The sequence below is a fragment of the Lotus japonicus genome, chromosome 1, assembly GCF_012489685.1.
Source record: "Lotus japonicus ecotype B-129 chromosome 1, LjGifu_v1.2".
In the NCBI taxonomy this organism is placed as follows: Eukaryota; Viridiplantae; Streptophyta; class Magnoliopsida; order Fabales; family Fabaceae; genus Lotus; species Lotus japonicus.
Window position 1 is genome coordinate 16371987 of NC_080041.1, and position 72089 is coordinate 16444075.

The window sequence follows — 72089 nt, forward strand, 5'->3', positions numbered from 1 at the left end:
AGAGATTTCTTCAATTTGAATACATGGTCAGGGTTCTTCTCATCTTCAAAGCCAGGAGGTTGGTGCACATACACTTCTTCTGAGATGTATCCATTCAGGAAGGCACTCTTAACATCCATCTGATGAAGAATTATGTTGTGATTCACTGAAAATGAGATTAGCAGTCTGATTGCTTCCAATCTAGCTACTGGAGCAAATGTTTCAGTATAATCTATTCCTTTTTGCTGACTGTAGCCTTGAGCAACTAGCCTTGCCTTGTTTCTGACTACATCTCCTTTTTCATTCAGCTTGTTTCTGAAAACCCATTTGGTTCCAATGATGTGAGCGCCTTGAGGTTTCTTGACAAGGTTCCAAACATCATTCTTGGAAAATTGATTCAATAATTCTTCCATTGCCAGAATCCAGTCTTTGTCTTGAAGAGCTTCATCAATTGATTTTGGTTTAATTAAGGATACCAATCCCTTCAGACTAAGTAGAGTCTCTTCAGAGGGTCTGAATGCTGATCTGGTTCTGACTGGTTCATCTTTGTTTCCCAGAATCAACTCCTTAGGGTGAGAGGCAACAATTCTGCTCTTCCTCTGAGGTTGTGAATCAGAGGGACCAACTTCATATGGAGAGTCTTCCTCTGGCTCAACTTTCTCTGGAGCTTTGCCTTTATCAGAAACATTTATACTCATATCTGCAGACTTTTCAACTAGCTTTGACTGATCAGAGTCAAACTTATCATCAAATCTAACATGAATAGATTCTTCAATAGTTTTAGCATCAGTATTATAAAATCTAAAGCCTTTAGAACGTTCAGAGTAACCAAGTAATAGACATTTAGAAGATTTAGAATCAAACTGATGTAATATATCCTTAGTATTCAGAGCATAGCAAACACAACCAAAAGGATGAAAGTAAGAAATGTTGGGTTTTACTTTCTACCACAATTCATAAGGAGTCTTATTTAGAATTGGTCTGATAGACATCTTGTTCTGAATGTAACATGCTGTATTTACTGCCTCAACCCAGAAGTGCTTTGCCATGTCAGTTTCTTGAAGCATGGTTCTAGCCATCTCTTGATAAGTTCTATTCTTCCTCTCAACAACACCATTCTGTTGAGGAGTTCTAGGACAAGAGAAATCATGTGCAATTCCATAGGAATCAAACAGACTCTCAAACTTGTCATTCTCAAACTCTCCACCATGATCACTTCTGACACGCATAACCCTGCAAGCCTTCTCGTTTTGCACTTGGGAAATAAAGGTAGAGAACACAAAATGAGACTCATCCTTGCGGGATAGAAATTTTACCAATGTCCAGCGGCTATAGTCGTCAACAATGATCATCCCATATCCCTTGCCACCTATAGACTCAGTTTTCACTGGTCCAAAAAGGTCGATATGCAGAAGTTCCAATGGCCTTGAGGTGGAAACAACATTCTTTGCCTTGAAAGGGACTTTTCTAAATTTGCCTTTCTAACATGCTTCACAAAGAGCATCTGAAGATAACTTCAGAGTGGGTAAGCCCCTAACAAGGTCAAGCTTACTCAGCTGAGAAATCTTTCTCATGTTGGCATGCCCTAACCGTCTATGCCATACTCATTGCTCTTCATTAACAAAAAGAAGGCACTTTACTTTCTGAGTTTCCAACTCAGATAATCTGATCTTATAAGTGTTGTTCCTCCTCTTGCTGTTAAACAGAACAGAGCCATCGATCTGACTTACAGCCTTGCAAGACTTTTGATTGAAGATTATGTCATAACCCTTATCAGCTAATTGACTTATAAACAATAAGTTATGATTTAAGCCATCTACCAACAGAACATTATCAATGCATGGACTATTATCAACACCAATAGTACCAGAACCAACAATTTTACCCTTCTTATTACCACCAAAGCCAACTTCGCCTCCAGGCTTAAGTTTTAGCTCTTGGAACATACGCCTTTCTCCCGTCATGTGACGCGAGCATCCACTGTCCAGATACCATGATTGGTGTTTCAGTGGAGCGATCAAGGATATCTGCAACATAGATAATCTTATCCTTAGGTACCCATTTTCTGGGTCCTTTCTTGTTAGTTACCCCAGAGGTTCTAATGACCTTGGATTTCTCAACATGATAACGTAAAGGGATTTGAGCATGAAATCTAAGCATAGAAGGAGTTCCCTTTTTACGAGAGGGTTTAGCAACTTTAGCAGGCAATGATTCAGGCAAAATAGTACCAGAGGGTACAAAATATTCATACAGAGGTTTGGCCTTAGGCATAGGAGGCTCATTTCTACTGGGTCCAGAATAGCCAATGTCACACATTCCATTTCTGCTTACGCCATAGATCATTGAAGCCATCAAGCTTCTATCTACGCTTTTAGCTAGGAATCTTTGAAATGATTTTTCATATTTAGATTCATTCTTTATATCAGAGGCATCACAAGCAACAACTTCTTCTAACTTAATAATATGGTTTTTGAGCACAGAGTTAGAGTTAGCTAAAGCATGATTATTTTCTTTCAGCTCAGAAATAATTTTCTCATGTTCAGTAGAAGTTTTAGAAACAGCAGAGAAATCCTTTTTCAACCTTTTATGCTTAGTCAAGAGAGAGTTATATTTATCCATGATATCAGACAAAGTACATTTAAGTTCAGAGGTTGAGAAAGAAGCGAATACCTCATTTTCATCGTCAGAGTCTAGATCTTCCTCTGATACAGATTCAGAGTTAGTTGCTTCTTTTGACTCTGCTTCCTTGTTCTTGACAATAGCCATGAGTCCTTCAACAACTTCTCCATCAGAGTCAACATCCTCTGACTCTGATTCATCAAAGGTCACCATGAGGCCTTTCTTAGCTTTGAAATGCTGAAGGTATGAAAAACGGTAGAAAGGGGGGGGGGTTTGAATAACGTTTTCAGTATAAAGCTTCCACCTTAAAGATTTTGACAAATCTTTCGAGAACTTAAGTGTTAAAGATAAGAGATAGAAAAGCACACAAGGATTTTATCCTGGTTCACTTGATAAATCACTCAAGCTACTCCAGTCCACCCGTTAAGGTGATTTCTTCCTTCTTAGAATGAAGGCAATCCACTAATCAGGTAAGAGTTACAACTGCACTTGAAACCTACAAGTGACTAACAATTACACTGACTTAGCTCACACTAAGATTCACTCTCTTAGTCTTCTCTAGGATCCGATCAACCTTGATCTCCTAAAGGAACTAAACAAACTGTTTATCAAAGAATTGCTTACAAGAGATTTGCTTCTAAAAAGCTAATAGTAAACTCAATGAATTTCAGATGAAAGAAAGCTTAGAAGAATTTGAATTTGTCTTGTGCGTATGTGAATGCTTCTAGCCGCTTCTTTCAGTCTTCAGCCTCTTTATATACTCCAAGGATTAGGGTTGAGCGTTGCATGGAAAATGCTACCGTTGGAGGGCAGTTCTGGAAAATCCAGCTTCTGCTATGTCTGAGACTGTTAGGTAGGTCGTCAGGGAGGTACAATTGCTTTTGTACTTGGATAGCGAATGGACCTTTAAACCTAGGAGACTTCTGATCAGGGGAATGCTTCATATTGGAACTTGTGAAGCCGGTTGATCAGAGTCAGAGGGAAAGCCCAGATCCTCTGACCATTGTTTCTTCTGATTCTGAACTCAGAGGGAAGTACATGGTCTTCAGAGTATCTTGCTTCTGGACATCAGAATTTCACTAATCAGCTTCTGGATCTTCAGAGTCTTCTACACCATCAGAATATCTGAGCCTTCAGTGTTTCTTGGTTATCAGACTTTCTGGATCTTCAGAACTTCTAGTGACTGAGTCCACATCAGAGTTTGTATAACTTCAGAACTTTTGAAGCTTTTCCACTGTTCATACTGAACATGGTGAATGCGAAAGCGTTGCTTGGGTCGCTCTTTATACACAGTGCTTCTGATTTGTGTGAGATTGAATTGAGGTCAGAGCCTGTAAATAGCACACTCAGAAAAACACGTTAGAGTACCACAATTGTTCATATCAAAAGGTTAACTTGTAATCATCAAAACATAGAGTTGTACTACTAGATCAAAACTTGATCTTACAATCTCCCCCTTTTTGATGATGACAAAACTAAGATTTTTGATGAACAATTCTTAAACATTAAACTAAATTCACTCAGAGTTTAGAGATATAGAATAAGACTTATCCTGATGTGAATAGTTTATCTTGCTCATTCTGAATTCAAGTCACTGCTTGATTCTGAGCTTAGCTCCCCCTGAATCTAATACTTGATGAAAACATTAGTAAAGTCTAGATTCTGAGCTAAATGATATAAGAGTTCAGAGTGAAAAACTTATGACATAGATGAAAATAGAGTAATCAGAGCGCATAAGTAATCAGAGTCACGGACAAGGTATCAGAGTCTTGGGTATCAGAGTCAAATTAGAATCACTTCAGAAGAAGAGAAATGTATTCCTTGTATTTGCCCAGTGACACATCTATGGTCATAAAGGTGGAACTCTTAAATTCTCCAAAAGAAAAATAAATCACACTAACACATCTTACACATCAAAAACTGGGTTTACTCCCCCTTTTTGTCATAAGCAAAAAGCTTGGGGTGTGAAAAACTTAGCTTGAAGTACAAGGTACTCCCCCTTAGAGAAGGTCTAAGTTTAAAGAAAACGAAAACGATGCAAGAATCAGAGTTAGGCGAAATAAATAGAAGAGTTAATGCAAGATAAGAACGTTTACCACCGGCCAAGGGAGTAAAGAGGAGGGTCAGTTACCAAGAACTTAACCTCGAGAAACTGTAGGAGCATTAACTTTCAGAGAGAAAGTGAAGCCTATATAAAGCGTTGGAGAGAGAGGTAAGCTTCACAACTCGAGCAATTTTCAGTAAAGAAAAAAATGGCATCATACATCGTAGCACTAGAAGAGCTGAGAAAGAAGGCCTTTGAGGAGGACTTGTTCCTGAACATTAGGCATCTAGAGGGTACACAGACCATCTCAGAGCTAACACGGACACTGCTGGAGGAGGACTTGCGTCCAGAGTTGAAGAGAGACTTGAGGGAATTTCTTGCCTTCGTGGAGGAGGTGCAAGAACTCAGCCAGCTTGAACTCAAGCTGCTGGAAGAAAAAGAGATTTTTGAAGAGAAGCTCAAGACTGCAGAAGAGATTCTGGAGAGGGATGAGCTAAAAGACAGGCTCAACAACATCCAGTATGCACTGGAGCGTCTGGAGAAGGAGAGGTCAGAGCAGCGCCAGGAGTGCAGAAGAATGAGGAGGGATCCTCCATTCTAGGATTTTAGGAAAAAGAAAGAGAATGTATGATGTAAAAGCGTTTATGATGAATAATAATAAAAAATAATTTGCAAACATAATGTCAGAAATATATATATATATATGCATAGATAATCACAAATGAACAAAGTAAAGATTAATAAGAAAGAGCTAGAGTTTAACGAAATAAAACATAGATAAAGGAAAATAAATCAAAGCGAAGAGATCCTAAAGCTAGGGTTTATCAGATCGACGCAGAAGTTCCATCATCATTTGCTTCATTTCAATCAGCAGAGACTCATGAGTGTCAAGACGTTGTTCCACAATGTCGAGTCTGGACGAGTTTGGCTGAGCAGAACTAGAAGGAACATGCTGAGCAGCGTGAGGATCTGGAATGGAAGCAGAAGCAGCAGGAGTAAAAACTACGGGTGCAAGTGCTTGGCATCTAAGAGCTTCAGCCTCAGCTTCAAGTCGTTCTGTCTCTAATCTGGCTTGTTCAGCTTGAGCTGCTGCTTGACGTGCAGCTTCTTCTGCTTGTTCTTTCTTTCGTTTGGCTTCTTCAATAGCTTCAAGTAGCTTATGTCTCTGTTCTTGTTCATGAAGAGCCACCCTTCTAGCAAACCTTTGCTTTGCATCCTCGATCCTCTGACTTCCTTCTGCATGCAGGAGCTGCATCATAACTGGAACTTGAGCCACTAGCCAAGTGCCCAGATTGTTCCACTCTTCAGCCACATGTTCAGCATTCTCGCTTAGGTCAGTCTGACCGTGCACATTGCGTAGCATCAAAGAGGCTTCATGATAGAAAATATTGATGCACTCAGAGAGAGATGTGGGTCGGAGGTGAGTGTAAGGAATTATAGAGAGGTTGGTTTCAGGAGAGGCTGGGTGATTGCTGCTGTGAGCTTCAGAGGCACCTTGTGGAGAGCCAATGTTAAACATTTGAGCATTTGGTTCAGAGGTTCCAAGGTGAGGTTCTGAAGTTTCAACCAGAGGATGGGGTGATCTAACTGAGGATTGGTTAGACACAGATTGTTCTGGTTCAGGTTCTGGTTGAATAGGCTCTTGTTGGTCAGGGGCAGGGTGAGCTTGTTGAGCCAAAGGGTCTGCCTCATGTAAAGGATTGGCCAAGATAGGTTCATCTGGGTCAACTAGACGTTCAGGTCTAGGGCCAGGATATCTCCTAGGGCTTGGACAAGTGAGATAATATTCTTCTAAGGTAGACACCTTTTCTTTTCTAACTTCCATGAATTTTCGAAGGGATTCAGAGTTGTTGGAAGGAGAAGAATCAGCAACATTTGTTGGGAAGGATACGGGTGTAAGGGCTGTGGAAGAGTCTGTATCCGTGGTTCTGGGAGCCAGATGTTCTGATGCTCTTGGAACAGAGTGATCAGAGGTTCTGGGTCCAGGTTCTGTTTGGGTAGGCTCTGGTTGCTCATGAATGATGGGTTCAGAAGTTAATGGGTTGTACGGGATGGTAATGGGAGTGGTTGGTTCTTCTGGCCTAGAGGGTTGGTTCTGGAGCAAATTCCAGAGAGGTGCTTCAGTAGGAGAAGGTTGAAAAAATGAAGACCTTGGGGAATGTGGTGGAGAGGTGGTTTGTGCAGCTGGTTGGGACTCAGGAATAGGAGTGAGGGGATTTGAAGAGTGTTTGAGCATGGCTGATATGGGGAGTGCATCAAATAAATTCAAATCATCATCAGAAGCAACTGCAGACTTACTTGAATGTGCTAATGATCTTGTCACTCTGGCAGGAGGTTCAATCCTTCTGATCACTTCAGCAGCTGGTTCCACCCGAGTAGGCTTCACCACAATTCTGACCTGCTTCTTCTTCTTCTTAGGAGAAGGAGGACCATCCTCATTATCACCATCATCACCATCATCGGGCTTGCTGGTTTCATCATGCTTTCTCTTGGATTGACCAGTCTTCTTCTTTCTGGTTAGAGGGACATCTGATTCCTCAGAAGATTCTTCTAGGATCATCTTCCTCTGAACTTTCTTCTTGATAGGAGAAGGAAACTCTGGAGCTGGCGGCAGTCTGCTGAAAAATTCATCGAGATCAATTTCAAAGCCTTGAGCCCTTAGGTCTTCAACATAGCACCTAATGGCTTCAGGATTGTCTGCCTGTGTCCACAGAGGGTAGTCATTCAGAGGCACCCTTCTACTTCTGATTTCAGAAGATGTGTCTTCATGGGCAGGAGCAATCTTCTTCTTGACTAGGCCCATTTTCTTTAGAGAATTTGCAGTGAAGACATCACTGACAATAGTGGTCAGATCCTCTGTGCATCCAGCATTTACCAGATCTTGAATGAGGCCACTCTCAATGAAGAGATCAGACAACAGTCTCCCAAAGGGAATATACTTGATTGCTGACTTGATGGAGGCAGTGGTACGAGACTTCCGGATACACTCCTTCAAGTAGGAGAACAGGAAGTAGGGAAGACAGATCTTCTTCTTGTCTTGGATGAAGAACAACATCGCCTTCTGGTTGAAGTTGATGTAGTCTGGGGAACTGCCCTTTGGTCTCTGGTTTATGCAGTGGAGCAAAATCTTGTGCCAGATCCTGAGCTTGGGATGAAGGTCCATCACTTTGTAATTAGTCTTGCCCGGTTTGTAATTGGTGTACAGGGCCTTGTTGGTCTCATCCTTCGTCTTGGGTTTCAGCTTCGATTCAGTGAATTGAAAACGATACCCAAAAGCAGTTTCTGCACCCAGCAGGTTCACGAAAGACTTCTCTGTAATGATGATCTTTCTTCCAAGAATGTGAGATACCACCTAAGTATCATCGCAGTCGGCGTGCTTCCAGAATTCCTTGATCAGTTTATCATACACCGGTCCTCGAAGCCTGTTGAAGTAATTTCCCCAACCTTGAACTTGGACTTCAGGACGAAGATCATACCCATTTGTAGCAAGGTTGTCGAGGTCGAATCTCCATTCTGCCAGTACTTGAAGTTCCTCAGGAGCATATACGCAGTGAACGGCACAGCCCCGTTCTGCAATCGGAATAATCTACTCTTGAGCTTGACCTTGATCTTGAGTCGGGTTCTCAGGACCCCTTTGACCTGTTGCTAGACCAACTACCATATGAGGGAACTGGGTTGCATCTGCAGTAGCTCTTCTGGTTTGACTCACCATTTCTGGAGCGGTTGAAGGTTTAGGTAGAAGATGAAGGTTGAAAGATGAAGAGAGATCGAGAGAGAAATCGAGGATAAGCGGTTTTGAAATAGCAAGAGAGAGAGAGTAAAAACCGAAAGTGAAGGAGATCGTGTGTGTATAGTGGGTTTTGACAAATAACCGTTGTTGATTCAAAAAGCAATTTAAAATCAACGGTTGAAAATTAAAGATAGATATTAACAGTAAATACACATATCACACACAGGAGAGAAGCACATCTACACGCAATCATGACAGACTGTCACACGGGCACAAGGAACTATGCATCAGAAATACTAACACACGTGTTGCTGTCTCAGCTTCAGAGTCAATACCAATGGGTACACACACTCTGATTGAGTTACCTTCTGGACTAGACATCTTCTGATCGAGAAGTATCATAGTTAGAGGTTCTGATCCATCTTCACTCTGGACAAAAGTCCATGTTCAGATTTTTCAGAATAAAATTAAATCTATCCTCTGCTAAGGGCTTTGTAAAGATATCTGCCCATTGATGGTCAGTATCAACAAACTTCAGAAGAAGTACGCCCTTCTGTACATAATCTCTAATAAAGTGATAATTTACCTCAATGTGCTTTGCCCTTGAATGCAAGATAGGATTCTTACTCAATGAGATTGCAGCAGTGTTATCACAATAGATTGGGATATTGCTCTCAAGGATCTGATAATCCTCCAGCTGATGTTTCATCCAGAGCATCTGAGTGCTGCATATTGCTGCTGAGATATATTCTGCCTCTGCAGTTGATAGTGCAATGGTTGATTGCCTCTTGCTTGCCCATGAGACTAGATTGCTTCCCAGAAATTGACAATTTCCAGAAGTACTTTTTCTCTCTGTTCTATCTCCAGCATAATCAGCATCACAATAACCTGAAAGCTTATACTCTGATGTTTTCTTATACATCAAGCCAAGGTTAGTGGTGCCTTTCAGATACCTTAGGATCCTCTTAACAGCAATTAAGTGGGTTTCCCTTGGATCTGATTGGAAACGAGCACATAAATGAACACTAAATAGTATGTCTGGCCTAGATGCAGTTAAGTATAGAAGTGAACCTATCATGCCACGATAGAGCTTCTGACATACTTTACCGCTTTTATCTTCTTTCTCCAGAATGCATGTAGGATGCATTGGAGTCTTGGCCACTGTTGATTCCAGCATATTGAACTTCTTCAGAAGTTCTTTAGTGTACTTGCTCTGATGGATATATGTTCCTTCTGGTGTTTGATCAACTTGTATTCCCAGAAAGTACTTTAATTCTCCCATCATACTCATCTCAAATTCAGCCTGCATCATCTCAGAAAATTCTTTGCATAGAGATTGATTAGCAGAACCAAATATAATATCATCAACATAAATTTGCACAATTAAGATATCATCTTTATAAGTCTTGCAAAAGAGAGTTGTATCTACTTTACCCCTTACAAACTCATTCTTCAGAAGGAATGAGCTGAGTCTCTCATACCATGCTCTGGGAGCTTGCTTCAGACCATAAAGTGACTTCTTCAATTTGAACACATGGTCTGGCTTCTTCTCATCTTCAAAACCTGGGGGTTGATGAACATAGACTTCCTCTGAAATATAACCACTTAGGAAGGCACTCTTCACGTCCATCTGATGTAGAACTATGTTGTGATTCACTGAAAAAGAGATCAACAGTCTGATTGCCTCCAGTCTTGCTACTGGAGCAAATGTTTCAGTGTAGTCTATTCCTTCCTGCTGGCTGTAGCCTTGAGCAACTAGCCTTGCCTTGTTTCTGACTACATCTCCTTTCTCATTCAGCTTGTTTCTGAATACCCATTTTGTTCCAATTACATGGACACTCTCAGGCTTCTTCACTAAGCTCCAAACATCGTTCTTGGAGAATTGACTCAATTCTTCTTCCATAGCCAGAATCCAATCCTTGTCCTGAAGAGCTTCATCTAAGGACTTGGGTTCAACTAAGGACACCAATCCTTTCAGACTGAGCAAGGTCTCTTCAGAGGGTCTGAAGGCAGATCTGGTTCTGACTGGTTCGTCTTTGTTGCCCAGAATCAATTCCTTAGGGTGAGCTGTAGTGATTCTGCTCTTCTTCAGAGTTTGTGAGTTAGAGGGACCAGCTTCTTCCTCTGGTTCATCTTCCTCTGGCTCAGCTTCCTCTGGAGCTTTGCCTTTGTCAGAAACATTAATGCTTAAATCTGCAAACTTCTCAACTAGCTTTGACTGGTCAGAGTCAAGCTTATCGTCAAATCTAACATGAATAGATTCTTCAATAGTCTTAGCATCAGTATTATAAAATCTAAAACCTTTAGATCTCTCAGAATAACCAAGTAATAGACACTTAGAAGACTTAGCATCAAATTTATGCAATCTATCCTTAGTATTGAGAACATAACAAACACAGCCAAAAGGATGAAAATAAGAAATGTTGGGTTTTATGTTCTTCCACAATTCATAAGGAGTCTTATTCAAAATTGGTCTCACAGAGATTCTGTTCTGAATGTAACATGTTGTATTTACTGCCTCTGCTCAAAAGTGCTTAGCCATGCCAGTTTCTTGGAGCATGGTTCTAGCCATCTCCTGAAGAGTTCTGTTCTTCCTCTCAACAACACCATTTTGTTGAGGAGTTCTGGGACAAGAGAAATCATGTGCAATTCCATAGGAATCAAACAGACTCTCAAACTTGTCATTCTCAAACTCTCCACCATGGTCACTTCTGACACGCACAATCCTACAAGCCTTCTCGTTTTGCACTTGAGCAATGAAGGTAGAGAACACAGCATGAGACTCATCCTTGCGGGTTAGAAACTTTACCCATGTCCAGCGGCTATAGTCATCAACGATAACCATCCCATATCTCTTGCCACCTATAGACTCAGTTTTCACTGGTCCAAAAAGGTCGATATGCAGAAGTTCCAACGGCCTTGAGGTTGAGACAACATTCTTTGCCTTGAAAGGGACTTTTGTGAATTTGCCTTTCTGACATGCTTCACAAAGAGCGTCTGAAGCGAACTTCAGATTGGGTAAGCCCCTGACGAGGTTTAGCTTGCTCAGCTGAGAAATCTTTCTCATACTGGCATGCCCTAACCGTCTATGCCATACCCACTGCTCTTCATTAACAGACAGAAGGCACTTCACATTCTGAGCCTCCAACTCAGATAATCTGATCTTATAAATGTTGTTCTTCCTCTTGCTGTTAAACAGAACAGAGCCATCGATTTGACTTACAGCCCGGCAGGACTTTTGATTGAATATAACATCATAACCCTTGTCAGCTAATTGACTTATAGACAATAAGTTATGTGTTAAGCCGTCTACCAATAACACATTATCAATGCATGGACTACTATCTACACAAATAGTACCAGTACCAACAATTTTACCCTTTTCATTTCCTCCAAAGTCAACTTCGCCTCCAGGCTTAAGTTTCAGCTCTCGGAACATACGCCTTTCTCCCGTCATGTGACGCGAGCATCCACTGTCCAGATACCATGATTGGTGTTTCAGTGGAGCTATCATGGATATCTGCAACATAGATAATCTTGTCCTTAGGTACCCACTTTCTGGGTCCTCTCTTGTTAGTTACCCCAGAGGTTCTGATCACCTTGGGTGTCTCAACATGATATTTTAAAGGAATATTTGCATGATATTTAGTCATAGAGAAGGATCCCTTTTTAAGAGGGTTTTTAGCAACTTTAGCAGGTAAAGGATCAGGCAATATGGTACCAGAGGGAACAAAGCATTCATACAAGGATTTAGCTTTAGACACAGAGGGCTCATTTCTAATTGGTTTAGAATAGCCAATGCCATGCATTCCATTTCTGCTTACGCCATAGATCATTGAAGCCATTTAGCTTCTATCCACGCTTTTAGCTAGGAATCTTTGAAAAGACTTTTCATACTTAGACTCATTTCTACAATCAGAGGCATCACAGGCAACAATTTCTTCTAACTTAGCAATCTGGTTCTTAAGCACAGAGTTAGAATTGATCAAAGCATGATTATCATTTTTCAAATCAGAAATAATTTTCTCATGTTCAGAAGGAGTCTTGGAAACAGCAGATAAGTCCTTTTTCAGCTTCTTATGCTTAGACAATAAGGAGTTATATTTATCCATGATATCAGACAATGCATGTTTCAGTTCTGAGGTAGAGAAAGAAGCGAATACCTCATTTTCATCGTCTGAGTTAGGATCTCCTTCTGATTCTGAGTCAGAGTCAACAGCTCCCTTTGACTCTGCTTCCTTGTCTTTGACAATAGCCATGAGTCCTTGGACTTCACCATCAGAGTCAACATCCTCTGACTCTGATTCATCAAATGTCACCATCAGACTCTTCTTTGTCTTGAAGTGCTTCTTTGGCTTCTTGTCCTTCTTCAACTTTGGACAGTCACTTTTGTAGTGCCCTGATTCTTTGCACTCAAAGCATGTGACTTCCTTAAGTGAGGACTTCTTCTGACCTGAGGATTCAGACTTTCCTTTTGCCTTTCCAGAGCCTTTGTATTTGCTCTGCCTGTGCTTCCAGATGCGATTGAGTCTCTTGGAGATCAGAGTCAGCTCATCTTCATCAGAATCTTCTGATGCTTCTTCAGATTCCTCTTCTTCAGGTTGAAGAGCTTTTGACTTCTCAGCCTTAGCCTTTTCAGATTTAGATTTCAAGGCTATGGACTTTTTCCTCAGATCTTGCATCTCTGAGCGCTTCAGCTCATGGCATTTCAAAATGCTGATGAGTTCTTCTAAACTCATATTCTCAACATCTCTCGTGAGCTCTATTGAAGTCACTAAAGGCATCCAACTTTCAGGAAGACACCTGATGACCCTTATGACATGATCTTTTGTTGTGTAGCTCTTGTTGAGAGATCGTATGCCAGCTACAAGCAACTGAAATCTGGAGAACGTTTCTTCAATGGACTCATTTGGCTCCATGATGAAGGATTCATACTTTTGGATCAAAGACAATGCCTTTGATTCTTTGACTTTCTTGTTTCCTTCATGAGACATCTTCAGAGATTCGAAAATGTCTTTCGCAAACTCACGATCTGTAATCTTCTGATACTCTTCATAGGAAATAGCACTTAGAAGAATTGCTCTTGCTTTGTGATGTTGTGAGTACAGCTTCTTTTGATCTGCAGTCATCTCTGACCTTGGGATCTTCTTGCCATCTGCATCAACTGGACGCTCGTAGCCATCCACAATAATATCCCAGAGATCTGCATCGAAACCCAGAAAGAAACTTTCCAGTCTATCTTTCCAATATTCGAACCTTTGACCGTCGAACATAGGAGGCTTTGCATTGTAACCATCTCTTTGAGTTTCACTGGTGGTGGCAGCCATTGTTTTTCACACCGGCCCGGATCACTGAACACTGTTAGGTGTGGTAATCAGAACTTGCGCTCTGATACCAATTGAAGGTATAAAAAACGGTAGAAAGGGGGGGTTTGAATAACGTTTTCAGTATAAAGCTTCCACCTTAAAGATTTTGACAAATCTTTCGAGAACTTAAGTGCTAAAGATAAGAGATAGAAAAGCACACAAGGATTTTATCCTGGTTCACTTGATAAATCACTCAAGCTACTCCAGTCCACCCGTTAAGGTGATTTCTTCCTTCTTAGAATGAAGGCAATCCACTAATCAGGTAAGAGTTACAACTGCACTTGAAACCTACAAGTGACTAACAATTACACTGACTTAGCTCACACTAAGATTCACTCTCTTAGTGTTCTCTAGGATCCGATCAACCTTGATCTCCTAAAGGAACTAAACAAACTGTTTATCAAAGAATTGTTTACAAGAGATTTGCTTCTAAAAAGCTAATAGTAAACTCAATGAATTTCAGATGAAAGAAAGCTTAGAAGAATTTGAATTTGTCTTGTGCGTATGTGAATGCTTCTAGCCGCTTCTTTCAGTCTTCAGCCTCTTTATATACTCCAAGGATTAGGGTTGAGCGTTGCATGGAAAATGCTACCGTTGGAGGGCAGTTCTGGAAAATCCAGCTTCTGCTATGTCTGAGACTGTTAGGTAGGTCGTCAGGGAGGTACAGTTGCTTTTGTACTTGGATAGCGACTTGACCTTTAAACCTAGGAGACTTCTGATCAAGGGAATGCTTCATATTGGAACTTGTGAAGCCGGTTGATCAGAGTCAGAGGGAAAGCCCAGATCCTCTGACCATTGTTTCTTCTGATTCTGAACTCAGAGGGAAGTACATGGTCTTCAGAGTATCTTGCTTCTGGACATCAGAATTTCACTAATCAGCTTCTGGATCTTCAGAGTCTTCTACACCATCAGAATATCTGAGCCTTCAGTGTTTCTTGGTTATCAGACTTTCTGGATCTTCAGAACTTCTAGTGACTGAGTCCACATCAGAGTTTGTATAACTTCAGAACTTCTGAAGCTTTTCCACTGTTCATACTGAACATGGTGAATGCGAAAGCGTTGCTTGGGTCGCTCTTTATACACAGTGCTTCTGATTTGTGTGAGATTGAATTGAGGTCAGAGCCTGTAAATAGCACACTCAGAAAAACACGTTAGAGTACTACAATTGTTCATATCAAAAGGTTAACTTGTAATCATCAAAACATAGAGTTGTACTACTAGATCAAAACTTGATCTTACAAATGCTTCTTTGGCTTTTTGTCCTTTTTCAGCTTAGGACAATCACTCTTGTAGTGCCCTGATTCTTTGCATTCAAAGCATGTGACTTCCTTTGATGAAGACTTCTTCTGACCAGAAGAAGATTCATTCTTTCCTTTATTCTTTCCAGAGCCTCTGTACTTGCTCTGCCTGTGCTTCCAGATGCGGTTGAGCTTTCTGGAGATCAGGGTTAGCTCATCTTCATAAGAATCCTCAGAGTTTTCTTCAGATTCTTCTTCTTCTTCTGCTTGGAGAGCTTTAGCCTTCTCAGATTTGGATTTCAATGTTATAGACTTCTTCTTCTGATCCTGTTGTTCAGCACGCTTCAGTTCATGACACTTCAGTATGCTTATGAGTTCTTCCAGACTCATCTGATCTACATCTCTTGTGAGCTCCAAGGAGGTTATCAGAGGCATCCAGCTTTCAGGAAGGCCTCTAAGAATTCTCATGACATGATCAGCAGTTGTGTAACTCTTTTTGAGAGGTCTAATTCCAGCAATGAGTAACTGAAATCTGGAGAACATGTCCTCAATGGACTCACTGGATTCCATTTGGAAGGATTCATACTTTCTGATCAAGGCCAACGCCTTTGACTCCTTCACCTTCTTGTTTCCTTCATGGTTCATCTTCAAGGAATCAAGGATACCCTTAGCATACTCACGATCTGTGATCTTTTGATATTCTTCATAAGAAATAGCACTTAGAAGAATGGTTCTAGCTTTATGATGCAGTGAGTAAAGCTTCTTCTGCTCTGCAGTCATCTCTGTTCTAGAGATATTCTTGCCATCACCATCAACTGGACGCTCATAGCCATCCACTATAATATCCCAGAGATCTGCATCAAAGCCCAGAAAAAAGCTTTCAATCCTGTCTTTCCAGTACTCAAATCTTTGACCATCGAACATAGGAGGCTTTGCACTGTAGACATCTTTTTACGCTTCAATGGTGGCAGCCATTTTAGTTTTTCACACCGGCCCGGATCACTGAACACTGTTAGGTATGGTAATCAGAACTTTTGCTCTGATACCAATTGAAGGTATGAAAAACGATAGAAAGGGGGGGTTTGAATAGCGTTTTCAATCTAAAACCTTTATCACTTGAGATTTTAACAAATCTCTTCAAACAAACAGTAAAGATAAAAGTGCTAAGATAAGAGTTGAAAAAAGCACACAAGGATTTTATCCTGGTTTACTTGATAAATCCCTCAAGCTAATTCAGTCCACCCGTTAAGGTGATTTCTTCCTTCTTAGAATAAAGGCAATCCACTAATCAGAGTTTGTTAAAATTGCACTTGCTACCTGCAAAGTGACTAACAATACACTGACTTAGCTATCACTAAGATTCACTCTCTTAGTCTTCTCTAGGATCCGACCAACTTTGGTCTCTTAAAGGAAAATCAAACAACTGTTTGAAGGTTTGGGTTTACAAAGAAATGCTTCTTAGAAAGCTAATAGTAAACACAATTAATACAATGTGAAGAAAGAATTCTTTTAGAGAATATTTGATCTTCGCGTGAGCTTTTACAAAGTTTCTTCTAACCAGCATCTTTCATCTTCAGGCTCTTTATATACTCCAAAGAATTAGGTTTGGAAGATTGCATGGAATGCTACCGTTGGAGGGCAGATCTGGGTTTTCCAGGTTCTGCTGTGGCTGAAACAGTTAGGTAAGGTCGTCAGGAATGGTACAATTGCTTTTGTACTTTGGATAGTGACATGACCTTTATCCTTGTTGACTTCTGATCGGAGATATGCTTCATATTGGAACTTGTGAAGCTTGGTGATCAGAGTCAGAAGGAAGCTTGGATCCTATGACCTTTGTACCTTCTGCTTCTGGACTCAGAGGAGAAGTACTTGGTCTTCGGAGCCAGCTTATTCTTGGACTTCAGAATCTTCACTACTTAGCTTCTGGACCTTCAGAGCGTCTGATCCTTCAGAGCTTCTAGTGAACTGAATCCATATCAGAGCTTTATAATCTTCAGATCTTCTGAAGCTTGATCTACTGTTCAGATGAACATAGTACGTGCGAAAGCGTTGCAGAGGTTACTCTTTGAGCATTGTGCTTCTGAATTATGTGAAATAGAACCAGAGTCATGGCCTGTCATTAGAACATTCAGAAAACAACGTTAGAATACCATAATTGTTCATACACAATAGTTAACATGTAATCATCAAAACATAGAGTTGTACTACAAGATCAAAACTTGATCTTACACTTTGTTCAGTTCTCTGCGAGCAAGATCAAGCAGGTAACGATCGACGATCTGTACAACGTTCACCAATCAGAGGGTGAAACTCTGAAATAGTATGTGAGACAGTTCAGTGCGGCATCTGTTAAGATCGAAGAGTCGGAACCACATGCCTGTGCGCGTGCTTTCAAGAATGGATTGCTGTCGGGAAAGCTAAACAGTAAGTTGAGTCGCAAGCCAGCTCGATGGCGGAAGTATGCGCTAGGGCGAACACCTGCATCTTAGATGAGGAGGACGACACTTTCAAGAAAAAGCGTGCCAAAGCGGAAAAGGATGGAGGTCAGAGGGACGTATCGCCAGCAAGCAAACAAGGTTGGGAGAAAGGAGAATGTAGTAAGCGAATGGACAAGAAAGCAAAGCCAGGGGAAAAGTTTGCAAGGGCGCAGCTCTATCCGAAGAAGGAAATTTTTTAGCGTCGGCGCCCGTGGCATCAAGTCGACTCTCGCCGGCGAGATGAGTCGGGCAAAAGTTTGAGCGCACATTTGACAGAACTACACAGTCAAGGCAACGCACGCAGTCGAGGAGGGCGAGAGAGAAGTCAACCCGCCTCGGGCAGCAATAGATAAAACCAAGTGGTGTGTATACCATCGCTCGGTGGGTCATGACACCGGAGTCTGCTTCACGTTGAAAAGTGAGATTGAAAGGCTAATCAGGGCGGAACGCTCACAGCTGAATGATCGAGGTGATCGCTGGCAAGGCGATCGACAACAGAGGAATCGATATAAGGGAAACCGTCGGCAGGATGATCGCAGGCGGGACGACCGTCGTCAGACACCAACAACAGACAAGAGGGAGACACTAGCGACAAGAAAGAAAGGAGCTGAAGAAACCTTCAACAAAGACCTTGAACCGCCGATTGGGACGATAAATACAATTGTCAGGGGCTTCGGCGGGGGCGGTGACACGCCGTCGGCGAGACGTAGGCATGTGAGGGCGGTGACGTCAGTGCAAAAGTTTTCAACCGCATTCGGTTTTCAGCACCCAGACATAGTGATATCGTTGGCAGACTTTGAGGGGATTAAGACACATAAGGACGACCCTGTGGTAGTAATGGTAAGGATCAATAGTTTCAATGTGCGAAGAGTGCTCTTGGACCAGGGAAGTTCTGCGGATATCATATATGGTGATGCATTTGACCAGTTGGGGTTAATAGATAAAGACCTGATACCGTACTCCGGGACTTTAGTAGGCTTCTCGGGAGAACAAGTCTGGGTGCACGACTACCTGGATTTGGACACAGTTTTTGGTATTGATGAGAACGCCAAGCTTTTGCGCGTAAGGTATTTGGTTTTGCAGGTTGTGGCATCATACAACGTAATCATTGGTCGGAATACGTTAAATCGTCTCTGCGCTGTGATATCTGATGACCCGGATTTACATGATGTTTTTAGGGTTTTTCCTTTCTAGTTTTGAGTCTTTTTGTTGTGTCTCATGTAGTGTTTCATGCATTCTCATGCATTTTTATCTTTCTTTGTGTTTTTGCTTTACTTAGGTAATTTCATAGTTTATTAGGGACTTTAGTTGCATTTTAGGTTAGTTTAAGAGGTTATTGAAAGTTCCACTTGTTTTGAGGGCCTTTGTGCAAAACTGACCTTTAAGTTTCAAGATATTTTCCAAGCTTGTTCATCAAGGTTTCAGGTTGAATCAGCTGAAGAGGGAAGGTCTAGAGGCTTGGAGAATTGAATAAAGGCTTAAAGAGGAGTAAAGAGGAGTTAAAATGAAGATCAAGGGACTTTCCAGCGTGTTTAGAGCGCCTAGGCATGCTCCATTGGCGCCTAGGCGCCAATTGCTATTTCAAGGATTTTGGAATTGGCGCCTAGGCATGCTTAATTGGCGCCACGGCGCCAATTGCCTTCCAGAAGCCATGTTTTCACTTGGAATTGGCACTTAGGCGTGCTTTATTGGCGCCTAAGCGCCCAGACTCGTGTCTTTTGCCTATAAATAGGTTTTTCGTGGTTTTCTTTTGTAATCTTTGATAGCTATTCCATTTTTCCATAAGTTTAGAAGGAGAGGAACATCTAGGAGAGTGAGAGAAGGCTTCCAAGCTTTTAAGCCATGCTTGGCTAATCTCTCTTCTTATGCTTTTGTTTTCGTGTAAGACTTTTCATATATGAGTTATAATCTTAAGTTCTTTCCCACACGATCTTCTTCTTTCCTTGAATCCCATTTTCTGAATATCAATCTAAGCTTGTATGCATGCTTGCTTTATGCTTTTCTATAATCATAACGGAAGTTTGTTATAGATTAGGGAACCGATTTGGGATTACCCCTTCTATGCTTGCTACTAGGAATAGATGAGGGGTTGGGGTTTGTTGGCCTGAACTTTATAATATTTATGCTTCAACAAAATGTTTAAGTACACAAGGAATTGAGCTTATCTTTTGGTTTGAAAGAATTATCTATGCGAGGCATCGATAGGTAGTTGCTTAGGCTATAACATCAAGGAAACATTCATGAGTTCATGTGCTTAGAATGATGTGCTTGAATTGACTAGTTGAGCAAGGATCCAAAGCATGTTCTTTTATGAGTTTATGTTTATTTTCCCTTTTTACTACTTCGACGTTTCATCATCTCAATAAAACAAACCTTCATACTCAAGGCTTGAACCGAATTCATTCACTCACAATCCCTGTGGTTCGATAATAAAAACCGGGTGGATTCGTACACTTGCGGATTTACCAACAATATCAACAGCTCATCTGGCGGTGAAGTACCCGCTAACCTGCGGAAAGATAGGTAAGATCGCGGTCGATCAGCGGCAGGCGAGGGAATGCTACAACAACTGCCTTAGTTTATATGGGAAGAAAGGAGCTAGCGATGGGCACAGATGTCACGAGATTGAGATTTATGATGGGGATCAAGGTCGGAAGGGCGTCCAGGGCCAAGGCCACATCAGTGCGGGAAGACTGGAATGGCGGATCCATGAGAGGAGTGAGAGACTAAGGAGCAGTCGGAATCAGGCGAGGCTAGATGGCAGGACGGGAAGAGATGGGAAATTCACCGATGCTCACGCGGAGGAGCACTGGGAGAATGTAATCGGGGATTTAGAAATGTACAAATTCAGTAGAGGAGTGCTGGCGATTGAGCCCAGGCTTACGGTTAATCAGGAAAGGCACCTAGAGAAGTTGGTGGAGGACAATTTTGACCTCTTTAGTTTGAGTCAGAAGGATGCAGCATTTTGGGGATTGCCCAGGTTCAGGAAGCCGACTCTTTTGGGCACACACCAGGAGGAGGCCGGAGAAAAGAGGGTAATGATGCAAGGCATGGTTCAGAATTTACAGCAGGGTGGCAGTGAACGGAGCGAATGGGAAAAATTTGAGCAACCCCGGGGCGAGCCGAAGAAAGTAGGAAAACGGAGCTGAGCGTACCGCCGCGGGAGCAAGGGAAAGGAGAAGGCAGGGTATTGGAAACCAGTAGGGACTGCGATTTTTAAACTGACAGGGGCGGCTCGTCACCACAAGCGAGGAAACGAGTTAGGTAAGGATCCTCTCTACCGTGGGGCGACCAGGCGAAAGGACTGGTCTCACGAGGGCAAATAGTGGGAGGCGAGCACATCAGGTCTGAAGGATGAGATGTTCGACACGGTGCTCTAATTGGAAGGGATAACTAGATGCGGGGCGGAAGCAATGGCGTGACAGGCAGGAGCATAGCAAAGGACAAAAATAAAGATGTACTCTTTTTCTCCATCACGGGAGTTTTTTAATGAGGCATCCCTCAAATGTAAAATATCTTTTACAAATCAAATACAAAAGGATATTCTCAGCAATACTTCTAACTTACAACTGAATTATCATGGTCGCCCGGTGGGAAAAATTCCCTGAAGGTGGCGATCCCAACATGACTTTGATGTCTGGGGATCCCTCCGGAAAGTCCGGCGCGAACCGCTGCCACTCGTTGGCGACGTGTGCGGATAAGCTTCTTATCCCAAAAGCCTCCCCGAAACATGGGCGAGCAAAAACCTCCCCGAAATATGGGCGAGCACTCATAACTAGGCTAAGTCTCGGGAAACCCACATGGCCATTGGGACCCCAACCACCGTAAGTCCTCGCCAGGAAAAACTGGCAAGGCCACACTTGATCTTACGGGAAAAAGGGTGTGAACAAAGCCTCAGTTCAAAACTGAGCAAAAGTCCTAGTTAAAAACCCGGCACACATTCAAAGTCGTCAAACGAAATTCAAACTGAAATCGTAAAGCAAACGCAAAGGCAAAACGCGGCTAGGCGATGAGTAGAGGAAGACAGAAGGAGTTGCAACAAACTTTCATTAATAACTATCCTCACTGGGCAATAATAATTACAAAAAAGGTAAGGGGGAATAAATACAAATAGTCAGGCTGAATTAATGTTTTCTTTTTCTCTTGCATTTTCAGCAGCCAAAAAGTACTCCGCGTTGAAGTCTGGGGTTCGTTAGGGCCGACCAAACCCTCGGGGGTAACTCTCTTGAAGGCCCCCATCCCACTAAGGTCTAGTCCTTTATAAAGATGCTGGACCTGGGCTTTAGCAAGGAAGAAACCGCGGTCGCGTTCTTCCACGGCCTCAGCAACGGCTTCAATCTCTAGTATCGTCCTAAGAGCTTTTACGTCGGAGGATGCCCGGGCCTTCGCTTCCGCGATGGCTCTGTCTTTCACTTCCAACTGGGCTCTCACCGTGTCAAGGGCCTCGCTTGACGACGCTAATTCATCACGCAAAGACGCAAGCTCCTTATCCTTGGCGATGCAAGCTTCCTTATTCACGACGATTGCTTGGGCCCTCGCATCCAATTCTTTCTGCATGTCATCAACCTCATCTTCCAGCTCTTCCACCCTCCCTTCACTGGCGGACAAATCATCTTCGCGACCACACATCTCAATGACCAAATTGTTCAGCGTGATTACCTTGGCCTCCACCTGAGTTAAAAGCTTGTCACGCTCGCCGTACGCCTCGAGCGTGGCAAAGCGATAACTCTCCGCTTTCTGGCGGAGCTCTTCGACTTCGGCGGCGGGGATCGAATCTTTGGAAAACTTAGCAAATAGACATCCGACGCGAAGAAGGCTCGAGATGGCTTCTTGGGCCACGCCGTCAAGATCGGGATTTTCTGCCTCCTTTGAACTCCCAAAGAAAGGATCGGTCAGCATAAAGTCGATAAGGGTAAGGTGGTGGCTCGAGGGGGAGCTCTCTTTTCCTTCAGTGTCAAGCGGTCGAGAATGGGAGAAGAGTGAAGAGGCGATGGCGGGACGACAGGAACCTGGTCCTTATCATTGCAATGCATTGGACGAACGGGGGAAACCCGGGGTGAGCTCACCTCGACTTGTTGAGTCGAGTAGTCAGGAGAAGGAACTGGCTGAGGGGCGACGGAAACGGTGTCCTTAGGTGCAGCTTGGCTATTGAGGGTCTCCTTAGGGGCGGAGGGTGTCCCTACCTCGCCTTCTGGATTTGGTTCGTTCTCGCTAACCGACCCTTGGCGGGAGACGACAGTCTCGTCAGTTTTGGGCTTCTTGACCTTCTTCTTTTCCTTTTTTAACAAGGGGGTCGCGAATTTGTCCTCTCCATCCAGCGACGCCCCGCCGGTTTCAGCTTCTTTGGATTTGTGCGATTCCTTCTGGACTGGGCGGGACATAAAGGATGATTATGCCCACCCAAAATGAACAATCAACCGAACGAAGACAGCCATGGCGGGAACAATAACACAACGAGCATCTTTGCCCTTCCTTAGGTGGACCCACGAGCCAGCTGGAAGATTCCTTTGGATTTGTCTTATATGTATAGGGATTTGGGCCCTGATTGTCAGGCCCAAATATAGGAAAAGTCCATGTCATGACCACACCCTTTATAAAAGGGGAGGTCATCAGCTTGTACGAAACAACTTTTTTAACATTAATGAGAATTTACCTTTTATGACATCTTACCATTTTTAGTGCTCTGCTAGGGTTAGCTCTATTACTTCTTCTTACGTAAGCTGCTCTAGTACAGAACATTGGCGCCGTCTGTGGCTCTGACCTAGATCTTCCAGTGCCGTAGAAGGTAGAAGTTACGAGCCATGGAGACTCGTTCATGCGGCGTGGGCCGCCGTGATCATCGCCGACGCGGTGGTGATCGTCACGGCGGCCGCGGCGGCGGACGGGACAACAATCGTCCTATACTGCACGAGCAAGAGCATGAGGCTTCCTCGGAGGGGGTTCACTCAGTGGTGTCGTCGCCAGTGTCGCTGGTGAACGCAGCTCCGGGAAGACCTTCAGATCTGATAGCCAAATCAGATCCAGGCGTTAGGCGGCGATCAATGTCGCCTGACTATGTGAACTTAGAAGACCTTAAAACCAGTGCTCCACGGAGAACGCATGAAGCAGTGACGGGTATCACGCCTGCGGCTTTGCAACAAATGTTAGATACTTTGCAGAAGGTGCAATCCCAAAACGAACAGTTACAAGCCCAAGTCGAGTATCTAACTCAGAGGCAAGATTTTAAGCAAGGACAACGTCTTGAGGCAGAGGACGTAGTAGAATTTCAACCTTTTGTTCCAGCCATCACCAAGGTAGACATACCAAAGCATCTACAAACAATGGCATTAGACGCCTTTTCAGGCGACTCTGATCCCATGGAACATCTGAGATATTTTAACACCAAAATGGTAATTGGTGGGGCAACGGACGCGGTGAAGTGCAGATTATTGCCTTCAACATTCAAAGGAATGGCGATGCAGTGGTTCATCAGACAACCGCCTTTCTCCATTGACAATTTTACCGATCTGTCTACCAAGTTCCTGACTCAATTCTCCGCCAACAAAACTACAAAAGCAACAATGTTTGATCTAATCAGTATACATTAGCAGCCAGGGGAGAAGATAAAAACCTACATGGCACGCTTCAGTAAGATGGCGGTTCAGTTGGAGGAGGATAACCCGGATGTATGCTTGGCGTCTTTCAAAAATGGCCTTAGGGCGGGAGATCTGAATCGGGACTTAACGAGGCGACCAGCGAGGGACATGATGGATCTTCGCGCTCGCGTTCAGGAATTCATCCTAATTGAACAAGATGATCAGAAAAAACAAGAGAGGGAGGAGGGGCGCAAGCAGGCCCAATCTGGCGGTGTTCCACAGGAAAAACTCAAGGCGGGGAAGAAAACCAGGGTAGCACAAACTCCGCGTATACCAAGACCGGGACCATATCAAAACTCCAAACCCGGATTTCAAAATACATGGCACAGAAATTCCCAAGGTCCCACTGCAGCCTCAACTGGTCAGCATGGTGCCTCGCCAGCTCCAGTTCCACTTACTAAGTTGAATGCTCCCTTAAGTACCATTTTAAAAGCAGTTGGGCAGACAAATGTTGTGCAATATCCACCGCCGCCCCGGCGGCCGCCAGCTAATGTGGATACAAATAGATGGTGCGAGTACCACAAAGCGTTGGGGCATACCACGGATAATTGTTGGAACTTGAGGCGGGAAATTGATCGCCTGATTAAGGCTGGCCATTTAGCAAATTTTGTAAAAGACACAACAGCACCAGAGGCCGCTAAGATAGCACAAGGGGACAAAGGCAAAGGAAAGGAGATAGTTGAAGAGTTGGGCGATCCTGTTGGGGAATGCTCATCTATTGCAGGAGGATTTGGAGGGGGTGCAATTTCAAGCAAGGCTAGAAAGCGTTATGTGGCGGCAGTACACTCAGTACATGAGGCGTATGAAGGCGAGTGTTGGGTGAACCACTCTCCTATTATATTTACCCCTCAGGATTTTGCGCATGTTATTCCCCATGACAACGACCCAATTGTAGTAACAATCAGGGTTAACAATTACATGACGAAAAAAGTGTTTTTAGACCAGGGATCTTCGGCGGACATCATTTATGGAGATGCCTTTGATCTCCTGGGGTTAAAGGAATCAGACTTGAAGCCATATAAAGGAACCTTGGTGGGATTTACAGGGGACCGTGTCAATGTTCGGGGATACGTGGAAATACCAACTGCCTTTGGAGAAGGAGAGTTTGTTAAGAAATTTCAAGTGAAGTACTTAGTCTTGGCGTGTAGAGCCAATTACAATGTACTCTTGGGGCGAGACACCCTCAACAAGTTATGTGCGGTCATTTCAACTGCTCACTTAACTGTCAAATATCCAGCCTGCAATGGGAAGGTCGGGATACTGCGCGTAGACCAGAACGCAACAAGAGAGTGTTATCTAAGAAGTGTGGCGCTCTATGGGCGAAAGGCCGCCAAGGAAAGCCACCGAATTACAGAAATCTTTCCACAAGAGGGATTTAGTTTAGACCCAAGAGACGATGCTGATGATTTTCGCCCACACCTCTGGAAGAAACCAAGCAGGTGCAAGTCATGGATAAGTTTTTAAAGATTGGTAGCAATTTAGAGAAGGAGCAAGAGAACAGATTGATCACCCTTTTAGGTGATAATTTGGACCTCTTTGCATGGACCATCAATGATGTACCAGGGATTGACCCCAATGTGATCACCCATAAACTGGCCATACGATCAGGGGCGACACCAGTTATCCAGCCAAGGCGACGAATGAGTGATGAAAAGAATAAGGCCGTGCAACTAGAGACTGAGAAACTAATCAAGGCTCGATTCATCCGTGAGGTGCAGTACCCAACTTGGCTCGCCAATGTTGTGATGGTCAAAAAGGCCAATGGGAAATGGCGAATGTGCACGGACTACACAATGGACTGAGGCATGCGAACAAGCTTTTACCAAGTTGAAAGAAACATTAGCAACGCTACCAGTACTCTCCAAGCCAACGTCAGCCGTTCCTTTGATACTCTACTTAGCAGTTACTGACAAGGCGGTGAGTACGGTGTTGCTCCAGGAAGAAGGAAATAAGCAGAAGGTTATATATTTTGTGAGCCATACTTTGCAGGGGGCGGAATTGCGGTACCAAAAAATTGAAAAGGCGGCTTTGGCAATTCTGAAAACAGCAAGGCGCCTCAGGCCTTATTTTCAAAGTTTCCAAGTCAAGGTTAAAACTGATGTTCCCTTAAGGCAGGTACTCCAGAAGCCTGATTTATCAGGGCGATTGGTTTGCTGGTCAGTTGAGTTATCAGAATATGATATACAATATGAGCCAAGGGGCCAAGTTACAATCCAAAGTTTGATCGACTTCGTGGCGGAATTAACACCCACGGAAGGCGAGAAAACTCAAGGAGAATGGGTCCTATCTGTGGATGGATCCTCCAATGACACTGGAAGTGGGGCTGGGATAACTATTGAAAGTCCAGATAAAATGATCATCGAACAATCTCTGAAATTCGAGTTCAAGGCGAGCAACAATCAATCCGAATATGAGGCTTTGATCGCCGGCTTAAGGCTAGCCATTGAGTTAGGCGTCCAGAAGTTATTCATCAAAGGAGATTCACAGTTGGTGGTTAAACAGGTGAAAGGCGAGTATCAAGTGAAATATCCGCAACTTTCTAAATACTTGGAAGTGGTGCGCAGATTAATGATGGAGATCAAAAATATTAGGATAGAACATGTCCCGAGAAGTCAAAATGAGAGGGCTGATGTGCTAGCAAAATTGGCGAGTACCGGGCGATTGGGAAATTATCAAACAGTCATTCAAGAAACCCTGCCTCGCCCAAGCATTGATTTGGTAGAAATAAAGTTAAAAGCAGTAAAGTCGGTGATTGAAGGCGAGCCTTCCTGGATGGAGTCAATCAAGATCTTCCTAGAGAACCCTCCAAAGGATGATGATCTGAACACGAGAGCAAAACGCAGGGAGGCCAATTTTTACACACTGGTGGATGGTGAGTTGTATCGGCGGGGAATTATGTCTCCTATGCTCAAATGTGTTGATACTAAGGATGCCCCGGGAATAATGGCGGAAGTTCACGAAGGAGTGTGCTCTAGTCATATCGGTGGGCGATCTTTGGCAGTAAAGATTTTAAGAGCAGGATTTTATTGGCCGACAATGAAGAAGGATTGTCTGAAATATGTTAAGAAATGTGAAAAATGTCAAGTCTTTTCTGACCTACATAAGGCTCCACCGGAAGAATTAACAACCATGATGGCGCCTTGGCCATTCGCTATGTGGGGGACTGACATTTTAGGACCATTCCCAGTAGCAAAGGCACAAATGAAGTATATCATCATGGCAGTTGATTACTTCACCAAATGGATAGAAGCTGAAGCAGTGGCGACTATCACAGCCGCCAAGGTCAGGAATTTTCTGTGGCGAAGGATTGTTTGCAGATTTGGGGTTCCCATGGCGTTGGTAATGGACAATGGAACCCAATTTACAAGTAATGTTACCCGGGAATTTTGCGCGGAAATGGGAATTGAAATGCGATTTGCCTCGGTAGAACATCCCCAAACCAATGGACAGGCTGAGTCAGCTAACAAGGTTATTTTGAAAGGCTTAAAGAAGAAGCTGGATGAAGCGAAAGGACTTTGGGCGGAAGAATTACCAGGCGTCCTATGGGCATACAACACCACTGAACAGTCAAGCACGAGGGAAACCCCATATCGTTTAACTTATGGAACTGATGCCATGCTCCCTGTGGAGGTTGCCAACCAAAGCTGGCGAGTGGCTCGGTTTAATGAGAATGACAATGGGGAAAATCTGATAGCAAATCTAGTCATGCTGCCTGAGGAACAACGGGAGGCGCACATAAGGAATGAGGCGGGAAAAGTGAAGGTTGCAAGAAAGTTTTCAACGAAAGTGGTGCCAAGAACGATGAGGGTAGGAGACTTAGTGCTCCGAAAAAATACCATACCTGACAAACACAACAAACTGTCGCCCAATTGGGGCGGGCCCTACAGGATTATAGGCGACGTGGGAGGAGGAGCTTATAAATTGGAACAACTTAACGGTCAAAAGGTTCCACGAACATGGAACGCCTCACATCTGAAGCAGTATTTTAGTTAAAAGAAACAACAAATGTGAATGAAGCCGCACTCTTTTTCCCTTTCTTTGGAGAGGTTTTTAATGAGGCGGCATATGTAAAGAATGAAGGGACAATTGTTCCCATGTATGAAAAAGTAATGAAAAGATCATTTCAACAGAATTGCTTATTTTTTGATTTATATTACGAGTTTATGCAGTGCAAATCGTACCAAGGTATACAATACCGCGAATAAACCTTTCGGAATAAGAAAGTATCGCCATCAAATGTTAAAAGCCTTGGCAATTCTAGTGGCCACTAGAAACCAAGCCTCGTCGAAAAATCGGCTAAGGTATATAAACCCAAATAAAAAGAAAATTTAGTAAACAACAGCTTAGAGGTAACAACGATTGAACTTAAACATATTTCATTAAAAATGAGAAAGGGGCGAAGCCCATACATGACTTGAAACAACAACGAACAAAAGAGCAAAAGGGCAAAGCCCAAAAGCAAAATTTTGACTTAACAAAATAAAAACAATCTAAATTCAAGCCAGGTTCTCATTGTTGGCGTTGTTGTCCTGGCTTGCAACAGCTTGAGGGTCTTCCTTCCCTTGATCCTCATTCTTGTTCTGGTCATTCCCATCTTCGCCATTCCCTTCCTCAGGCACACTTTCAGAATCAAACTGAGGAAGAAGGTCGAGGCCAATGTCATCATCGCCAACCACTTGACCATCCTTGATCTCCTTCAGATACCCGATGCGGGAAAGATCAAAGCCCGGTTCAACAACACTTATTTGCTCTTTGGCTGCCAGAAAGCCTTGAGCAAATTGGAGGGAGGCGCGCCCTAAAATGGAAGCATTCAGGCGTTCATACTTCTTCTCCAGCTTTTGGCACTTAGCCTGAACAGCAGTGTGTTTGTCATTGATGGCTTCTTTCAGGGACTTGGTCTTCTGAAGGAGCAGGTTAGAAGGAGCAGGTTAGAAGCAGCCAAGTCATCAGTTAACTTAGCACATTTTTCTTCAGCAGACTTCAAGTGTTTGTTGGCTGTCTCAGCATCAACTTTTGCTCGCTCATAGGCAGCCTTATAATCAGCCGCCTTATTCTCAAAGCGATTCTAGGCCGACTGCAATTCTTTCACACACTGAGCCATGCCCGCCACGGTGCTGGCGGCAGAAAGTGCATGGAAAATGGCCAGGGAAGCAATGCTAGGGGGACCTTGATCGGAAACATCTTTGTGAATCCGGTTGTCAAAAGTTCGAGCCATGAAGTCCAACCCGTTGAAGTGAGGATCGGATAAGCTCAGTAAAGGGGGAGGAGCCTCGCCACCAATGGCTGAGCTAGTGCCAGCATGGCCAAATGGAGTAAGCGGGCGGTTGATCAACACACTTGGATCCTGGTGGGGTGGCGGGACATTGTCATGTCCCTTCTTTTTCTCCGCGGGTTGACTCTTGGAAGCCAAACCGGTTGGATTGAGAGTTGACTGGTGAAGAGGTCTACCACCAGCAGCTTTTTCAGCAGCGCCTGAAGTTCTTTGGCGCTTAGGGTCCCTGACGGTATCAGAGTCCGAAGCACCTTCATTCTTTTTCTTCTGTTCAGCCTCGGCCCTTTTCCTCGCCGCCGCAGCAGATTGGGCGAGGTATTCCTTCATCTTAAGCGGGTTAGCGTCGACCTTGCCTTTTCCCATCGTAGCTACACGGAAAAAATCAATTAGACAGAACACATGAGCAAAAAGAAAAGCAAGTTATGTGCAAAGATAATAAACTTACTAAAAAATTGATTTAAAGTGCCGGATTTCGACGCCTCAATCAAGTCATGACCAGAGATTACTGGCAGTGTGCGAAGGTAATCGGCGATCCCTCGCTCAGAATCATCCAAGGCGTCATATGAAACGGAGATTTTTCGGCGAGGATTTTTTGTCCAGTAAAAGGGGAAGAGAGGATTATTTTCGGAATCTCAAAACAAGTTCTTTATTTCGGGCGACTCCATAACTTTGAAGTATTTTTTCTGCCACACTTTGTAATGGCTTTTAAGGGCGGTGAATCGGCTCATGTTCTTGCGGGCTCAAAGGGGAACCCACTTAACAGATGTAGGTTTTGTGGTGACTGACTTATAGAAAAGGAAAAACAAGGGGTAGATGGGAGTGAAACTCAAACGTTCGCAAAGAATTTCAAAGCAGCGGATAAAACCCCAGGCGTTGGGTTGGAGTTGACAAGGCGCCACGTTCAGAAAGGAAAGAACGTGACATATAAAAGGCGAGAATGGAAGTTTGATATTCAAGTCTAAGAAAAAATAACCATAAACGAAAAAGAAATCGGGCGATTCATCGGATGACTCTTTGCGTAAAAGAACACAATCACCCTCGCCACATGGAAGAACATTCAACTGAAGGTCTTCGTTGTTAGAGGTGGCGGGATTTATCTTGGTGAACCCCTGGGCAGATATTCGAAGCGAGTTGATGCTCCCAATGCTGCCCCAGATGGACCGCCAAAGACATTTATCTTCAACCAAATGCGCGTTTGAACGCCATTCGGGTGAAGACAAATCTCCATTGGAAGACAGAATAGAATCTACAGAGCCGGCGGGTCCGGAATCCTCGTGAGTGGAAGGCGAGGAGTGAATTTCAATAACAGTGGGGGCAACAACTTCCCCCTCCGTAGAGGGTGAAGAAAGTTCCAGGGAAGAAATACTAAAATTTTGCAACGACATACTGGGTAATTTCATAAAAGCAAAAAAAAAGAAGATGAACAGGTTCAAAAAGAAAAAAGAAGAAGATGAACAGGTTCAAGAAGAAAAAAGAGAAAGATGAACAGTTTCAAGAAAGAGAAAGAACTCACCGGAGGAAGAAGTGGAGGATTGGGTAAGGAGGACGTCGGCTATGGGAGAGCACTGCGCAATGACGACGGCCGGAGTGACGGAGGTTCGCCGGAGTTCAAAGAGGAAAAAGTAAAAGTTCCAGAGAAAGTCTCAGGGAAAGAGTTTCAGAAAAGTGAAAAAGTAAAAGGTAAAAAGGGTTTTTATAGAGGGAAAAGGAGGAGAGAGAATGAGTGGGGGAAGATCGTGAAGAGTCGTAGTGTAATTCAGGTTCCCTCTGATACGATTGTCCTGCACGATGCTAAGACAAGGGGTTCGACAATCGCTTAACAATAAAACAGAACTTAACAACAAAACAATAGCACTCAGAAGTTGTTCACCCAGTTCAGTGAAAACTTTCACCTACGTCTGGAGGGTTTGCACCCAAAGAAAGGAAATCCACTATCTCAAGATTCAGGAATTACAGACACTCATGAACAACTCAGTTCATAGTTCACTTCCTAATCTACCCAGTGTATTTCTACTTAGAATCCCAACCTAAGTATGAGAGCCCCTCTCACTTTCTCTCAATCACTGCCACAGTGATTGGTAAAGTTTGAACGCAATCAAACAACACAGAACCTCTCTTTGCTTTATAGAATCAGTGAGCAAAGACAGATTCACAACTAACACAGGACGAAGCACAATAACAAATCCTAAAACTCTTAATCTCTCTTTCAGCTTCGGTAATCTTCACGTTTTAGGTCTTCATCCTTTTATAGACTTCAGCAGCGGTAGCATGGGCTTTAGGGTTAGCACGGGCTGAAGAAACAGATTCCAATAACAGCAATTTGAAAACGCAATCTTGATAGATTCGGTTTCTTATTGCACAAGTAAAGATAGAAATCAATCTTTTAACAAAGATTGTTTCAACAAATAACAACCCAACAACTAAAACCCTTTTGGAATAGTTACTTGCTCCTCAAGTAACTCAAAAACATATCTTCAGCAAATCTTCAGAAGGCCCATAACAGAAACACAAGCTGAGGACTGATGTCCTAGCTTCACGAGGTCAGATGCCACGGCATCTGCTTCGACAATCAGTTGTTTTGACAAAATGCAAGGCAACATGTTCCAACAATCTCCCCCTTTGTCAAATTTTGTCTAAAACAACTCACAATCAGAGAGGATAAAAACTAGAGAAAAAACTCTCCCCCTTAGTCAGAACTCCCCCTCAAACAAACGCATCTACACAACCCACTATCATACTTCAGAAGGCATAGTCGGAACAAAACACTTTAGCAGCACAAACACACAACCAGAGGTACAATCAGCCTTAGCACATGATAACATCAAAATGGATCAGTTTGAACATCATCGTATCAGAAATACTACCATCAGAAGTACTGCTCATCAGAGGCAACATTTCAGAAACAAACATAGCCATCGTCTTGAACTTGTCTTCAGACCAGAGCTAACACTATCAGAACACACATAGCACAGTAGAAACAGAAGCAACTTCTCACAACTTCTGAGAACATGAACATCTGAAACAAAACAAACTTCTGATCTGCGAACATCTGAACAAAAACAACTTCTGATCTGCGAACATCTGAACAAAACAAACTTCTGAACAAAAACAAACTTCTGATCTAAAACATCTTCTGATCTAAAACATCTTCTGAACTAAAACATCTTCTGAACAAACTTCTGAACAAAAACAAACTTCTGATCTAAAACATCTTCTGATCTAAAACATCTTCTGAACTAAAACATCTTCTGATCTGCGAACATCTGAACAGAACAAACTTCTGAACCTCAAACTTCTGAACATAAACAACTTCTGAACCACAAAACTGCTCAAAAACAAATTTCTTCTGATCTGAAACTTAAAACTACTCCCCCTTTTTAGCACAAATTTGCAAAGGGTGCATCCAAAACAAAAGACAAGATCAAAATCAAAGCAAACTATGCTTCAGAACCGGACTTTTCCTTGGAACCTTCGGCACTTCTCTCTGTACTTGCTTCAGATCCTTCCTCCTCGTCGCTTTGTTCAACATCTTGACGTTCTTCTTCTTGTAACTTGAGTAGCAACGCATCAACTTTGAGCTTCCTGGCAGTACTCACCCGGATTGTTTCTTGTAAAGCCTTGGAGACTTCCAGTAATTCAGCAATTATGGCCTTAGTGTCAGATGCAGTCACAGTAGGCGCAGATGTTTTGCTAGTTGGTAAGGCAATGTCGAGAACATGTGGGTCCATAAACAAACGTTGATCCAAAGTGATTGGAACACCACAAGACATAGCCACATCATCAGCTCTGAGAATCTGAGGATGTTGCTTCAGAATGATCTCAGTAAGAAGTGATGGAAACGAAACAGGCAGCTTCACAGCACAAGTATCAGCATGCTTCAATGTCTGCTCAAACACAAAAGTTCCAAAATCAAAATCAATAGACTTGCCTATCCGATAGATTAATTTGGCAAGCGTTGCAGAAACTCCAGAAGTATGCTGAGTAGGAACCCAATTCACAGCACCAATCCTGTTAAGAATAGCATACTTCACACTCAGATTTCCAGTAGAGAGCAGCTTCTTGCTAGGCCACTTCTTCACATAACCAGCGCTAAGTTCCTTGGCCACAACATCCATGGACACTTCTTCATCAACAAAGGCAATAGCACTTCTGCCAAGTGCTTGATTGATCACAGCAGGTGAGAACACAACACATTCAGCTCTCACATAGACTTTCCTGAATTCTGCACTATCAGGACGTCCCACATCAACAGAGAGATTTACCAAGAACTCTCTCACAAGCCTCTCATAGCACCTACCAACATTCTGAATAGTCTTCATCAGACCTGCTTTCTCAATAAGTGCAATAACATCTCTACATTCAAGAACATCAGAGCCAACTTCCCTTTCCTTGGCCATTCTCCTCTTGCAAACAAACTTCCACTTCTGAACATTCTCTTCTAAGTGAAAAGACACTCTATCAATAGGAACGGCAGGAACATTCTGAGGAATACGCTTACCAGAAAACTTCTTTTTCTCAGAAGATCGAATGTTCTGAACACCGACTTCAACATCTGATTCAGAGTCTTCAACGTCAACTGGAGTCTTCCTCTTCTTCTTCTCAGTGGGAGTCTTGTCTTCCTTTTGCTTTCCCTTACTCTTCACACTAGCCCGTCGGGACTTGTAGGTTATAGGTGAAGACTTGGATTTCTTTGATGGAGTAGGAGTGACTTCAGGAGAAGAAACCCTTCTTTTCTTCTTCATCCTCACAGCAACACTATCAGCAAAGGACTCAGTCAGAGGAACATCATCAGAAGCATCATCAGAGATGTTCTGAACAGAGGCTGGAGCCTGGTTTGGCTCTTCAGAATTGGTACCCTCAGAGATACCATTCTTTGGATCAGCATCCTTTGAAGAGGATGACACAGAGATGTCTGGCTGGGCAGCATTGCCTGAATCTTCATGAGAAGTGGAATCCTTTCCAGAATTTTCTTGAGCAGAACTTTCCTTAGACCTGGATGTCTCAACATTAGGTACAACATCAGGCACAGTAGAATCTTCATCATTGATCTCCTCTTCGTTAGGAACAATTGGGGCTTTGCTGTTCTTGACCTGTGATTCGTAGACCTTACACGTTGGGTTTTTTGATCGCATCTTCTTGAAGACTTTCTTGGACACAGAAGATGGTTGAGAAGTATCACTCTTCAAACCCATACACTTGACTCCTTTTGCAGTTCTCTCAATCTTAGCCTTGACAGATTCCTTCCTTCCTGAGCTTTGAGACATGATGAATCGAGAGTAAATACAAACAGAGTACAGAACAATGAGCACAACTTTCAGATGAACGATGATAAGTCTTGAAAAAGATAGATGCACAAGCGGTTGAGAGAACACAATTTGACCGTTGAAGGTAGTTATAGGATAAGCGAACCATGAAGTAACCTTCTCTCTGCTGATGTCACAACGGCAGTTAATGATGAACAAAAATAAACTAGCCGTTGACACAAATGGACACGCTAATTGCTATGCATCAAAAAGGCAAATCCCTAGATTTCCTCTTAATTTTTCAAATGTAAGTGCATCAAGGGGTTTTGTGAAAATATCAGCCAATTGCTTGTCAGTTGTAACATGTTCCAAGTTGACAATTTTATCCTCCACCAAGTCTCTAATGAAATGATGTCTAATGTCAATATGCTTGGTCCTGCTATGCTGTATGGGATTCTTGGAAATATTGATTGCACTGAGATTGTCGCAGTACAATGTCATGACATCCTGCTCAACATCATACTCTTTCAACATTTGCTTCATCCACATGAGTTGAGTACAACTACTTCCGGCTGCAATATATTCTGCTTCAGCTGTAGACAATGAGACACAATTCTGCTTCTTGCTAAACCATGAAATCAGATTATTCCCTAGAAAGAAACATCCACCAGATGTGCTTTTTCTATCATCTGCACTGCCTGCCCAATTGGCATCACAGAAACCAACTAACGAAGAATTTGTATCATGAGTATAGAGAATACCATATTCACTCGTGCCATTGATGTACTTGATAATTCTCTTGACTTGTAGCAGATGACTAGCCTTAGGAGCTGCTTGATATCTTGCACATACACCTACTGCAAAGGTGATATCTGGTCTGTTGGCAGTGAGATACAACAAGCTTCTAATCATGCTTCTATAGAGACTTTGATCAACATCTTCTCCTTGCTCATCTTTGGACATCTTGATGTGTGTAGCAGCAGGGGTTCTCTTGTGACCAGCCTTTTCAAGACCAAATTTCTTGACTAGGCCTTTAGCATACTTACTCTGAGATATGAACATGGAATCCTCCATTTGCTTGACTTGTAGTCCTAGAAAATAATTCAGTTCACCAACTAAGCTCATCTCAAATTCAGATTTCATTTGTTGAACGAAATGTGCCACCATTGAGTTAGACATTCCTCCAAAAACAATGTCATCCACATAAATCTGTGCTATCATGAGCTTTCCTTTGTCATTCTTTACAAACAGAGTTTTATCAATTCCTCCCTTGCAGTAACCATTGCTTACGAGAAACTCAGTTAATCTTTCATACCAAGCCCTAGGTGCTTGCTTCAAACCATACAAGGCCTTCCTCAACTTGTACACATGATCTGGATGATGTGGATCTGTAAATCCTTTAGGCTGTTCAACATAAACTTCTTCATTCAAATAGCCATTCAGAAAAGCACTCTTCACATCCATCTGATAAAGTCTGAACTTCAAGAGACAAGCAACACCTAACAAGAGTCTTATAGATTCCAGTCTAGCTACTGGAGCAAAGGTCTCATCAAAATCAACTCCTTCTATCTGAGTATATCCTTGAGCAACAAGCCTTGCTTTATTCCTTGTGACTGTTCCAGCTTCATCTGATTTGTTCTTGAAGATCCACTTGGTGCCAATGATGTTTACTTCTTCAGGTCTGGGCACTAACTCCCACACTTCATTTCTTCTGAACTGCTCTAGCTCTTCTTGCATAGCATTTATCCAGTATTCATCAGTGAGAGCTTCATTAACATTCTTGGGTTCTATTTTAGAGATGAAACAACTGTGAGCAATAATACTTCTGGATCTGGTAGTCACCCCTTCTTGAAGATTACCAATAATGTTTTCTTGAGGATGATTCTTCTGAACCCTGATTGATGGAGCTTTGTTTGATGTGATATCTTTGTCTTCCTTTTCATCAGCACTTGTTTCTGACTCATTGTCTAGGGCGGTTGCTGGAGCATTGGCTGGAACATCAGTACCATCATCATCTTCATTCAGAACTGCTTCTTCCTTCTTGCTTGGTTCATCATCCACAGTCACATTCACAGATTCCATCATGGTCCTCGTGCGAGAGTTAAAAACTCTATAAGCTTTGCTGTTCATAGAATACCCCATGAAAATTCCTTCATCACTTCTAGGATCAAGCTTCCTCTTAGGATCACGATCTGCAAGAATATAACATTTACTTCCAAAGATGTGAAAGTATTTTACAGATGGCTTTCTACCTTTCCATAGCTCATATTGTGTAGAGGATGTCCCTGCCCTGATGGTGACTCTATTATGTATGTAACAAGCAGTACTCATAGCTTCAGCCCAGAACTGGTGTGGAATCTTCTTAGCATGTAACATTACTCTGGCTGATTCCTGGAGAGTTCTATTCTTCCGTTCAACAATTCCATTCTGCTGTGGAGTGATGGGGGCAGAAAATTCATGGCTAATACCTTCTGTTCCACAGAACTCCAAGAATTTTGAATTCTCAAACTCCCTTCCATGATCACTTCTGATTCTTACAATCACACAGTCCTTCTCATTCTGAAGTCTCAAACATAGGTTCTTGAATATTTCAAATGTCTCTGATTTTTCTCTCATAAATTCAACCCATGTATACCTTGAAAAGTCATCTACACAGACAAACACATACCTCTTTCCTCCCAAGCTTTCAACTTGCATGGGACCCATGAGATCCATGTGAAGCAATTCCAGAACCTTCGTTGTGGTCTGATGCTGGATCATCTTGTGAGACACCTTGGTTTGCTTACCAATCTGACATTCTCCACATAGCTTCCCTTCTCCCAAGCTCAGATTGGGCAATCCCCTTATTGCTTCATCAGCTATAACTTTTTGCATGCTCCTGTAGTTGAGATGCCCTAGTCTTTGATGCCATACATTCACCTCACCTTCTTTAGTTAACATACATCTGGAAACATGAGCTTTTTCTTCTGATGTCCACATGTAACAGTTGTCTTTTGATCTGACTCCTCTCATCACAACTTTTTCATCATCAGTGGTCACAACACATTCTATCTTATTGAACTTCACATCATACCCTTGATCGCACAGTTGACTTATGCTGATTAGATTGGCAGTTAAGCCATTTACAAGCAACACATTGTTCAAGTTAGGAGATTCTGTGCTAACAAGCTTTCCTACCCCCTTGATCTTTCCTTTAGCTCCATCTCCAAAAGTAACATAGTTAGTGGAGTGACTTCTGATATCTTGCAAGAAGCTCTTGTTTCCTGTCATGTGCTTTGAGCAGCCACTATCAAAATACCAATCTTCTTCTGATGATGCTCTGAAGGACGTGTAGGCTACCTGACATCTGACTTCACCCTTGGGCTTCCATTCCTTCTTCATCTTAACAGGCCTTTTATCGTGCATCTGAGGATAGCCATATAACCTGTAACAGTAAGGCTTTATGTGACCATTCTTACCACAGTAGTGACACTTCCAAAGTACAATTTTCACAAGCTTGAGCTGGGATTTCCCATGTTGAGGTACATGTCGAGGCAATGGATCTGACAACTGATAATTTCTGGGCTTCTTGAATTCAGTTTGTTTTGCAGCAGACACAAACTTCTTTGATCCTTTTTTACCTTCTTTGTTCGTTGTTCTGTAGTCAAAACCAATTCCCTTCAGACTCCCTCCTTGCTTGCTAGTTTCTTTCAGAATCTCATCAAGCATGTCAGAACCACTGTTTAGCATTCTAACAGATTTATGAGTGGCTTCAAGTTTCCATGTCAGAATTGTTACTTCCTCTTGAAGTCCTGCATTAATCAATATTAGGTTAGCTTTTTCCATAACATCAGCATTATTAAACTTACTTTGCTATTCCTCCAGATCCTCCTTCAGTTTTGTGCTGAGCTCTTTCAACCTTTCATTCTGAGACACAAGTTGCTCTATCTCACTTTGCTTTTCTCTCACAAGTTTACATGCTTCTTCCCACTTGTTGTGTAGCAGCTTGTAAGTTTCAGCCAATTCCTCATCAGAGATGTCTTCATCACTTGTCTCAGACTCACAGATAGTTCCAGAGAAAGCATTGACTTTGTTTGCAGATATCTCCTCCTCATCTTCAGTGTCTTCATCTGACCAAGTTACCATCATACCTTTCTTTTGCTTCTTCAGATAAGTGGCACATTCAGACCTGATGTGACCATATCCTTCACATTCATGACATTGAACTCCTTTGTTCTGAACAGGTCTTTCTTCTTCCTTGGTCTTCCTCTGAGAGTTTGAAAACTTGGGTTTGTTATCGAACTTCATGTCCTGGGCATTAGGTCTGGTTCTTTTGTCAATCTTCCTCAAAGCCCTGTTGAATTTTTTTGCTAGCATGGCCAGAGCCTCAGAAAAATTTTCACCCTCACAGTCTTCATCATCACCTTCATCAGTGTTAGACACAAAAGCAATACTCTTATTCTTCTTCTCAGATTTTCCACTCAGTTTCAACTCAAATGTCTGCAAGGAGCCAATAAGTTCATCAACCTTCATGTTCTCAATGTCTTGAGCCTCCTCAATTGCAGTGACTTTCATAGCAAACTTCTGAGGAAGAGATCTCAGAATTTTCCTTACAAGCTTCTCATCTGACATAGGTTCTCCCAAAGCAAATGAAGCATTAGACAAGTCACGGACACGCATGTGGAATTCTGAAATAGTCTCTTCTTCAGTCATCATCAGATTTTCAAATTGAGTAGTAAGCATCTGAAGTCTTGACATCCTTACTCGAGTAGTTCCTTCATGTGCAGTTTTCAGAATTTCCCAAGCATCCTTTGCCACAGTACATGTATTGATCAGCCTAAACATATTCTTGTCAACTCCATTAAAAATAGCATTTAGAGCCTTTGAATTTCCAAGTGCAGCTTCATCTTCAACACTGGTCCATTCTTCTTCAGGTTTTTCCACAACAGTAGTAGAGGTGCCTTCAACCTCAGCCTTAGTGGGGTGCTTCCAACCCTTGACAATAGCTTTCCAAGTCTTGTTGTCAATCGATTTGAGAAAGGCTGTCATGCGAACCTTCCAGTAGTCATAGTTAGTACCATCCAGAATGGGTGGCCTGTTGACTGATCCTCCCTCCTTGTTATCCATGAGAACTTGAATAAAACTCCCTGGAGCTCACCCAACCAGAACAGGGTGCCTGCTCTGATGCCAATTGTAATTCAGGTTCCCTCTGATACGATTGTCCTGCACGATGCTAAGACAAGGGGTTCGACAATCGCTTAACAATAAAACAGAACTTAACAACAAAACAATAGCACTCAGAAGTTGTTCACCCAGTTCAGTGAAAACTTTCACCTACGTCTGGAGGGTTTGCACCCAAAGAAAGGAAATCCACTATCTCAAGATTCAGGAATTACAGACACTCATGAACGACTCAGTTCATAGTTCACTTCCTAATCTACCCAGTGTATTTCTACTTAGAATCCCAACCTAAGTATGAGAGCCCCTCTCACTTTCTCTCAATCACTGCCACAGTGATTGGTAAAGTTTGAACGCAATCAAACAACACAGAACCTCTCTTTGCTTTATAGAATCAGTGAGCAAAGACAGATTCACAACTAACACAGGACGAAGCACAATAACAAATCCTAAAACTCTTAATCTCTCTTTCAGCTTCGGTAATCTTCACGTTTTAGGTCTTCATCCTTTTATAGACTTCAGCAGCGGTAGCATGGGCTTTAGGGTTAGCACGGGCTGAAGAAACAGATTCCAATAACAGCAATTTGAAAACGCAATCTTGATAGATTCGGTTTCTTATTGCACAAGTAAAGATAGAAATCAATCTTTTAACAAAGATTGTTTCAACAAATAACAACCCAACAACTAAAACCCTTTTGGAATAGTTACTTGCTCCTCAAGTAACTCAAAAACATATCTTCAGCAAATCTTCAGAAGGCCCATAACAGAAACACAAGCTGAGGACTGATGTCCTAGCTTCACGAGGTCAGATGCCACGACATCTGCTTCGACAATCAGTTGTTTTGACAAAATGCAAGGCAACATGTTCCAACACGTAGGATTTGAAATTTGAAAAGGTATGAACTGAAAAGATGTAACTCCTCGAGACGCACAACCGCATTCATGGCAAATGATGACGAAATCCCGGAAAACAAGGATTACGTGCGTCAGTTGAAAAGACGTGATTTACGGTTATGACAATGGCGATATATCTATGAAAATGAAAATGAAGACGGCGAAACATAAAAATGGCGCCATATCGACGAACAACGAAATGGCGATGAATGAATAAACAATAAAGGCGGGCGACGAAGTAGCATATTAAAGACATTTCGACTCAAGTTACCCGAGCCTCATGTCTTGGGGGCATGTGGACTGGGCGGGACATAAAGGATGATTATGCCCGCCCAAAATGAACAATCAACCGAACGAAGACAGCCATGGCGGGAACAATAACACAACAAGCATCTTTGCCCTTCCTTAGGTGGACCCACGAGCCAGCTGGAAGATTCCTTTGGATTTGTCTTATATGTATAGGGATTTGGGCCCTGATTGTCAGGCCCAAATATAGGAAAAGTCCATGTCATGACCACACCCTCTATAAAAGGGGAGGTCATCAGCTTGTACGAAACAACTTTTTTAACATTAATGAGAATTTACCTTTTATGACATCTTACCATTTTTAGTGCTCTGCTAGGGTTAGCTCTATTACTTCTTCTTACGTAAGCTGCTCTAGTACAGAACACCTTCGTTAGGGGAGGACGAGCAGCATCGTCGGCGACACTCAATGTTGGCCCACCAGATTCAGGAAGGGTGGGTTCCTCGGCGACGCTCGACGCTGGCTCGCCGGATTCAGGAAGGGCAGCACCTCTTGCAGAGCCCGGTGCTAGTTCGACAAGGTTGGTCTTTTGGGACCCTTTGGCTCGCTTCTTTGGGGAAGGGATGGCGGTCTCGGAGCCAGCGCCCGAGACAACGACCCATCTCCTCTTACCCCCGCCGGTGTTGAAGGTAGGGGAAACCTAATCACTTTGGCAGCAAGAGCGCACTCCAACGCAGCCTTGGTAAACTTCATTTCCCCTGGGAACGAGGAAAAGCAAGAAAAACACACGTTAGCAACGGACACGACAAGGAAAGATAATGGTGCAATGTAAGAAGAAAGTCTAACCTAAGAGTGAATCAAGGGTGTTCTCGCGAGAGGCTGTGAGCAGTTGTGAGCATTCGAGAACGGGGAGGCTGGCAAAGAGGTCGAGGATGGCTTTGTCTTCGTTACTTAGCGATGCGTCCTGGGGCGGCGGAACAACACAGAGGTTTATGGTCCAGTAGAAAGGGAACTGGGGAGTTCCGTCCCGTAGGGTGAAAGCTTCAGGGTATGTGGGATGCACGACCACGCAGAAATATCAGCGCCCGGGCCCCATCTTGACATTGGTTTTGTAAGGATGAAGGCGTTGTCGGCCCGTGCGGGATTTCAGAGAAACCCAGCCTTGGGTTTTTAGAGACTTTGGCTCTACGGCGTAAAAGTAGAAGAAATGTGCAACCTTCGGCTCAAGGCCAGCGACATTACACAGAATCTCAAAACACCGGGCGAAGGCCTAGGCGTTTTGATGCAGCTGGCATGGAGCGACATTGATTTCCCTCATAACTTGCCGAAGGAAGGGGGAGAAGGGTAGCTTGATCCCCAGATCAAGGAACAAATACTCATAGACGTAAAAGAAATAGGGTATCTTCACGCCGTGATCAATCGTGCGGTGCTGCCAAGGTCGGCGATCATTTGGGCACTTCCCGGTAACGAGAATGTCCTCGGGGGGTTTTTGGTAGCAGAGCCCCCCGGCTTGGCGGGCCGTTTCGATGACGGATTCGTCGGAGGCTTGCTCGGAGGGCTGACAAATGGCCTCCTGAGGAGGGGTCTGGTCTGTGGGCTCAGGAAGGGTGGCGAACACCCGGAGCCAGAAGGCCTTGATGGCCTCCTCGCCAAGGGGAAGCCTTCCTGGTGGGGGAGGGTCAACTGGAGATGGAGGCGCAAGGATAGTGTTTTGGGAACGAGAGGATTTCTTAGAGCGGCGTTGGGAAGTCATTTTTGCAAAGGGCAAAACAGAAGAGGGGCGCGGTCACGGGGATGAAAAATGGTGTTAAGGTGTTAGCTTTTCCGCAGGATTCAAGGATTCCGAAAGTGACAAATGATGGAGAAAGGGGGCATTTAAAGGTTGAAAAGAGTAACGGTTGAGATTGCGTCTGCGTGTAGAGGGAAGTGAGAGATCGTGTTTTATGCTGACAAGGAGAAATGATTGCTTTTAAAAAGCGACGCGAATTTTGGGGGAGGGGAAACGGCACATTAAATGCAAAGTCACAAACGGCTGGTGTTGGTTGGTTTAAATTCAAATTGGAAGGCTTTATTACGGTTCGAGGGGACGTTTCGAGGACAGCGGTTGAGATTCTGCAGATTCGTTGACCTTTGCATTTCCTCAGGAAACTACACGTGGCCTACACGCGTCAAGCCACCATGATTCACGGCGATCACAGCTGGAGCTGGGCGAGATAACCAAGCACCGTCACCACAAGCCTACTTGTGGACTCAGAGGAACTCGCTAAGAAAATAAAAAATTAGCTTTAGCTCTACTTACGATGTCATGTTGGCAATCATTCTTGATCCCTAGGTTTTGGCATTAGTTAGTTTTTCTCATGTTTGTCGCCTCGATTATTAAGACACTCTTAGCTCTCATGCTTCGAGCTCGGTGTCTTGTGGACTTGTGGACTCGGCGAGACCCCAGGGGCCCTCGCCCAGGGGCGCTTGCCTCAGGGCGGTGCGTGAGTCAGGGAGTTGGGCCTCCCCCGAGAGGCCCAACTGGCCCACTAAGGACGGTTAGGGACATTAGGCCTAACCCCAAGCCTATAAATTGGGTCGGTTACCAACCGTAAGGGACACTTAGCTCATTTGAGAAATAACAAACTTGAAATTCAGTTATATTCTCTCTCTAAGCGATTACAATCTCTCTCTCTCTAGATTCTCACATTGCAATCCTCTCACTCTAGGTACTATACCTTATCTCTATGTTCTTGGCTAGAACAGTATCATTGTGCATTTGAAGATCAACGAAGAAGAGAGGAAGGAAGGAACTGATTCGAAACTAAAGCTTCTTGATTTCATTAGTAACAACAACTAACTCATCTCCTTAATTGTCCCATTTCTATGTTGTTTCTTTGAACCACTTGTTTTCCCTAAAATCTAGCTTTCAATAATCTAACCGATTTTGCAGTACCACTCTTGCTCCCATTTCCAAACATGAACTTAAATGTTACTTGTATTAGCTATATATCATCTTTTTCGTTTGTTTCTGTGCTTTCTGCCATTATATGTACTTTAAAATAGAAGAATATAACCTCATTGAGAACAAAAATCTTAAAAGGTTTAAACATTTCTTGTTGTTGTTCTTCTTCTTCCGGTGATAATTAAAGGTTATATATATATATATATATATATATATATATATATATATATATATATATATATATATATAATTTGACTCCCAGCCTAGCTCACTCTGTGATTTCACTATGGTTGTTTTCTTCCCACACATAGATTCTCTGTTTTTTTTTCTGTTCTGGGAGTCAGTGAAACGGCCGATCATCCACCCGTACACAAAGGATAACCGGCCACCAGCCTACTGACGACGATACGACAAGGGCAGGAGTGACCCGACCACCAACGGTACAGTAACGTCAATAGGAATGGCCCGACCACCTACGATACGGTCACGTCAATGAGAATGTCCGACCACCAACGGTACAATCACTTCAACAGGAGAGGCCCGACCACGCTGACAAAAATTTGAGCCGAACACCACTAACGGATGAGTGAGCAACCTACTACGAGCCTAGACTGACTACCGATGACTTCCCCCCCAAATAGAGTAAGTTTCCAGTCACCTCGGGGTGTCACATCTCTGGACCTTGGGTCCAAAGCTCAAGACCTAGCCTATAGTTACGAGGTTCCATGGACCACAAGATTTTTTGGATTGACAAGGACAACAGAGGAATCCAACGGACGAAATATCGCCCTATGTCATAGGTTCTCAGACCTCACCCGTATAAAAAGACCCTTGACCAGTGGAGGCAAAGGTAACGCATTCTATTCTACACTTAACACATGATATGATAAGAAACCCTGGAACTGACTTAGGAATCAGAGAGCTTTGCAGGATCCCCCTCTGGGCTCAACGATCACTGGACAATCTCATCTTCCGCACGAAATCAGAACGCAGGCCGCACAACCACCTCTTCACTACAGGCAATGTTAACTCATTCTATTCTACTCTTAACACATGATATGATAAAAACCCTGGAACTGACTTAGGCATCAGAGAGCTTTGCAGGATCCCCCTCTAGGCTCGACGATCGCTGGACAATCTCATCTTCCGCACGAAATCAGAACGCAGACCGCACAACCACATCTTCACTCCAGCACTACATGCATCTACCTTCCCTATCTTATGCTACCCCTTCCTGGGTAGGTTTGATCGGATTATCCCTGATCAGTTTCATTCACCATATTGCTAGTATCTCTCACTTACTCTCTCTCTCTCTCTCTCTCTTTCTCTCTCTAAATTAATAATATCTTATTATCTTGATATATATTCAGGTGGAGCTAGATAGCAAGCGAGCGAGGATGGTGATGAGGGATGTTGACGCGGTGATGAACACATTCTTGTTGATTAGCTTCCTGTTCGTGGTGATCTCTGGCATAGCCACAGTGTATCTTGGCCCCCTCTCCTCAGCCAAGGTGGTGACGACTTTCTAAGCATCTTGGTGAGGCTCAAGATAATCTCCACCATTTTGTTCACCATAGTCCTCTTGGTGGCTTTCTTCATGCTCATGCTCCTCATTGTGCTCCCCGTCATCATTAGGCCGAGGGGACGAACTAGACCTGATTTAGTGTATGTGGATGCTATGCTCCTATTCGTGATAAGAGCATCTCCAATGCAAGGTTCTTAGTTCTTATTTTTGAGTTAAGAACTAAGAACTAAGTTCTTAACCATTGGAGGTGCTGACATGGAGTTCTTAGTTCTTAAAAATAAGAACTCAATTCTTATATAAGGAGTTTTACTTTTTGAGTTCTTAGCATAAACATTATTTTTTCTCTCTCATCCAAATTACTTTATGAGTTTTGTTTTATTACTTTATGAAAATAAAAAGTATAAATAATGTAGTTGGTGAGACCAGCTGAATAGTGGTAAGAACTAAGAACTAAGAACTAAGAACTAAGAACTCATGGTTGGAGCAAAATTGCTTGAGAGTTACTTAAGCACATGTGGCAATACGGGCCCACATGAATAGTGCTAAGAACTAAGAATAAAGAACTAGCATTGGATATGCTCTAATCCCTTATCTGATCGGCCCATTTGGTGGTCAGGATAGGATATGATATGTGAACAGGATAGCAACATGATAAGATAAGAGCAGGATAAACTCTTATCATATCCTGTGTTTGAGGTGCACATGATAAGGATAAGATATGATAAGGAAAAACGCATCAAATTTATATCTGAATAAAAAATAAATTTTAAAATTGATGATTCAATTAAATTAATTTTTTATACATTTTCATGAATGAGTCTATAGTTTAAAATAACTAAGATTAATTTAAATCTTCTAACTTAAGTTTCAAGGTTTTGTTACTGTTCACCAAGTGCCATTTTTTTTTGTTACAACTGAGTTTGTTTTTTGGGCTGGCTCTTTCATGGGCTGCTTTATGATCCATGGATACTATCTTTTTAAGTAGGTGTTAGTACAAAAAAAATTAGGTTTAGTAGCAGACTAGCAGCATGAAGGTTCAAACCAGATTTCAACCTTATTCATTGAATCAATGGTAACAACATTCGTACCAAATTAGAAGAATATAATATTATACTAGATATTTCTTTTTTTTTGTTCATATACTAGATATTTCTTAATAATTTGATAAAAAAAACTTGAACCTAAAAATTAATAAATAAATAAAAGTAAATCTGGTTATCAAGGGGGAGATATGAGCTGTAAAATATATAATTTACAATTAAATAAAATGTTGATTCTATTCATTAATTTCAAATTGATAGATGATAGATTTTATCATCATTATCCTCTACGTCCCAGGCCACATATATATTTTAGATAAGTTATATATTGCTTCAAAAGTTTAATCCAGTAGATTTGGGAAAAAAAAGGGCATCAGATCAGATAAATATAAAAACAGCTTGCAGTGTGCCCTGTTTTTAAAAAGACACCAAATCTTCCGCAGATCATGGCTGCATATAGGAAAGACACCCTAACATACCCCCTTGGTGACAGCTGTTCCCAGCAATTCTGGCTATGTAGATGTTGAAGAGACAGCAGCTTCGATGATCTACATATTTACAAGCGAATGGGATTTAGTTGCCGCAGAGAGTCAGTATACACAATTGCTTCCTTTTAATGTGGATTAACTTTCAATTTTTTTTTCCAAAAATAGACATTTGAGTAACCATGCCTCCCAGTAGATCGTTACGGTTCTGGACACTTCCGTGAAATCGTGAATCCCCTCCTCAATCGTCCTCCCTACATCATCGATATGGAGCAAGCATGGAAAACCTTAGCTGTATTGAGCTGTATTCTGTGAGTTCAAGTAGGGTTAGGATTGAGGGTACTCGAAACCTGCTAGCAGTGTTGCTTCATGGGCTGCGTTGGGGGAAGTTATTTGCCTTTGGAAGTAGGGTTAGCAGCTAGCAGCTCTCTCTCCCACCTTGCATCTTCCCTTGATTACCATCCTCATTCATCCCCTACTTCGCTGAGACTCTGTTATACCTATTTTTGTGTGTATTTGAGTCTACTGTCCTGTTCTTATTTAGAGATATGAGTTCCCGTGTCAACCCCATTAATACTCTTTGTACAGGAAAGAGATTCCTGAAAATTAGGAGTAGGGTTATCAGGATGTGGGATATATGCCCTGTGAACGACCCATTGAATCCATTTGCTATCCATATTGTATTAATTGATGCTGAGGTTGAGTCTTAACCATATATATCAAGCTCACAAGCAATTTTTTTGAATGTTAGTAGTCATCGGTTTGTGTTTTGTGATATTTAGTGGCTTATTTTGATTTTTTTGCTAATGATAGGGCAACAAAATTGAGGCCAGTGCTCGGAAGGAATTTATATCTAAGTTCAGATCAGAGCTGCGGGAAGGAAAGGTCTACAGGATATCTAACTTCATAGTTGTGTCCAATAGTGGTAATTACATGGCTACTGGCCACGAATGCAAGCTGGTTTTCAATGAAAAAACACAGTCCATACTGGAGGAAACACCTTCCATTCCACTGAATGCATTTTCATTCAAGAATTCTGAGGAGAAATTAGCAACTGGTGGTGAATCCGACTACCTAATTGGTAAGAACATATCTCACACATCCATAATCTAATTAAATTGGTTTGTTCATTGTTAATTGTTAATAATTGAATAATTGAATTTCCAAATGGCCTATTCTGAATTTTTTACTAATTATAGTGAATGATTGTTTGACAGATATCATTGGCTTAGTCACAAATGCCTATCATTTGCAATGACCATTAACAAAAGTCAAGGGCAAAGTTTATCTCATGTGGGTGTATATTTGCCGAAGCCTGTTTTTACACATGGTCAGCTATATGTTGCTGTTTCTAGGGTGAAGTCAAAGGATGGGCTAAAGATTCTAATCAGTAGCGATGGTACTAGCACACCCGGTGCCACTAAGAACATTGTCTATAAAGAGGTGTTCCAAAAAATATATAGCTAGGTATGCTGGTTAATAATTATGTATCTTTATAAAGAAGAGATCTCTCATTTCTTTGCTTGTCAATTCAATTTCTTGAAATTCATGAATTGGTACTTTCTATTTGTACTTCCAGTTCAATCACAATTTTATTCACCTCCATACATGACTTAAATTTCATTACGGAATGTATTTTCCAGAGTAGTAATCTAACATTCTTTTGCCTCATTATAGTGCTCAATGTGCATCATACTTGCTTCCCAAGCGAGCTCTTTACAATATGTCAAGGTAATTGATTTTGTTTTTGTTCTTCAAAACTTCCAGCATGACTTACATTACATGGTTTGTTTGTCTGATATATCTATCTTTTTTTCCCTTCTAGATACACATGCTGTGCTGGTTACATGCCCTGCAGCAAAAGGTGTGGAGAAAGTAAATGTCTTGAATTTTGCTTTTGCACTGAGGTATAGAAATTCATATTTTTTCCCCTTTCTTGATATACCTGATATTGGTAGATTTTATTGTGTGGGTATTTTTGTGGTAGATCATTCCTCCCCATGAGTCAGGTTTGGGCTGTGATGCTTTAGCCATTGCATGATTTTAGCTGAATTGTATACTGGGATTTCAGGAAATAATTGTTGAGGACATAAAATATGGGCAGGGTAGGAACATAGTTAGCGATAGCACCTTCGCGCAGCGTAGCGGACCCCTGAAATTGAGTGATTTACTAGCGTTTTTGCCCTTTCTCTATATGGCTACTGTTATTTTTCTTAGTTTATATTATATATTTGTTAAGGTTAAGTTCATCTTTCATATTTGCAGGAAACTGAAGCAGAATTGAAATTGAAAAAATGTTCAGGAATTGGCCAAGGTAGAGTTAAATGCAGCCTTAGCAAATGTGAAGGCAGCCCAAATTGAAAATGTAAAATGTCAAAATGTGAATTATTATACACGATTTTCAGTACAGTGGCATTAAGGTTGTGGTGGGTCCAACCTGATTTGAAAAATGTAAAATGTAAAAATGTGAATTTCTTATCCTCAATTTGTTGTATATGTACTTGGTTTGCCTCTTCAAAAGAAGAATCAGACCACTACAACTTTCCTTATGGTTGTGCTGAATTTGAACTGCGTATTATTTTGTCAATGGAAAGATTTGTTTTCCTTGCATCATTATGTGTTTCTGGGCAACTATACCATGGCGGCTTTGACATTATTGAGTGGCTTTGACATTATTGAGTAACTGCTTGGTTATACAAACATAGCTTTCTAACTTCTAAGTATTGATCAATGAACATGCATGTTAAAAAGATTAGGTATAATGAGGTTTCGTGACATTTTTTTTGTTGCCAATAAACGAACTATTAAGACATGTTTATCAAAATAATCATGTTCGAAAAGAAATCCCGGTACCCTTCGTGCAACGCACGGGTATAATCCTAGTTTTATTAATTAGCCTATTTTATTGTTTGAAGATAGCCTATATTTTAAATAAAATTATGCAGTTAACCAATTAGTTTTCACTTAGTTGTGACACGTGATAATTAAAAATAAAAGTTAACTAAATTAACAATATTATTATTTCAAAAGTACTTTATATTTAAATTATAAATTATTATATAAGTAGAAAATTAGTCTATTACAATTAAAAAAATCAATGTTTGTAACCAATTGGTTTCACTTAATTGTGACACGTGATAAATAATAAAAATTAACTAAATTAAAAATATCATTATTTCGAAAGTAATTTATATTTAATTTTTTTTTGCTTCATGGGAAAGTGATTTAAGTAGATTAATAATTTTTAAATAATAGGAGATGAAAATATTAAATTAGTCTATTATTATTAATAAATCAATATTTGTAATTAAGTGAGTAGTCTATTTTACTATTTATGAATAATAATTTTATTTATTTATTATTTTAGTTAGATTAATATTTTTATATTTATCAATTAATATTATTATAAATTATAAATTATATAATAATAAAATAAATTAATTTGGAATTAGGATACTGAAAGAAAATATATAACTGGTATCCTATTATGTTCTATTCTAACTCCCTCCTCAGGATAACTTTTACGCATGATGGACATGATATGATATGAGACAAGATAGTGTTATCATATCCTACTGGCGCAACAAACAACATATAACAATAGGATATGATTACTATCATGTCCTGACCACCAAACAGGCCCTTAATTTCCTAGCTTGGTTTATCTTATCATTTATCTTTTTCAATTCAAGGATGGATCATCATCATATCAATGTAGATCTGTCCGACTCTATCCTAGGTATTCAAGGATGGAAAAGTACGAAATCGAGATCTGGATTGAACGATAAGAGCCAGAAGAGCAAGGGATCAAAGCATAGGAGGAAATAGAGCACTTCCATGGCTGTTTGAAGCTCTCTCCGTCGTGAAGCAGAAGCAAGGGGTCGAAGCTCTCCGTCATGAAGCAGAAGCGGGTTGAAAGCTCTCTCCGTCGTGATAGTTCTATCGGGTCGAAAGCTCTCTGTAACTCGAAATCCCTAAATGGAGCCCATGATCCTGATTTGTTTTGTCCCTAAATGGAAAGAAAAAACAACGATAAAATGAAAGATTAGTGGCGGTCCACAAACTGCATGCCACTATAAATTACTTTTTTTGTAGTGGTAGTTTTATCTTATAATCTTATTGCATTTTGTATCAATGTTGTTGTTGGAGATCGACCTTGCTGTAACTGTATACAAATGTTTGATTATTTGTGCTTTATTTTTAGATGCTATATCTATCTATCCTTGTTATCCATCTTGAATTATTTTAAATTGATGATCATGAACATTAGCTAAGAAAAGTGATTAAGTTAGCAGTACTAGATGTGTAATACTCACAGTCAGAGATTAATTAATCACCATCATCCATGGTGTTGAATGCTAGCTGTATTAGATATTAGGATATATAAGATAATTGCAGAGAAATCATGTGGTTTCAAATTGTTTCATCTTCCAAATTTTTGGAAAGAGATCAGCCACAAGAACGAAGAGTTTCTTACATTTTTTATTAACTGTTACTTTCATTTGTGATATTTACGATGATAATGATCACTGTTAAGTGACTTTATTTTCTCTCAAAAGGTCTATACACTTGAATTGTCATTGTGTTATGTTCTACTATTCACTCCTCTACTTGTTGGAATGAAGGGGTTTTTACAATGGAATCTAATCCCTTCTTTCTTTTAACTAATATCCCGTCTTCCCCGTTCTTCTCTTTGATTCCACAAAGAGGATATTTCTTTCCGGTTCCAGGAAATCATATCTTTATCTTGTATGAAGTTTGTGCTTTATGATAAGCATAAAAGAACTGTAAATTGTTTCATTTTTCGTTTCTCGCAAGCAGGGATCGAACCTACACTAGAACTAATCAACGACGATATAGAAAGAGGAGTTAGTTGAAAATTCATTTTTTACAAAGTTCATGCCACAATGATTTAAATGGCTGAAATTTTAATTTCAACAAACCTAAAAAAGGTAAAGATTACAATATTTAGTCCACCAATGGACACCAAACCATCTTTCATGGACACCGGAATGATGAGTTCCACTTGAAGATGTTCCAGAAATCACATCACCTGCAATATGAACAAAACAGAACTGAATTTGAAAACCTTAACTTTTTCTTTGCACAAATTGTATTTGATACATCAATCAATACCTTGATTATAAAAAAATAATAAACGACAAAGGAAATAAAAGACTCGGAAATGATGAGGAAAGAAGTCAAAACTTAAATCGAAACCCTTGTTGCATAAATTTAAACTCGTACGCTTAAATAACTAATAATAATTCAGGAGACATGTAGGTTGGGTGATAGAGGTCTAGAAATAACCCACGATTTCTCGTTGACAAAAAAATAAACACACAATGATTGTCATTTGTCAACACAGCAAGATCCAGCCTTGAATTATCATAACCCCAACGAGTCGTTGCTATATATTAACACACTTGCGTAATCCTTTCTCAAGTGCCAATAGTTGGATTTGTCCACCCAGTTTTTAAGTGTATGTATGGTTTAATATTTAAAGTCAATACAAACATAATTTCATATATGATAAGACATAAATGAAGAACTTAGAATGTGTTACATTAAATTTATGTGAATTACATAAGTAAGAGTTTTACATGTTAACTTTAACGTATGAATTTATATTGATGAGAGGATATTTGTACTGAAGGCCGACTTTGTGTGTTACATCGATAATGCATTAGTTACGAGGGGTGTGCCTAAGCAGTTTTTTTTTGCTACAGAGTGTATCACCTAGCTAGTTTGTTTCTGTTGGGTCTTGTATCTTACTTACATTTGGTTTTTGAATAAAGTCTCTTGTGTGTTTCTATGCGTGGTGATTTTCGAATATTTGGCTTTAATTGACATTGGTTTATGAGACGATGATTTTATTTATTGAGGTTTCATTAATGACATTTATTACTTCTCCGAAAAATTTAGTGGGTTTTGGTTACTATTGACCCTCAAAAAATGAGGGCATTATAGTTTGTAAGCTTGACATGTCTGTCTATGGTTAGAAACAGGCCAGCCGCAGATAGTGTAAAAGTATAAGGACTAGAAATGCTAAATAAGAAAATACAAGGTCTCAGATTGTAATAATTAGTTAGTGACAGTTAGGAATGAGCTATCAATGAGCTGTCATGCCAGCTAAGATAGTTAGTTAGAGAAACTGAATTTGTTAGAGTTGTTAGAGTAGTTAATCAATGGTTAACACTATAAATAGTGTTCCTCTCTTGTAATTACATTCATTCAGTGAAAATTTATATTCAGTTGAAGTTTAGTTTCATCTTCTTCACTCTACTTCTCTGAAATCTTTGATGGTATCAGAGCCTTAGCAAGGGTTCTGCCATCTCAAGCTTCCACTACAATGGTGCGTCAAGCACAAAACAACAACAATGGAGGAAACCAGATGCAGCATGTGGTTCAAGATCCAACTCAGAATCCGACTTCACCTTACTACATACATACTGGAGAGAATCCTTCTGCAACCATGGTGAATCCGCCTCTGAATGGAAGGAATTACAATTCCTGGTCAAGATCGATGAAGCGAGCGCTTATTGCAAAGAACAAGTTCAGATTCATCAGTGGAGAGATGCCAGTTATGTTTCCAGGAGATGCAAACTATGAAGCATGGGATCGATGCAACAACCTGATTCACTCCTGGATTCTCAATGCGGTAACACCTTCTATCGCTAATAGCATAGTGTTTGTAGAAAATGGATGTGATGCGTGGAAGGATTTGAGAGAGAGATTTTCACAAGGGGATCTTGTTAGGATAGCTGAATTGCAGAATGAAATCAGTTCTTTGAAGCAGAACACACTTTCAGTGAATGATTACTACAATGAAATCAAAACACTATAGGAAGAATTGGAGCAATATCGTCCAATTCCACGATGCAGATGTGCAGTACCTTGTCGTTGTTAAGCCATAGAGCATGTCAAAATGATTAGGGAGCAAGATAATGCGATCAGATTTCTGCTAGGATTGAATGAGACTTTTGGTGTTTTGAAATCTCAGATTCTGATGTCAAATCCACTACTTAATATTGCTAAGGTAGTTTCTATGGCAATGCAACATGAAAGACAGTCAAAATCTGAAGAGAATGAGGATTCTAAAGCTTTGGTGAATATGGCTGAAGGAAAGAAATCGTATGGCAAAGGAAAGGCTCCAAACTCAAGCTCAAGTTCTGGCTACAAGAACACTGGAAAATACTGCACACATTGCAAGAAACCAGGGCACACAGTGGACATTTGTTATAGATTGCACGGTTATCCTACTACTTCCAAACCTAAAACTACTATTAATGTTGTTATTCATGCTAATAATGTTTCAGGAAAGTATGATTCTGATGATGATCAGGAAGAAGCTTCAGTATCACATAAGGAAGTGTGATAATGAACAAGGAAGTGCTTTTGCAAATCATGTGACCAAGGCAGCAGTTTATGGAGCAGAGACTTCAGGACAAGGTAAGCATTTGGTCTTATCTTGCTCACAACAGTATGAGAGTAAGGACTGGATTGTAGACTCAGGAGCAAGTGATCATATTTGCTTTAACAAAGCATTCTTTAACGTGAAATTGCCAAATGGATTATCCATACAAACTTGCTATGCTGGAACAGTTAGTATTACAGATCTGATTCTGCTAAAACATGTGCTCTATGTGCCTGAATTTACATACAACTTAATTTCTGTTCACAAACTGGCTAAAGGAAACAAATGTGAAGTTATATTTGGTGAATTCACTTGTTTTGTCCAGGATGTGCAAACCAAGGAGAGGATTGGTTTGGGTAGATTGAAGGAGGATGAACTTTATCATTTAGCAGTCATTGGACCTTCTAGTACCTGTTTTAGTATTCAGAATATGACTAGTAGAATAAGTGAATCTAGCAAAGTGATTCCACCTGGTGCATTATGGAATTTCAGGTTAGGACACCTTTCACAGGATAGAATACAAGCTTTAAATGCTTTGTATACTTTTATTTATGTAAGCAATCATTTAGTTTGTGATGTTTGTCATATGGCAAAGCAGAAAAGGAAAATGTGTCATGATAGTTTACATAATGCAAAAGAGAATTTTGATCTCATACACATGGATATTTGGGGACCAATTGGAGTCTCATCAATTCATCATCATAGATATTTCTTAACTGTGTTGGATGATCATAGCAGATTTGTTTGGATTGTTTTGCTCAAACACAAGAGTGAAGTCCAGCAGCAGATTAAGAATTTTGTAGCTCTTGTTAAGACTCAGTTTAATCATCATATTAAGGTCATTAGAAGTGACAATGGTCCTGGGTTTCTTATGCCTGACTTCTATTATGCTCATGGTATTATACACCATAGGAGCTGTGTCAATACCCCTCAGCAGAATGGGAGGGTAGAGAGAAAGCATCAGCACATACTTAATATAGCTAGAGCTCTTCTTTTTCAATCAAAAACCTAAGAAAATGTGGAGCTATGCTGTTAAATGTTGTGTTTCTCATGAATAGGATTCCAAGTAAGATACTGGGAAATAGATCACCATATGAAATTCTTTTTGGTGAGAAAGCTGATTTACAGATGATAAAAGTTTTTGGTTCATTATGTTTTGCTAGCAGCCCAAGTTCTAATAGATCTAAACTAGACTCAAGGGTTAGAAAATGTGTTTTCTTGGGATTCAAGCAAGGAATCAAAGGCTATGTTCTGTTGGAATTAGATTCACACAGTATTTTCCTCTCCAGAGATGTGCTATTTAATGAGGAAATATTGCCTTACAAGAGCACATCATCATCTTCTTGAACTTGTTTGGATCTACAAGCACAGACTCAAAGTGTCTCCTCTACTGCTCCTAATATTTCAGAGGAGATACATGGCACACAAGTGGCTACATTTGATCATGAGGATGTTCTTAATACATAATTAGCTTCTTCTTCTCCATCAGATGGTCTGACATCTCAACAGGAGAATTCACACGAGACAGAAGTTGAAGAGGGTGCATTAACTGATAGGCAGCCTAAGAGACTTGTCAAGAGGCTAGTGCATCTGCAAGATTTTCAATATAATTCATTACCAACCAGAAGCATTACAGCTCACAGCATCATCAAGTATTACTCACATGATCAGCTATCTGCTAATCATAAATCTTATGTTTTGAACATTTCCTAGACCAAGAGCCAACCAGCTATGCAATAGCAAGTCAATATCCACACCGGCAAGAAGCTATGCAAGCAGAGATAGCAGCTTTAGAAAAGAATGGCACTTGGAAGATAGTAGATTTGCCTGAAGGGGTGAAACCTATAGGCAGTAAATGGGTCTATAGAATAAAGAGGAATGCAGATGGTACAATTGCTAGATACAAAGCAAGGTTGGTAGCCAAAGGGTATAACCAAGTAGAAGGACTGGACTATTTTGACACTTTTTCACCAATAGCAAAACTTACTACTGTCAGAATGGTCCTAGCTCTAACAGCAGCAAAGAGCCGGCATCTACAGCAGTTATATGTAGACAATGCTTTTCTACATGGCACACTGGAAGAAGATGTATACATGAGCCTACCAACTGTAGTTTTCACAAACAAATCTAATCAAGCCTGCAAGCTGTTGAAATCACTGTATGAACTCAAGCAAGCCAGCAGGAAGTGGTATGAAAAATTGTCCTCTCATCTTAAGGATCTTTGTTATGCACAAACTACTTCTGATCATTCTTTGTTTGTTAGGTTCCAAGGAGAACACTTCAAAGGTTTATTAGTCTATGTTGATGATGTGATTCTATTTGGAAATCACATAGCAGAATTCCAAGTAGTAAAAGATTCATTGCATAAGGCTTTTGGTATGAAAGACTTAGGTGTTCTAAAATATTTCCTTGGCTTGGAAGTGGCACACTCTTCACTTGGAATTTCACTTTGCCAGAGGAAATATTGCCTTGATCTCTTGACTGAGACAGGAAATTTAGGCAGCAAGCCTGTTTCTACACCATTCGATCCTGGTCTTAAGCTGGTACTTAATCAAGGAAAGCCTTATGAAGATGTAGCAGCATACAGAAGATTAGTGGGAAGGTTGTTATACCTTACTACCACTAGGCCAGACATAGCTTTTGCTACACAACAACTTAGTCAGTTTATGAGTAATCCAATGGATGTTCATTATAAAGCAGCACTCAGAGTTTTGAGGTTCCTAAAGACATCTTCTGGCTTAGGCTTGTTTTTCCCTCGCAATACACCAATTACTATTCAAGGGTACTCAGATGCAGATTGGGAAGGGTGTTCAGATACTAGAAGATCTATTTCTGGTTATTGCTTTTACTTGGGAGGTTCTTTGGTTTCATGGAAAGCTAAGAAACAAACTACAGTATCTAGATCCTCTAGTGAAGCAGAGTACCGAGCCTTAGCTTATGCTACTTGTGAGCTCTAATGGTTGCAATATCTACTTCAAGATTTGAAAATCAGTTGTAACAAAACTCCAGTGTTATTTTGTGATAATCAGAGTGCTTTATACATTGCTGCAAATCCTGTCTGCCATGAGAGAACTAAGCACTTGGAAATAAATTGCCATGTTGTTAGAGACAAGTTGCAAGCTGGTGTTCTAAATCTATTTCCTATACCAACAGCTCTTCAAGTGGCTGATATTTTTACTAAGGCATTGCAGCCTCGTGTGTTTCAAGGTTTTGTTGCAAAACTGGGCATGATCAATATCTTTAGACCTTCAGCTTGTGGGAGGGTGTAAAAGTATAAGGACTAGAAATGCTAAATAGGAAAGTACAAGGTCTCAGATTGTAATAATTAGTTAGTGACAGTTAGGAATGAGCTGTCATGCCAGCTAAGATAGTTAGTTAGAGAAACTGAATTTGTTAGAGTTGTTAGAGTAGTTAATCAATGGTTAACACTATAAATAGCGTTCCTCACTTGTAATCACATTCATTCAGTGAAAATTGATATTCAGTTGATGTTTAGTTTCATCTTCTTCACTCTTCTTCTTTGAAATCTTTGAAATAGTATGAGAAACTCTCTTCCCTTCTTCTTAGTTGTGATTACAAACAATCTTTTTCCAATAGTTCTTTGCTCAACAAGCGGGATGCTACTGATTTCACAACCCTTCTCATCTATGTGGATGATATTATCTTAGTTGGTAATTGCTTGACTGAATTCTCTTCTATCAAAGCAATTTTTCACAAATCTTTTGGCATTAAGGACATGGGGGTACTTAAGTTCTTTCTTGGCCTTGAAGTGACAAATTCTACTAAGGGGGTCTCACTTTGTCAGCACAGTATTGTCTCGATTTATTGACAGATGCTGGTTTAAAAAGTTACAAAACCTATTTGTACAGCTTTTGATTCCAACTTGAACTTATTTCAGGATGACAACCTCTTATTACTTGATGTCACTGCTTATCAAAGATTGGTTGGTCCGTTGTTGTATTTGATTACTATAAGGCTATGCCACTTTTTTCAATTCATGTTACTGCGATTCGTGTCTCAGCCCACTGTTATCATGTTGCTTCAATTTGAGTGCTTTGCTACCTAAAGACTGCTCCTGGTTCAGGTTTATTTTTTCCAAGGGCTTCATCTTTGCAATTGTAGAGTTTTAGTGATTCTGATTAGGGGTAGTTTCCTTGATTATAGACAATGAGTTTCTAATTATTTCTTTTCCCTCAGGAATTCCTTAATCTCATGGAAGTCTAAAAAGCAAACCACAGTGGCTCGTTTTTCTTCTAAAGCCGCGTATAAGGCTCTTGCTTCCACAGTTTGTGAGATGAATGTCACTTGCTCCAAGTCAGTTGTTGTTTATTGTGATAATCAGAGTGCATTGCATATTGCTGCGAATCCAATGTTTCATGAACACACCAAATTAAACACTTAGATATGGATTGCCATATTGTTTGTGAGAAGGTGCAGGCTGGATTACATGAGCTTCTGCCATTGTCAACTCGAGATCAAGTGGTTGATGTATTCATGATAAGTGTCATTTTTACGTATATTTGAATATCAATATTTTAGGCACTTATTTGACTTGTGTGTTTTAATTTATATTATTTTAATTCTCAATTTATTAGTGTAGTGATTATTTAGGTTTATGATAGGTTTGATGATAATTTCAATTCTAATCTCAACTTTTTGATGCATAAAGTTCAAAGCTGTTTGAGAAAAATTTGAATCTCTCGCATTCATTAACTGTCTGATCGAGCTAAAATTTGGGTATGTTCATAACACTTGGTGTTCATAACACTTGGAACTTCAATTTGAACTGTCAGATCGAGAAAAGCTGCATGTTTTGGTGAGAAAATAAAGTTTCATAAGTTTTCAAGTCGTCGGGCGGCCCTTAGAGGGCGTCGGGCGGCCATGGCGGTTTCAAAACCCACCTGTGAAGAAACAGGGGGACGTGGCAATGAACTTCCATAATAAAAGCTAATTTTTAAGAGATTGGGCAGCATATATCACGACCCATCACTTGGAAACTCAGAAAATCACTTAAGCGACACGGAGAAAGGCTTAGGAGGCTAGAGAAGAGGCTTTGATATCAGATTCGGCGGCGAGACATCGCGACGGTTTAGGTTCTTCTCATTCTTCATTTCTATTTGTAAAGCTATCCATGAAAATGGATAGCTAATCTCTCTTTTGTTGGTATTTGATGTAGTTGTATGAAACTTATGCTCTGTATGTGATTCTATTCAATATAAAGCATGCTTCTTGTTTGTGAGCGGAAGCTACGAAGTTTGAGTCCGAATTAGAGTTAATCACATAATAATATTAATTGCTAGACATAGAGTTAGGTTTGTTAATCACTAAACACTCAATCTTCATGATAACTTTTTTTGTTAATCATGTGAGACATCAATGTTTAGAATTACAGAGTTATTGCTATCCACTCATGCGAGATAGGGTTGAACTGGTGTAGATGAATCATATGCTTAGGATTTGGTTGTATTTGAATCACTAGAATGTACAGAGGTGGTTCAGTGAAATCTAATCCCAAAAAATTCTCATACCTATTGTTTCTTCGTTAGTTTACTTGATTTTCATTTACTTTTAGGTTCTTAAACAAACAATCAATCTATTGTGAAATCATCATTTAAGTTTGTTAATCATTGAACAATATAAGTATTACACCTCTCTGAAGACGATAAACCCGTATCTTTTTACTCTAATTAAGTCATAATGGTTATTCCAAAGCAGTGGAAACAAGGAAAAAACTTTTATCAGTTCACCAAGTCACTTCTTCCCCTGGTTTTTCAGACCTTCTTTTCCAAGCTGGTCATGAGAACATTTACCATCCTCCAGCTTGATGGGGGTATCAACGTTATATTGTAATTAGTATTGTGATTATATAATATTGTGATTGGTATTGAAATTAGATAGTTAGATAGTTTTTTAAAGTAATAACATTATTTAGTTGTTGTAGTTGGATAAATAGTCATCATGTTCTTATAAGCACGTTGTCCATTTTTCAGAGAAAAAGATGCAGACGAAATAAAGCACAAACCCTCCAGAGAGCGAAAAGAAAGAGACCCACAATACTCTATGACAATTGCCACAAAGCTAGCCCACAAAAAAAAAACCATAAAGACATCCTTTGGTGAAGGCTTTAAATCCTCTTTGTGATGTGTATAACTATAGTAGCAATCTCGGGTTTCTCTACCCGCCAAAGTTTGACAATCATGACTTTGAACCGGCAGAATAATTCATCCATGATTGTTTCCCCAAACTCTGTCTTCAAAATTGGCTCTGCAACAGCTCTTGTGAACTTGGTAACTGCCTCAGCTCTTGTATCTTCATCAATAAGAGAATCATCATCGCCCACGATTAGATTTTTGCTCCAATCCGTTCTTATTGTCTCCAACCTTTGAATATAAAAAGACCCTTCTTCCTCAATTACTTGTCTAATCTCCTCAGCACTAGGACTATACGATGGCATGTTAAAAGAGTCCAATTTTGACTCCTCTATCAAATTCTGCACCAATAATGTTGATAGTTGATTTAAAAAGACAAAATTTACAAATATTCGTATTTATGCACTGGAAGATTATATCTTATGAGAAATGTGTTCTTATATATATATATATATATATATATATATATATATATATATATATATACCTCTGAGGCCATGTCTTTTAGTGCCATACCAATTATTACCCAAGCAACTTTTAGTTCTTCATTTTTTTACAGCAATTCCGCAAGTGCACGGATTGCCCGAAGTAATATTAAGATATTGAACCACAGAGATAGTTGTTTATCAAATTGTTCAAGAACTTTTAATGTTCAGAATTGTAAAAGGAAAAAGCAAAATATGTTTGAAGTTTGGTTGTGTGAATAACACTTGTGAGAAAAAGCTAGAATTATAATTCAGAGAAGAAGTACCCTGGGCATAGCTCCACTTAGTCCAATTATGGTTCTCAAATCAAGTTCTTATATGAAGTTTAGAATCCTTATCCATGGTGATGTAGCCTCTACCTCTACTTGTTAATTCCTTAATCAAGTAAATCATTCAATTTCATTTGCCAAACCTAATGCCTTAGTGCCTAGTCAATTCAATTGAAGAATGAAGTTTATAAGTTCAGGCCAACACAATAAGTTTCTACCCTTATACCTAAGTGATAGCAAACAAACAATCTAATCCCAAGTCCCTTAATCCTCACCAACTACCGTTGTGCAAGAAGAAAGCAAAACATTTGTGTGCACTCAAGAGAATATTGATTCAGAGAAAAGATACATGGAAAGGAGACTTTATTCATATAAGAAAATAAGAAGATCAAATCATAATCAGAACTAAGGTTCACTTCACCCAAAGCCAAGCATGGCTAGAGAATTCATAATGTAAATCAAAAGAACAAAAACCTGAAACAAGAGTGCCAAGAAGCCTCCCACAAGCTCCAAGAAACTAGAACTTAAGTTTTGTTCAGAAAAATACCAAGATACCTAAAAGAAATCACAAAATCCTAATTTACCGACTTTCCAGCGGCCCGCCACGCATGTGCGTCGATGATCTGTCAAAAATCAGCTCCCAGGTCTGCTTACCACGCATGTGCGTGGCCTTCACGTTCCTTCATTTTTTTCATCAGACCCACCACGCATGTGCGTGGCCTGAGGGGCGCACATGCGTGGGCTTCAGCAAATCCTCCCCTTCGTTCACAGAACAGCCACGCATGTGCGTGGCACAGGTGGCGCACATGCGTGGCTCATCAGATTCTTCTCTGAATTTTGTAACTCCTTCTTCAACTATCATCATGGCTCATTACTTGGTCTTCAATCAACTTTATTAGCCATCAAAAACACCTGAAACAAATCATCATTCCACCAATGTAACTCATGGATCCACTCATTTAATCACAATAATTCAGAAATCATCCATTCAATTCATCAAATAAAACTCCTAATATGCAATCAACTCTCATATTCTCTCAAGATTTCAGCTCAAATCTAAACATAAGAATTAACCTCAAACTAAAACTAATAAAAAGACCAAATAAATAAATTAAAAATACCTAAACTAATGCAAATGCAATTATGAACTATAAAGGGACTCAACTTGACTCAACACTCAATGAAGGACTCAAAAAGAAGAATAAAGAGGCAAAAAGGACTCGATAAACATAGAATAAACATCGGGTCATCACACTACTATACTCAACGACAGCTTGTCCTCAAGCTTAAACTCAAGGTAGCTTGTCCTCAAGCACAGAATAAATCACCCCTTCTTCAGCTGCTTAAGCTTTTCAAAAAAAGATACTTCACACAACAAGAGAATGGTCAAATGCTCACAACTAAAGATGAAAAGTCAGCAAGAGTAAGCAAGACTTCCAAGCAAGAGCTCATCAACTTCCTCACATATCAAACACTTTCCTCACATTTTGGTGCTCTAACATACAAGCACAAAACTTCAGCCTTAGTAATCAATCAAATCAAAGTTAGTTGCTAAGTAGCAAGAATCAGATAGAGACTGAAAATGGTTGTAACTTTGGCTAGGGTAAAGGTAGGGAAACCAAGAAGAGGGATAGCACAAGAGGCTCTCTAGACATTTTGGGGTGAGTGACTTCTTTATTCAATACAACCTGAGCAGAATGCTAAGACTTTGGGACTCTTTCCTTCTTTTCATATTTCTTTTCCTTTTATTTTTTTTTCAATTATCAAGGCACTTGCCCTTCTTTTGACAATTTAGCTAGTTTTTTTTCTTTTTTTTTTCTTTGTTAGGAAGGAATCCTTTTATAATTTTACCTGCTCAAACAAAACCATAAGACACTCACCAACAACAAAATTTACCATAGTTTGGGGACCAAGGAAAATTATTCAATTATAAGGCTCAACTTGGGCAACTAGGGGAAAAAGTGCAATTTCAACAAAACTCTGAAGCCTGAAAGAATTTCCTACCAAGTCTCTTCAACAATTCAAGCACTAAGCAATAACCAATATGCATTTCAAAACAGAGCTAAATGTGTGCAAACATGTTAGGAATAAACTTTGAGACACTCAGCACTCAACAAAAACAATAGGGTGTTGAAGCGAAATACCCTTTCTTATGAACTCAAGCAAGTAAGATCAAGCTACCTCACCTTCCAATCACAATAGTATGTACAAAGACCACAAGATAAAAACATGGAAGTATCATCAACTTTCAATAAGAAGCAGCTAAGTCAGGGGTGAAACCACTTAAGCAAGTTCAGCATAGCAGCAAGAAACCCAAGGATATTCATATTGACTCGAAGGTAAAAAGCAAAACATGCAAAAGACTCGATGCACTAACTACCTAAAAAGAATTTTTTTTTATAGAGGAACACAAAACTAAAGCCAACTCAAATTCAAGAAAAGCAAACCTGGACTTGGGTTGTCTCCCAAGAAGCTCAATTTTAAAGTCTTTGATAGACTTCCCTGTTGGGTCCAGGTGGGCCAGCATCCTGCCTGCAGGTAGCATTCGAAACGGGGCGCTGTCTGCTACGCTATAAGAAATAACGTTGCGCCCTCACTAACACCAATTGGTTTTGGCGTAGTGGTAAGCGCGTGATCCTACAAGTGGTATCAGAGCCAGGTCCCGTGTTCGAATCCCACGGAAGGCATGCTGTGCAGCTAGTTTGGCTGGCAGGTGCTGGGGGGGGGGATTGTTGGGTCCAGGTGGGCCAGCATCCTGCCTGCAGGTAGCATTCGAAACGGGGCGCTGTCTGCTACGCTATAAGAAATAACGTTGCGCCCTCACTAACACCAATTGGTTTTGGCGTAGTGGTAAGCGCGTGATCCTACATTCCCTCCTTTTCAGGTCAGAAGGATTAGAATCACACTTTCTCAAACTTTTGCATGAGCAAGGTAGGAGTTTTGCACCAAAATTTTCCACAAGGTCTTCCCAAGTAACAATACTTCCTTGAGGTTGAGATTGAAACCAAACCTTAGCTTCATCCTTCAACGAGTATGGGAACAACCTCAGCCTAAAGGCATCGTCGGACACATCTTTTATTCTTACCGTGCTACTGAACTGATGAAACCGCACCATATGAGCATGAAAATTCTCTGTGGCTGAACCTCCATATTGGTGCTCGCCTACAAGCTTTATGAGAGTTGGGTTCATCTCATAGTTGTCCTTTTTTACTTCTGAGGCCGCCTTTCCTGAAATCTTAGCAAACTCTTCACAAACAGATTCATCAATCACTTCACAGCTAAACACATCCTCACAGTTAGGATGCTTCAATGTTCTAAAAACAGAAAACTTTACCTTTTCATCACCAACTTTCAAGGACAAAAGACCCTTGGCAACATTGATTTTTGCATTACCGGTTGCCAAGAAAGGTCTCCCCAAAATTAGAGGAACTCTAGAGTCCTCTTCAATGTCCAGAATCACAAAATCAAGAGGAAAGATAAATTTGTCCACCCTTACCAAAACATCTTCAGCAATCCCATATGGGTGCTTAATGGACCTGTCTGCCAATTGCAAAGACATCAAGGTAGGAGTGGCCTCACCCATATTCAACTTTTTAAACATGGAGAGCGGCATCAGATTGATGCTAGCCCCCAAGTCACATAAGGCCTTAGCCCTAGGAAAACCTTCAATGTCAACAGGAATGGTAAAACTCCCAGGATCTTTCAACTTTTGGGGGAGTTTTCTCTGGACAATTGCACTACATTCCTCTGTCATCATAATTGTTTCATTCACCTCACTCAATCTCTTCCTCCCAGATACAATATCCTTCATGAACTTTGCATAGGTAGGCATTTGCTCTAAGGCTTCAGAAAAAGGAATATTGATTTGCAACTTTTTAAAAATTTCTAAGAACTTTGAAAATTGTTTTTCCAGATTTTTCTTCACTAAAGCCTCAGGAAATGGTACCTTGCAAGTTATTTTCTCAGGAGAAGAATCCTTACTCTCTTTGTTTCTTACAGCATCCTCACTTTTTGTTCTCTCTTTTTCTTTCTCAACCACTTTCTCAAGTTCATCACTCTTCTTTTCAACTAACTCCTCAATTTCATTCAAAGTTTTGCCACTCCTAAGAGTGACAGCACAACAATTTTCAGATTTAGAGTCTTTAGGATTAACAAGAGTGTCACTAGGAAACGTACCTGGGAACCTTTCAGCAATGGCCTTGGCAATTTGGCCAACTTGAGTCTCCAAATTTTTTATGGAGGACTCATGATTCTTGAAGCTGGTTCTAGTTTCATTCATGAAACCCCTAGTCTCATTCATGAAACTCTGATTAGTAAGAGCAAAATCAGCGACAATCTCCTCCAAACTCTTCTTACCATTCCTCTGATTTTGAGGTGGTGGAGGCCTTTCATTCAGCTGGTATTGCCTCTGATTTGGAAATTGCTTTGAACCACTAGCTTCTCCTGAGTTGTTTTGGTCCCTCAAGGAGAAGTTAGGATGATTTCTCCAACCTGGATTATAAGTGTTGGAGTAGGGATCATTTTGATAATTCCCCATGGCCTTCATCTCTTCATCAAATTCAGCATCCTCAGCATTCCTTTGCCCACCTTCGAGCCTCTTTACCATGGCATCTACCTTCTGTGCAAGCTTTTTGTTGGATGCAAGAACTGCATCAAGAGTCTCAACCTCATAAACTCCCTTCCGGTTCTGCCTATCATTGTTTGAATGTGCAGCTCTAGCAGCCAACTTGTTTATGATGTCAAGTGCTGATTGGGTTGCTAGAGCATCAAAGGCTCCGCTTGCAGCTGTGTCCAACTTGTCTCTAGTGTAGTCATTGAGAGCTGCATAGAACTTCTCCACTTGATCAGCAGTGGAGATGTTGTGGCCTGGGCATTTCATCAGAAGTCTTATGAATCTCTCCCATGTCTCATAGAGATTCTCGGAGTCCAGCTGGATGAAGGAATTGATCTCTTTCTTCAACTTCCTTATGCGGTTGTAGGGAAAGAACTTAGCTGTAAATTTTTCAGCTAAATCATCCCAAGAAGTAATACTCCTCAATGGTTGTGTTCTCAACCATTCTTCAGCAGTGTCCCTGAGAGAAAAAGGAAACAACATTAACCTGATAGTGTCAAGGTTGACATTCCTTCTCAATGTGGAGCAATGTCTGGTAAAGCGTGAAATTCTAGATCCCTTAGAACAAATGTCCTGCACGATGCTGGGACAATCGATTAGAACATCATGTGACTGAAAAGCATGAACACAAAAAAAACAACTAAAAGAAACAAGACACAGAAAGTTGTTAACCCAATTCGGTGAAACTACACCTACGTCTGGTTAGCTTTCGCCCAATGAAAAGGAATTCCACTATCTCAAGATCTAGGTGTTACAGACACACATGAACACATCAAGTTCATTGTTCTTAACCTAATCTACCCAGTGGTCTTCTACTTAGAACCACAGCCTAAGTATGAGAGCCCCTCTCACTTTTCCTCAATCACTGCCACAGTGATTGGTAACAACAATAACACAAGGTTTGTTTGACACTCAAACACAACACAGAACTCAGTCTCACTTTATAGAATCAGTAAGCAAGACTAGTTCACGACTAACAAAGACAAAGAACAACTTACACTCTTAAGAACACTTGATCTTCAAGGCAATTCTCTCGATCCCGTCAAGCTTCAGGTCTTTGTCTATATATACTTCAGCAGAGCCGGCTAGGGTTTGTTTGGGCTGAAGAACACTTTGATCCAACTCATATCAGTAGAGAATCTTCCAAATTCTGATATGAGTGATCAACAAATAAAATAGAAACAAATCTTTTAATCACAGATTTGTTCCAACAATAAACAACCCGCAATTGGCTCCCAACAATCAGTTACTTGACCTTCAAGTGAGCACAAAACATAACATAAAACATAACCATAAGGGACCCACTTGCATGCCAGCAGGGGCGGATGTCCTGGCCTTCACCAAGGCAGATGTCACAACATCGGCTAGGACATCAGGTTGTTTTTAACAAAATTGATGACAACATGGAACAACAAAGCGCTCTAAGTGTCCATGAACATCTTCATTTGCGCTCCCACCAAACTGGTGTTGACTGACCAAAGTGATGAAGTGTGGTGGGATTTGGAAGTCAGGAGGAGCATCTTGAGGTACAACAATGCTCCCCTCAAAGTTGCAGTCCACACGAGGTGCAGTGATATCCCTTAAGGACCTTTGAGCCTCCTGCTCTTCTCGAAGTTGCCTATTTCTTTCATTCTGGGTAGCAACTTGAGCAGTGATCTCAGCACGAAGCCTCGCTTCCATTTCAACACGAAGCCTTGCTTCTATCTCAACTAGTGTTTCTTCAGCGGCCATGTTAATAGCCGGGGTGCGTCTCCTCTGTTGTGCAAGTCTGCGATGAAAAGTACGGTCAATCTCTGGATCAAATAGCAATGACTTACGATCACTGAACCTCGCATAAACTAACAAATAGTTAATAGCACCTATTCACTCAGCAGAGATTCAAGAAAGTAAGTAATAAAGAATCTAAACAAAAACAATCCAAGAATGTTTGATAAAACTCAACTATCCCCGGCAACGGCGCCAAAAACTTGATAGCAATTTCGCAAGTGCACGGATTGCCCGAAGTAATATTAAGATATCGAACCACAGAGATAGTTGTTTATCAAATTGTTCAAGGACTTTTAGTGTTCAGAATTGTAAAAGGAAAAAGAAAAATATGTTTGAAGTTTGGTTGTGTGAATAACACTTGTGAGAAAAAGCTAGAATTATAATTCAGAGAAGAAGTACCCTGGGCATAGCTCCACTTAGTCCAATTATGGTTCTCAAATCAAGTTCTTATATGAAGTTTAGAATCCTTATCCATGGTGATGTAGCCTCTACCTCTACTTGTTAATTCCTTAATCAAGTAAATCATTCAATTTCATTTGTCAAACCTAATGCCTTAGTGCCTAGTCAATTCAATTGAAGAATGAAGTTTTTAAGTTCAGGCCAACACAATAAGTTTCTACCCTTATACCTAAGTGATAGCAAACAAATCAATCTAATCTCAAGTCCCTTAATCCTCACCAACTACCGTTGTGCAAGAAGAAAACAAAACACTTGTGTGCACTCAAGAGAATATTGACTCAGAGAAAAGATACATAGAAAGGAGACTTTATTCATATAAGAAAATAAGAAGATCAAACCATAATCAGAACTAAGGTTCACTTCACCCAAAGTACAAAGAGAAATTAGTCAAGCATGGCTAGAGAATTCATAATGTAAATCAAAAGAACAAAAACCTAAAACAAGAGTGCCAAGAAGCCTCCCACAAGCTCCAAGAAACTAAAACTTAAGTTTTATTCAGAAAAATACCAAGATACCTAAAAGAAATCACAAAATCCTAATTTATAGACTTTCCAGCGGCCCGCCACGCATGTGCGTGGCCTCCTCCACGCACATCCGTGGATGATCTGTCAAAAATCAGCTCCCAGGTCTGCTTACCACGCATGTGCGTGGCCAAAACAGCGCACATGCGTGGCCTTCACGTTCCTTCATTTTTTTCATCAGAACCACCACACATGTGCGTGGCCTGAGGGGCGCACATGCGTGGGCTTCAGCAAATCCTCCCCTTCGTTCACAGAACAGCCACGCATGTGTGTGGTACAGGTGGCGCACATGCGTGGCTCATCAGATTCTTCTCCGAATTTTGTAACTCCTTCTTCAACTATCATCATGGCTCATTACTTGGTCTTGAATCAACTTCATTAGCCATCAAAAACACCTGAAACCTTCAAGGAATCTTAACAAACCATCATTCCACCAATGTAACTCATGGATCCACTCATTTAATCACAATAATTCAGAAATCATCCATTCAATTCATCAAATAAAACTCCTAATATGCAATCAACTCTCATATTCTCTCAAGATTTCAGCTCAAATCTGAACATAAGAATTAACCTCAAACTAAAACTAATAAAAAGACCAAATAAATAAATTAAAAATACCTAAACTAATGCAAATGCAATTATGAACTATAAAGGGACTCAACTTGACTCAACACTCAATGAAGGACTCAAAAAGAAGAATAAAGAGGTAAAAATGACTCGATAAACATAGAATAAACCTCGGGTCATCAATTTTCATCTCTTCCCATGAGTGTCATGACCATGGCACCACCAGGAAGCAGTTCACATGAACGTGATCTCAAGAATAACTTGAAGTCTTCTTGAAACTGTTCTAAGTATGCTTTGTGCACTGTTGGAGGGCTTGTCTCTGTCAAGTAAATGGCCCCTTTATTTAGCGGTTCTGCAGCACCAGCCAGTTCATCTGGAGTCTGTTCCCAAAAAATAAATTGAAGCAATTATCTCAGTTATTAGAATTTGGAAGACTTAATACTCAAAAACTAGCTCAAGATGTGAGGAATGTCTTCCTTTATATAAGGTTATCTTGACTATATATCTTTAATTAATGTGAGACTTCTCAACATACCTCTCATGCCAAGGGTTGGACATTGCCTGAGACAAATCCACATATACTAGGGGGCAAGTGCCCCCACTAACTTTTGCAATATTACAACAATAATATACATTATTGGGATATTGAGTCTTATATTTCCCTATAAAGTTAGAAGTGCTCCCATTAATTATTGAACTCTAATATTTTGTTTGATCAGTGAGAAAAAGTGAGAAGAGAGAAGATGAGTAGAGGAAAAGTAATGAGAAAAGAAGAGATTTCATATGTTGTTAGATTTTATAGTTTGTTTGACATAGTAGAAAAAAAGAAGAAAAAGAAAAGAAAGAATCATGTGTCATCTATTCTCTCCTTTTATTTGGTTGGTTAAAAGAAACTACTTTTGTATGAAATGAAAATTTTAACTTAAATATATAAATATTTATATATTTGTATGATAATGATTGAGAGGTAAAATGAGCAAAAAGATAAAAAGTTATGCACTCCAACTTTCTTTTCAAATTGGTGAGACTATTAAAAGGTTGTGATCCCACATATTTTTCTAGTCTTTCCTACTAGCCTCTACTGAACAATAATGTTGGCTTCAACTCTCCTCTAACTCTGATTCCAAAATTATCTCTACCAAATATAATGTAACCTTTTTTAACTTTATACTTTGATACTAAAAGTAGGAGAAACTGCAACGATTGAAAGAGTTTTTTGTGCTATAAGTCGTATTAAGAATCAATGTAAATTTGTATGAGATGAATGATTAAATGGTTGCTTAGTTACTTAAATAAAAAGAAATATTTGAAAGTGTTAAGAATCCCTTAAGCTATGCTTCGTTCCTCTGTCTCTCCTGCGGCTAGGGTTCCTCTTCCCAACCCTGGCTTGCGGCGGCGCACGATTTCAGCCTCTGCCAGTGATGCCCTTGTTCCTGTGGGAGATGCGGACGACGATGGAGACACGTCTCACAAGTTCGACGTTGCAGATCGAGAAAGAGGAAAAGAGGGGTTCTCTTGTTCGACGACTACCCTGTTCGTCGATGGGATCTCTGATTTCGTGGACTACTTCCAGATTCGGTCTCTCTTTGGTCACATCAGAAGCTTGGTAAACGTCTTTGTTCAGAAGCAGAGGAGGCTTGGGAGGGCCTGTCGTTTCGGGTTCGTGAGGTATTCATCGGTAGAACTAGCTTCTTCAGCGATAAATTTGCTCAACGGAGTTCTTGTGGGGGGTTCAATCCTTTCGGTGGCGTTGGCAAAATTTCCAAAATCGGGGAGTGCCAGGTCGTTTGCTGCCGAGGTCTTTCCTACGCCATTGCCGGTGAAGGTTGGCCGTGCTGTTGCTCCTTCAGTTGACGAACTCAGGATGATCTCAGAGCTCTCTAGGGACTCTCCTTGCTCTGGCTGGCCGGCGATGCTTCTTTTCCCGGAGACAATTGTCTCAGGGTTCTTGGGAGGTTCAGCCTCTGGTGAGGAGGAGCGTGTTTCTTGCGAGGCCCTTTTTCCTGAATTGGGAATAGGTGATCTTGTCTCTGCTGGCGAAGTAATCTTGGACGATTTTTGCTCTCTCCCTTCTCCGGTTTGTGCTGGTGCAGGTGTGGTTCCAGCGGGTTGTGAGGTGGGTTCTGTGTCGGAGCGGCGGAGGAGGGGTCGACCAAGGAAAGGCGTGGCAGCAGGAAATCAGAAGGTCAAAGGGGTTTTGGTTGATGAGGTCGTCGTGAAACCGGTGGTAGAGGAGTCTTCTCTGATTCTCCCGGAAGCTTGTGGCTCTGCCCGTGCTCTGACAAGAGCTCGTAGGGACTTTCTAATTGCTAAACAAGTTGGCGTCGTCCCTATCGGTCCTGAGGAGGAAGCCATTCAGAGCTTCGCTGACCACCTCATTGCTACTCATCCTCGTCTCTACGGAGATCCCTAGTGTTGGCGCTGGTTTGCTGGGTTGGTATGGGTGCTTATGGGGTCTTATTTTTGGCTTTCTGGTGAGGGTGTGTTGCGCCCCCTTTTGGTTTTTCTCCCTTGCAGGATTGGAATTTTGGCTGGTTTTTTCTCAGTCCTGGCGGGTTTTTGGGGTGTTATGCTAGTGGTTAGTGCGGATTGTTTGGGTTTTTGGTTTTTGTCGGGTGGGCTTTTGGGTGCTTTTACGGTTTTTCTCCTAGGCATTGGGGGCTTTTTCTTCTCCGGTTCTTGGGGTTCCTTTGTTTTTCCTTTCTTTGCTCCTTTCTGGCTTTGCGAGCTCTTGTTCCCTTTGAGGAGGATTGTTAATCTTGTCAATTTCCTCATCTATCTATGAATATATATATTTTGCTTTCTAAAAAAAAAAAAAAATTATGCAAAGTCTCTAAGATATAAAATTTCGTTGAGAATAATTACGATGTAATTTCACATTTTAATAGTAATATGAAGATTGTATATTTATTGTACCTTAGAAAGCCAATGCAAGCTATAGGAGGAAT

The 72089-nt window shown here is 41.0% G+C and overlaps 3 protein-coding genes across 6 annotated transcripts in view; 1 reads left to right on the top strand and 2 right to left on the bottom strand.

Moving 5' to 3' along the window:
• Window positions 1-21515: 21515 nt before the first annotated feature.
• Window positions 21516-22352, bottom strand: LOC130728181 (uncharacterized). The gene has a single exon (XM_057579552.1). It carries the CDS (start codon window positions 22350-22352, stop codon window positions 21516-21518), a length of 837 nt encoding a protein of 278 aa, XP_057435535.1.
• Window positions 22353-46747: 24395 nt separating this feature from the next.
• Window positions 46748-49502, top strand: LOC130733864 (uncharacterized). 4 transcript variants are annotated; one of them, XM_057586144.1, is made up of 6 exons: window positions 46750-46996; window positions 47706-47973; window positions 48110-48359; window positions 48570-48623; window positions 48718-48799; window positions 48964-49502. In XM_057586144.1, exons 3-6 carry the CDS (start codon window positions 48289-48291, stop codon window positions 49174-49176), a joined length of 420 nt encoding a protein of 139 aa, XP_057442127.1. In that variant the 5' UTR covers window positions 46750-46996; window positions 47706-47973; window positions 48110-48288; the 3' UTR covers window positions 49177-49502. The 4 variants fall into 4 exon arrangements, 3 of the variants coding, with proteins under 3 accessions (XP_057442126.1, XP_057442127.1, XP_057442128.1); XR_009017655.1 differs by having other exon boundaries at window positions 46756-47590; window positions 49158-49502; XM_057586143.1 differs by having other exon boundaries at window positions 46748-47973.
• An 18893-nt stretch (window positions 49503-68395) lies between these two features.
• Window positions 68396-72089, bottom strand: part of LOC130733865 (probable caffeine synthase MTL2) — a 5693-nt gene continuing 1999 nt past the window's right edge. The window contains 2 exon segments of the mRNA XM_057586147.1: window positions 68396-69521; window positions 72058-72089. The exon segment at window positions 72058-72089 is cut by the window's right edge and continues 201 nt beyond it. Coding sequence (XP_057442130.1) covers window positions 69321-69521; window positions 72058-72089 — 233 coding nt within the window. The 3' untranslated portion in view covers window positions 68396-69320.

Coding starts and splice junctions, on each gene's coding strand:
- LOC130728181 (XM_057579552.1), bottom strand. CDS start 22,352: ATGCTGACCGATCCTTTCTTTGGGAGTTCAAAGGAGGCAGAAAATCCC.
- LOC130733864 (XM_057586143.1), top strand. CDS start 48,289: ATGGTACTAGCACACCCGGTGCCACTAAGAACATTGTCTATAAAGAGG. Junction 48,360..48,569: donor TCCAAAAAATATATAGCTAG/GTATGCTGGTTA, acceptor GCCTCATTATAG/TGCTCAATGTGCATCATACT. Junction 48,624..48,717: donor GCTCTTTACAATATGTCAAG/GTAATTGATTTT, acceptor TTTCCCTTCTAG/ATACACATGCTGTGCTGGTT.